The sequence below is a fragment of the Vicia villosa genome, linkage group LG3 (genome assembly GCF_029867415.1).
Source record: "Vicia villosa cultivar HV-30 ecotype Madison, WI linkage group LG3, Vvil1.0, whole genome shotgun sequence".
Classification (NCBI taxonomy): domain Eukaryota; kingdom Viridiplantae; phylum Streptophyta; class Magnoliopsida; order Fabales; family Fabaceae; genus Vicia; species Vicia villosa.
The window spans coordinates 209,505,674-209,577,762 of NC_081182.1; the positions used below are offsets into that span (position 1 = coordinate 209,505,674).

Below are 72,089 nucleotides of genomic sequence, written 5' to 3' on the forward strand. Positions count from 1 at the left end.
TTTCATTCCATATTGTTGAGAGGTTCTGGTGAAATAGGTGGGACCTAAGGTGTTTGTTTGATTATGCTCGCAAAGATCATCGCGATCCTCTGCATACATATCCCCTAGAGGGAATCAGAGCATCTGTAGCTCGGGGTCTACGGGTGCTAAGGTTTGAATGGTTTTTTTTTGTTTTGTTTTGCTTTGTTTTGCTTTGTTTTGCTCGCCAAGGATCGACCTTGTGCCTACGTATTCTCAAAGGGATGTTGAGAAAGTCAGAGCAATCGTAGTTCCCACTTATGCTAGTGGAAGCAAAGGAAAATAGACAAATGTCGTCTAAATGCTAGATGTATCTAATCTATATCATCACATACATCTGTTTGATTTTGAAAATCTTTTCATTATAAGCCCGGGGCCATGCCACTTATGGCGCTTAGAATGATAAAGATGTTTTTTGTTGTTTAACCAGCCTTGTGGCAAAAACTTTCAATGAAGTCAGCCTTGTGACAAAAAGTTTGATTAATCAGCCAGCCTTGTGGCAAAAGTTTCAATGAAGTCAGCCTTGTGACAAAAACTTTGATTAATCATCCAGTACGGTGGTAAAACAGTTTGATTGATTAGCCAGCCTTGTGGCAAAAAGAAGTTTGATTGATTGATTGTTTGTGATGATATATAAGAGATACTCCTAGCATAGAGATGAAAAATGTCTAATCTCCTAGGGTATTTGATTTGGATATTGGGGATGCTTATAAGAAGCCCGTGGGTCCTTGTACGAAGCCCAAGAGGAGGCTATCCGAGGGTCCTTGCATTGTAAGCCCAAGAGGAGGCTATGGGAGGGACAATCCAGGGTCCTTGCATTGTAAGCCCAAGAGGAGGCTATGGGAGGGTCACTCGTTTGTACAAAGCCCAAGGGGAGGCATGGTATAGTTGGTTTGAGCTCTTAGAGCGATTTCACCGGGAAACCATACTCTATGTCCTAACCTAAACTAGTGGAGATTCTTTGCACGAAGCCCAATAGGAGGCTATGGGGAACCTAGTGTTGTACTAAGTTGAACAAGCACATATATAACACAATCACAAGTATGAACAAGTACGAACAAATATGAACAAGTACATGAACAAATATGAACAAGTATGAACAAGCACATATATATGACAAAGTGTGTGTATATAATGGAGTTTATGAAGGAAATATACCTGTAAGCATGATCCATTTGTATACACGGGGCTCGGGACTTATACTCGAGGAGAGGTCCACTTGAGTTTATTCAAAGCTATGTAAACAGGTATTTACAAAAGGCTCGGGACTTATACCTACATGGAGGCCCATGGTATATTTTTTGGGAAGATTTAAGGAAACCTTCATTTTGGTTTGTTATTCAAAGTTAAAAAACAAACTGATCGAGATATGTACAAAAAGGCGTACAATGAAATACCTAATTTCATGTACTGGAGTGGGTATGTACAAAAGGGCTTGGGACTTATACCTACATGGAGGCCCATGGTATATTTACAAAAACATGGTTGATCGTTTTATTTACAGACGCGTTGTTTAAAAAAACTGCTTGAAAGTTTGTTTTGATAGAGTTTTCTGTATAAAGAAAAATTGTAAAAGGAAAAAGGAGTGGGTCTTATACTCTCTAATATTCGAGAGGCCCCACTTCGTTTTGAAAATTAATTGATCAATTAAAAAGATTTAATCAAAAGTTTCCTTTGAAAATCAAAAAGAAATGGTTTATCGTTTTTGAAAAGAATCGCGATCGCTCGTTTTAAAACGATTTGATTTTGACAAAAGTCAACTTAATTAAGTTAAAACAAGTTTTAATGCTTAATTAAGACCTAAATGATTAGGGTTTGATCACAAAAATATTTACAAGTGATTAGGTTAAAAATTAAATGAAAAACAATATTTAAAGTATTTAAAAACACTTAAAAAATATGTCATTTTAAACCTAATTAAAAACATATTAAATAAATCTTTTTTTGTGATTTTTTTTGATATTGTTAAAATATGTATATTAAATAAGAAGTGTGCAAAAAATGAATAAAAAATGAGTTAATTTGATTGGTTAAATTAAATGATAAAGTTGTGAAGAAAATGAAGAAAAATAGTGGTAAAAAAAAGGTTTTGTCTCCACTAGGGCTTGAACCCACGCACCCACGCTTGCTAACCAAAACATGGACCAACTGAGCCACGCTTGTGGCTTGTTAAACATACGCATCCAATGCATTATATTTTAAAACAAATATTTGAATTCTTTGAACGAAAAAACGCGCCAAGAACACAACCCTAACTGAATTTTGAAATTCTTCAAATCTGTGTTGTTTTGATTGATCAAAGGGTCTATCTCACTCGGTTTTGGACGAGGAACATGATGATGACCTTTAATTTCATTTATTTTCACTCTAAGATCATTAATTTTCTGATGAACACGAAGAACCCTAATTCTGAAATTCAATGTGAAATCGTGTATGATCATGATATGATGCAATTGATTGAGGGTTATTATTCAGTGATGGTGCAGAAACAAGATGGTAACTCAGTTTTTAATTTATGATGCATGTATGATAGAGTTTGAAGTTCATGAGCACTTACCTCAAAAACGGCAAAGCTGGAAATCGAATTTGAGCCTGGAGGTGTTACAGATGTTGTTGCTCAATCTGGACAGCTTCAATGGACCTTATAGAACATGTCTGGATGCTTGGAGTGAATTGAAAACCTCTTGATCACCTTGTGGTACCCGAACTGCAGTTTAGCTCAAGTGAGAATCAAGCTAGTTGATTTTGATGTTTCAGATCATGTATGATGGTTGGAACAGTTCATGTGAAGTATATGGAGTGTGTTTGAAGCATTAGTTTGGACAGAAATGAGCTTGTGTGGATTTTGGCATGATAAGGTCATGGTTATGCATATTTGGGAAGTGAGGTAGTGATTCTGAGTTTTGGGTGTTTTTGGGGTGTATGAGTGGTTCAAACAAGTTTCAAATGATGTTTGTGGTTTGTGGGAAGCATCACTTTGGTCAGAAATTCAAGGGTTTGGAGGTTGAGTTTTCTACCTCACTTTGAAACACATGACTTGTAATTCAAGAAAGACAGAGAAAGCCTATAATTTGTGAGACTTTGGTGTGAATTTGAATGGAGTTTGGACCTCTATTTATAGGCCAAAGAGTCTGCACTCAGAGCTTTGCAACTTGCTTCAAAGTTTGATGATTTGGCTTAAGGGATAGAAAGGAATCTTTCACATTTAATGCAATGGTTAAAAGTAACTAAACCATGGTTATTTTGGCCAAGCTTCTTATCTCTTTCCTATCTGATCTTAAACCAGAAAATATCATTCAATCATTGCTTTGGTGTGTCATTACTTGCATTATTTGGCAAATTGGTTCATAACTTTGCAAAGATGGCTTGAAATTTCAAGTGGAATGGTTACTAATGTCAAAATTCAAAACCATAGCTACACTCCATATTTTTTCATGCTCTTGGACATTTTGGAAAGCTCATATTACACACTTCAAAACCCTAGTTGAAAGTTTCTCCAAGATCCTTAAGGAAGTGGGTGAAAAAGATCCATGAACTTTGAAGAAAATGAAGTTTTAAGTGAAATTTTCAAAAGATACCAACTTTGAAGCTCCATATCTCTTAAATGGTTGATCTTATGGAAAAAATTTATATGTTTCAAAGTTGTTTATTGGATCAAAATCTACAACTTTCATGTTGGAAGTTTTTTTCAGTTTGTAGGTGAAATTTTGAGAAATTCCCTTGCAAAGTTTGGAAAAAACCATGGAAAAACACTTAGAAAATTTTCTAAGTATGAAAGTCAAACTTTTGACTTTTTGATTTTTGATTGATTTTCTTGATTTTTCTTGATCAAATGACTTCTCATATCATATATTGATGATTCAAAACTTCAAAAGTCATGGTTGACCAAAATTCCCCAAAAGTCAATGGTGATCTTGTACAGTTGACTTTTTTCAGACGAATCGCGTTTCTGGAGATTTCAAATGAAACAGGCTATCCTCATCAAATGAATGATATGAATGGATCACATTGAAGCATTAGAGGATATTGAGCCATGGTTTGAGTTGTGACACCATGTCCTGATTAAAAAGTCAGTTGTTCAGTGAATTAGGTCAAAAACCCTAATTGTCGACTTGATGAAATTGATGACTGTGGATCTTGAATTGAGATGTAATTTCCATTGTACATTGTCATAGGGATTATTTGAGGATGATTGAGGTCTTTGATTGACTCCCTGGGGATTTTTAGGGTTTCCCAAATGTGATCCCTGATTTCAGTCCCTGATAGTTCAAAACCCTGATCTGAGGATTTGTCTGATCAATCTTTGTGTAGGAGATGTTCTGAGTCAATGGATTAGGTCAAAATAATGTACTTGAGGTCTTGATATCATGTCCCAAGCCATTAGGGCAAATTCTGAGCAAAAGTCAGGAGTGTGCTGTCTTCAGTCAAAACCCTGATTCAGTCGATTCAGAGCCTTTGAGCTTGTTGAAATGAATCTCTGAGGACCAAAATGTTGATTGTTGATGAAGATAATTTATTTGAGATGAAGGGAGAACAAAACCCTAATTGATTGTTACTTGTACTGATGAGTGATTTCCAGATTAAATCCTGCTGAGTCACAAGTAGCAAACACAAACTATGCAATTTGTTAGAGATGCAAATGATGCATATGCAAATGATATGAGGTGGTATCTTAGGTCAAAAATTGGGGTATGACAGATGCCCCTATTTAAGTTTCTTCAACCTGAGACATGAAGATTGAAAATCTTCGTTTTGATAGGGTGGAAGAGACTTAAATATCAGAAGACGCGAATTTTGGACCTAAGATACCAAAATTGCGAATGATGCAAGGATATCTTTACCGAGGGAATATCAAGAACTGACTCCGCTGGGGAAAAGAGTTTGGGAAGGATACTTCAATCCGTTTTAGGAAGAGAATCCGTTTTTCTTTTCGGGAAAGCAAGTGTATGCTTCACCGGGGAATGATAGCTTTGTAGGAAAAGCTTACCTATCGACATTATCGACTATCAGCATGGGGATAGACTTGTTTAATAATGCGAAGGTGAAAGGTATGAAACTGTGTTACCGACTATCAGCATGGTGATAGACTTGACAAGGTAAAAAGAGTTTCAAAGGTTTGGTTAATATTACCGACTATCAGCATGGTGATAGACATGTTTAATAATATAACCAGAACAAAAGGTTACCGACTACCAGCCTCGTGATAGTGGTTTTGAAGACTTGATCAATTATCAGCCGAGTGATAAAATGATTCTGGAGACCTTGTTAGGGAAATTACTGGTTATTCAGCCTTGTGAACAGTAATAAGGCCCTGATTTGTCAAATGGTCTTCATGATTGATTTCCTAGAGAGGAAAAACTTTTGAAAGAGACATAAGCTGCTCAGATGACGAGGCTATTGCTTATTGTCTATTTTTTCACGACTCTGTTTGAGAATCGGAATTTGAATTTTTGGTGAAGACAAGGTTCTAACCAAGAATGAATTGGAAAGAGACAGTCAAACAAGACTTTGCCCCCATGAGGAATGAACTCAAATGGGGATTTTCTCCTTTGTTTTGAGGGGAAAAACTAAAGCAACCTTCTTCCACGAGGAATGATCTCAGTGGGGAACTGGAGAAAGAAGATGTTCTTTTCTGCTTATGGGTGACAACCTACTTGGAGAGATGACACGCCCATACCTGTTTCTTTTCTTTCTTTTCTTTTTCTTCTTTTTTTTCTTTTCTTTTTTGCTATTTGGGATAGATATATCCTAAACGAGTGATTTTAGGCAGACATTTGGAAAATGCAATGATGCATAAATGATGAAAATATGTATGAATGATGAATGTCATGAATGTAGCATGCATGCTGACGATACTGACACACCAATAAAGTATATACTGGAGAAGGACCGACGTCGCAATACAACCAGATACTTGGCAAATGTTCTTCAACACGGTGTAGATAACACAGGTGATGAATGGTGTTGCGTGCTTTAAACTTCTCTGGGGAAGATGAGCATCTTTTCTTCTTCACTGGAGATGAAAGAACTTCTTCATTGGAGATGGAAAATCTTCGTCACTGGGGATAAAAGACCTTCTTTACTGGGGATAGAAGAGCTTCTTTACCTCGAGGGATAATTGCTTCAAGAATTCTTTTCTGGGACAAGAATACCGTTGTCTCAACAATTTTTTCGGGGAGAATCCTTTTGTTCATCCTATGGAGACGACTGCTGATGTTCCTTCCGTTGTTCACAACTCAAAGGAAAATTTCGCTTTTATTTTGAAAAAGAAAAGTAAATTCATTTAAAACTTATTTTTTCTTTTTTTTTCAAAGGTGAATAACACAATTAAAGCGTCATTTTGCAAGCTGAAAGAAATTAAAGATTGCAAACTAATGGGCACAAGGCTCAAATTTATTTAATAGGATGGTAATCAGCTAAAGGCGTGATTCCATGGAGTATTTACAAAAGTTGGAAATGGTAATTATGCGGAAAAGGCTACATTGAAAGCAATAACCACTATTCCCCCCAACAACTTTGAGTTCCAACTGTGCTTGTCGCTTCAGATTGGCGATGATTTGATTGAAGATCCTTTGATGAGAAAGACTCCTCAGGTGACGAAGTATGGACTGATGCAGTTACTTTGTCATGAATCCCTAATTTTTGCCTAGATTTCCCTTTCAGGTTTTCAATCTACCAGGATGAATTTTTTCTGTTTATTGTCTCTAATTTTTGCCTGGACCGCCCTTTCAGGTTTTCAGTCCACCGAGACGCTCATTTTTGCCTAAGTCGCCCTTTGCGGGTTTTCGACTTACCGAGCTGTTCTTTTGTAATTTTTTAGACAAAGTATTTCTTGACTGCATCAGCATTCACAGGATGTGGGAGTTCATCACCATCCATGGTTGTAAGAATCATGGCGCCGCCAGAAAATGTTCTTTTGACAACATACGGGCCTTCGTAATTAGGAAACCATTTGCCTCTAGAATCTGGTTGAAAAGACAAGATCTTTTTAAGCACGAGGTCACCTTCTTGAAATTCACGAGGTCGAACCTTTTTGTTGAAGGCTTGTTTCATCCTTGCTTGGTATAACTGTCCATGGCATAGAGCAATCATACGTTTTTCTTCAATTAAATTCAACTGATCGTATCTGCTTTGACACCATTCGGCCTCTGATAGCTTAGTCTCCATGAGGACTCTCATTGACGGTATTTCAACTTCTACGGGGAGCACAGCTTCCATGCCGTATACTAGAGAAAAGGGAGTTGCCCCTGTTGAAGTACGCACCGAAGTACGGTACCCATGTAAAGCAAATGGCAGCATTTCATGCCAGTCTTTGTAAGTGACAACCATCTTTTGGACGATCTTCTTAATGTTCTTGTTGGCGGCTTCAACAGCGCCGTTCATTTTTGGTCTGTAAGGAGAAGAGTTATGATGCTCAATCTTGAATTCCTCACATAATTCTTTCATCATTTTGTTATTCAAGTTCGAACCATTATCAGTAATGATCTTGCTGGGAATACCATATCGGCAAATGATGTTATTCTTGATAAACCTCACAACCACTTGTCTTGTAACATTGGCGTAAGATGCTGCTTCAACCCATTTGGTGAAGTAATCAATGGCTACCAAGATGAAACGATGACCGTTTGAAGCTTTCGGTTCGATCATTCCAATCATGTCGATACCCCACATGGAGAAAGGCCATGGAGATGAGAGAACGTTGAGTAGAGTCGGTGGCACATGGATCTTATCTGCGTAGATCTGGCACTTGTGACATCTCTTCACGTGTTTATAACAATCAGATTCCATTGTCAACCAATAGTATCCTGCTCTTAAGATCTTTTTGGACATTGCATGCCCATTTGAATGAGTTCCAAAGGACCCTTCATGCACTTCATGCATAATCATGTCTGCTTCGTGTCTGTCCACGCATCTGAGCAAAACCATGTCGAAATTTCTTTTGTATAGCACATCTCCATTCAGGAAGAAACTACCAGAAAGTCTCCTTAGAGTTTTCTTATCTTTGTTTGATGCCCCAAGCGGGTACTCTTGAGTTTGAAGGAAGCGTTTGATGTCGTGGAACCACGGTTTATCATCGATGACTGCTTCAGTTGCAAACACATAGGCGGGCCTTTCAAGGCGCGTGATTCTGACTTTAGGCACATCATTCCAGTGACTGACTTTGAACATGGAAGATAGAGTAGCCAAGGCGTCTGCCATTCGATTCTGATCTCGAGGTATATGATGCAATTCAACCTTGTTGAAGAAAGTCAACAGACGTCTTGCATAATCTCTGTAAGGAATTAAGCCAGGGTGGTAAGTTTCCCACTTGTCTTTGATTTGGTTGATCACAAGGGCTGAATCTCCATATATGTCGAGGATCTTGATCCTTAAGTCAATGGCTTCTTCGATACCCATGATACAAGCTTCATATTCTGCGATGTTGTTGGTGCAATCAAATAGCAGTCTGGCGGAGAATGGGATATGAGTACCCTTGGGAGTGATGATGATTGCCCCAATTCCATTGCCAAAAGCGTTTACTGCTCCATCAAAAATTAGGCCCCATCTTGATCCAGGCTCAGGACCTTCTTCTGGTAACGGTTCGTCACAATCTTTCATCTTCAAGTATAAGACATCTTCATCAGGAAAGTCAAACTTGAGAGGTTTATATTCATTGATTGGTTGATGCGCCAAGTGATCGGCGAGAATGCTTCCTTTGACCGCTTTTTGAGCACGGTATTCGATGTCATACTCGGATAACAGCATTTGCCATCGGGCAATCCTTCCTGTTAAGGCAGGCTTTTCAAAGACATACTTGATCGGATCCATTTTGGAGATTAACCAAGTAGTATTGTTGATCATGTATTGGCGGAGACGTTTTGAAGCCCATGCCAAAGCACAACACGTTTTTTCGAGCATGGAGTAACGAGACTCACAGTCTGTGAATTTCTTACCCAGGTAATAGATGGCATGCTCCTTCTTACCGGTTTCATCTTGTTGTCCAAGCATACAACCCATGGATTCTTCCAACACAGTAAGGTACATGATTAGTGGTCTTCCTTCAACTGGAGGAATCAATATTGGTGGTTCTAACAGGTACTCTTTGATACTGTCGAACGCTTTCTGGCAATCTTCAGTCCATACAACCCCTTGATCTTTGCGGAGAAGCTTGAAAATTGGCCCACAAGTAGCAGTCATTTGAGAGATAAATCTGGAGATATAGTTCAATCGTCCGAGAAATCCTCTTACTTGCTTTTCAGTTTTTGGTGCAGGCATCTCTTGAATAGCTCTGACTTTGTCGGGATCTACTTCAATACCTCTTTGGCTGACAATGAAACCCAAGAGTTTTCCAGATCTAACCCCAAAAGTACATTTGTTAGGATTCAAGCGAAGCTGATATTTCCTCAATCGTTGAAACAACTTCAAAAGGTATTCAATATGTTCTTCTTCTGTGCTGGACTTGGCTATCATGTCGTCCACATAAACTTCAATTTCTTTATGCATCATGTCATGAAAGAGAGTAGTCATCGCCCTTTGGTAAGTTGCGCCTGCATTCTTTAATCCAAATGGCATCACTTTGTAGCAAAAGGTACCCCATGGGGTGATGAAAGATGTCTTCTCCATGTCTTCAGGAGCCATCTTGATCTGATTATAACCGGAGAACCCGTCCATGAAGGAAAAGACGTTGAACTTAGCGGTGTTATCAACCAGCATGTCAATATGTGGTAATGGAAAGTCATCTTTTGGACTGGCCTTGTTCAAGTCACGGTAGTCAACACACATTCTGACTTTGCCATCTTTCTTCGGAACTGGCACTATGTTGGCCAACCATTGAGGATACTCAGAGGTGACAAGAAAACCTGCGTCGAGCTGTTTTTGAACTTCCACTTTGATCTTGTTAGCCATATCAGGGTGAGTCCTTCGCAATTTCTGCTTAACCGGCGGACATTCTGGCTTCAATGGTAAGTAATGCTGAACAATATTGGTATCCAACCCAGGCATGTCTTGGTAGGACCAGGCAAACACGTCAACATATTCTTTGAGAAGGTCTGTCAACTTACTCTTGATATCAACATCAAGCAGCGATCCAATGGTCACTTCTTTTTTGTCTTCTTCAGAACCCAAGTTGATCTTTTCTAAAGGCTCTTTGTGAGGCAGAATGGCTCTTTCCTCGTGCTTAAGTAATCGAGAGATCTCGTCCGGGATCTCCTCTTCTTCCTCTTCTTCGGCTTCGAACACAGGAAACTCAAAGTTGGGAGAGGGCATAGGGTTATTGCATTCAATGGGTTTATCAATAGTAAATCTGCACATGTGATTTATATTTATTTCAGAAAATTTATGAATGCAAGAGTGTATGCAGATTTTTTTTGAGAAAGTTTTTTTTTATTTTTTTATTTTTTATTATTTTGGTTTTTTAGGATTACCATTTCCAGAAAAAAGCAAAAAATAAAACACATAGTGTAGGGAATTCAAAATGACGCTTTATTTATGATTCATTTTTGAAACAAAGCCCTAAACACAAACTCATTTGTCTTGGGCAGGACAAAGAGGGAAACTTTTAAAACAAAGCCCTATACACAAAGTTATTTGGGCGGAACATTTAAAAGCAAAGCCCTATAAAACATCTCTCTGCTTTGGGCAAGGCAGGAGGTCAAAATAACAGCGAGGTGATTACTTTGAGCGGCGAACAACATTCGGAACGTCGACAGCTTTCCAGTAGCAACGAACTCCTCTGTGTATTATGTATTCAGGAAAATTCTCCTCAGAATTATCTTCAGTATTGACATTGACCGCTGGTCGAGCAGGATTTGAAGGTCCTGGTTTGTCACCCTTGTTCTTTGTAGAGTTGAAACGGTCTTCTTCTACTTCTTGAAGAGCATAAGATGAGTCACAGTCTTCAGAATTTTCAGGGTGTATTTCCCAGTCTTCAGGATGAAGAGACTCATTGTCAGCGACACTTTCCAAGTCAGTTGCGGGACCATCTTCCCCTTCATCTTCAAAAATGGCATTTATGTGATAATAACCATCTTCAGGATTGTTTATCTTGGTAGATGCATTGAAGCCGAAATCTTCAGTAATTTCAGGCTGCTGAGAAAATTGACAGGGCTGATAAGCCTCTTCTGATTGACTATCATATTCAAAGGAATCTCCCCATCCAGTTGGTTGGATATCCTCAATCGCAATCTTGTAACTTTCAGGTGCAGTATACTTCACCATGTAATCAAATTTTCCACTTGGTTGTCCCAAGGTGTCCCAGATTTCTGCAGGAACAGGCTCAGTTTCTTTGCCTTTGGGTTTCTCTGACGGAGGATATGGTTCTTCTTGAGATATGTATCCCGAGTCATTAAGATAACATTTCCATTCTTCTTCAGTATCAGGTAGACCTTCTTCGATGCATTCTTCGATAAGGACATTGACCTCTTGCGGAATTGGGTTAAGGAATCCTCCACTAATGAATGTTTCTTTAATCGGACGAAGGGTTTCATCCTTCTTGGTGCAGTTTGAGAATGTTGGTGAACATCCGAGACCTGCTCTAGTTTCATTCTTGATAGGGATCACAACTTGCCCCCAGCCAGTGGTAGTTCCATCTTTCACTACTTTTACCGCCTCTTTGTAAGAAGAGATCGATGCTTTCTTCTTGGAAGATTCGTCTTCTAAAGAGAGACCTTGGAACTGAGTTCCTTCCACATCATCAGCACTTATGAAAGAGAAATTGGATAAATGGCTCACCATCAAGGCTTGTTCCCCACTTATTGTTACCAATTTTCCGTTTGTTACAAATTTTAACTTTTGATGGAGCGTCGAAGTTACTGCCCCTGCTTCATGGATCCATGGTCGTCCTAACAGACAGCTATAAGCAGCTTGAATGTCCATGACCTGGAAAGTGATTTGAAATGTATGCGGACCAATTGTCATGGGAAGGTTGACTTCACCGATAACAGATTTTCGCGATCCATCAAATGCTTTGACAACTACACCACTGAACTTCATGGGCATTCCTTGATAAGACAAGCGAGCAAGAGTCATCTTTGGCATAACATTCAAGGAAGATCCGGTGTCTACTAACACATTAGACAAAGAGTCTGACTGACAGTTCATAGAAATGTGCAAAGCAAGATTGTGATTTCTACCCTCCTCGGGGAGTTCTTCATCACAGAAGCTTAAATTGTTGCAAGCTGTTATGTTGGCTATTATCCCATCAAAGTGATCAACAGTCACATCATGATCCACAAAAGCTTGATCTAAGACCTTCATCAGGGCTTCTCTGTGGGCTTCTGAATTCAACAGTAATGAAAGTATTGAGATTTTTGAAGGAGTCTGCATAAGCTGATCCACAATCTTATATTCACTTCTTTTGATAAGTTTCAAAATTTCATCAAAGTCAGGATTGACATTGGTTCCACTGGACTGACCAACATCAGTGTTTGTATTACTAACAGGAGTTTCCACAGGATTTCCCACTGGAACATTGACAGGACTTTTCCCGGTAGCAGGAGCAACATGCTGCTTTGGGGGTAGTGGAGTATACACACGTCCACTTCTTGTTACACGACTCACATCAGCGATGTTTTCGACAGATGAAAGAGTAGGTAAAGGAACTTCTTGTCCATTCTTTATCATTGTAGCATTGTAGTTGTATGGAACTGCCTTGTCAGAGTCATAAGGAACAGGTCCAGGTAGACAAATGATCAAAGGAGCAATAGGAACCTTTGGCTTGTTGTAAGTAACTTCCATGCGCTCAGGCATGTTGAAATGAGGAACGATGACGTTAACTGTAGGCATTTCCGAGTTGATATCTGAGACTAAAAGCTCATGCGGATAACATCCTATCATGTTAACTTCATTTTCATCCCTATTTCTGTAGATCTCAATAGTACCATTATCTAGCAAAACTTGGAGATCTCTTCTCACAATCGAACACCCGTGAGGATCCACACAACATATTCTACAGGAACCGTATTGATGCTGGCGAAAATTCTGCCCCCGACAGAGAGTGGCGTGCATTTGTACCAAATCTGCTCTTGAGAAGTTGATATTGTAGACTCGGTATTGGCCAGGACATCCATACACCATGTTTACAACATGCCCTCCATGATTGGGCAGCGGATTTGCTTGCACATTAGGATTCAAATTTCTGAAAGAGAGGAGATTAGATCTAACCAACCTCTGAACTTCATATTTCAAAGCTATGCAATGCTCAAGATCATGGCCAGGTGCTCCTTGATGATAAGGGCATGAGACCTCTGCTTTGTACCACCATGGGAGTCTCTCAGGTACTGGTGGTGGTGCTTTAGTTTGAATAAGGCCTCTTTCAATTAAAGCAGGGTACAATTCTGTGTAGGTCATCGGAATCGGATCAAACTGTGGAGCTCTTTGTACACGATTCTGATTGTTGTTAAGCTGCTGAGCCTGTGGTCGAGGCTGTTGTTGTTGAAACTGCGGGGTAAATCCCGGATTTGGTGCTGAATTAACGACTGGCGCAATAGCAGCAATCTGTTGTCGACGATTGATACTTCCTCTTGGCTTTCCTTGGGATACCATGTCAACACTTTGTTCTTTCTTCTTTGGGAAACCACTTCCGAACTTTTTGGTTCCACTCGAAGATCCACCTTCTTTAGTCAGACGTCCGGTTCGGACTCCTTCTTCTAGACGCATCCCCATGTTTACCATTTCGGTGAAATCACTTGGAGCACTAGCAATCATGCGTTCATAATAAAACGGACTGAGAGTATTCAAAAAGATCTTTGTCATCTCTTTCTCTTTTAATGGTGGATTAATCTGAGCAGCAGTTTCTCTCCATCGTTGGGCATATTCTTTGAAAGCTTCATGATCTTTCTGAGCCATGGATCGAAGCTGATCTCTGTCTGGAGCCATATCCGAGTTATACTTGTATTGTCGGACAAAGGCCTCACCTAGGTCATTGAATGTTCGAATATTAGTGCTATCCAAGCCTGTGTACCACTTCAATGCGGCACCAGTCAAACTGTCTTGAAAGTAATGGATAAGCAACTGATGATTATCTGCATAAGTAGACATCTTTCTGGCATACATCACAAGATGACTTTGTGGACAAGAACTTCCTTTGTACTTCTCAAATTCAGGGACCTTGAACTTAGCAGGTATTTGTACACTGGGAACCAAACATAGCTCCTGGGCATTCTTTCCAAACAAATCTTTGCCACGAATAGCTTTGACTTCCAATTGAATCTTGTTGAACTGTTCTTGGAGATCTCCCACAAGATTACGCTGATTTGTGCTATCACCTTGATCATGATAAATCTCATTGCCATCATAAGGAATAGTGTGAACCGTAGGGGTCGGAACCGTCATAGTGGGTTGAGAAAGTGCCATAGTGATTTGGGAAAAAGTTATCCCTGAATGTGGAACAAACGCCGAACTCTGTGCAGCAGGCGCTTCAGTTGTAGCTGTTTGAACCCCGGAAACATTATGGCGGAAACCTGTACCGAAGCTGAAAGGCGTGCCCCAACCTTCTGGCATGGAGAAAGATGGAATACCGAATGCAACTGTAGAAACTGGAGTAGTGACTTCAGATGTTACTGTTGCTTGACTGTTGGGTGGCGGCGGCTGATTCTGTGCGGCCATTAAAGAGTCAACCAGAGTAGTGAGACTTTCCAACTTTTCCTGAAGGGTGGTCACTGTACCACGAAGCTCAATATTCTCTTGTTCAGAAATTTCCATGATTCTTCTTCTGCTTGAACGAGTATTGTATTTGTGATCTGATTGCGAGCGCGGTCGAGAAACTTTGAGACGCGACAGCTTGACGATCTAATGGAGAAAGATCCAAAAGATGAGACTCTATACAACAGACTCAATATGCAGAATGATGTATGCAAAAAGAAATTTATGATTTTTCCAAATATTTTAAAGATTATTTTCTTGCAAACATTTGAACACAAACAATTCTTTTATTCATTCATTTTTTTTTATTGCAATAATGGGAAATGTTACAACATTGGAGCGTAGCTCCTTACAAAAGCAAATGATAAATAAAAAAGCTAAACAAATCCTAAACATCTTCATCAGACGAAGAACCAAATGCATTGTGCAGCTTGAGCTTCATGATTTCTTTCCCATAGTAAGCTTTCAACTCGGCCTTTTCAATCTTTAGCTTGTCCACAATATTCTTCCAATCATCAGGAGTCGGAGCGTTGCTTGTCGAGCCTTCCAGATTTTTCTTGCTTTCTTTGATGTACCTTCTGATTGCAGCGTCTTTCTGGCGAATCTTCTCATCTTTGCTCATGAGCCATCCATCTTAATAATAGAGAGTTTCTTCGTGATCTTTCACTCTTTTCTTCAACTTTCTATTTTCCACCTCAGTGCTACGAAACTTTTCTTCCCAAGCATCTTTTTCTGTCCTCATCTTGGCTAAAGTGTCTTGGTATTCCTCCATAGTGGGAATGTTGGGTCGTTGAGACACTGCAGGAAACATGGGTTTTTCATAAGCATAAGGCATTTGGAACTCCTTGGCTCTTTTCTTTACCCAGCAGGTGTAGGCGTCCATGGCAATGCAATTTCTTTCCTCACCTTTTTCTTTCCATCGGACGTCGTACCAAGCTCTCATCATTCTTGCTTTCAACTTTTTAGGATTATCCCCTTCTCGGTAAAAGTATCCTTCCACTGAGGGACCAGCAGGTTTAACTGAATTTGCATACCCGAGTTGTCGTCGGGCCAGGACCGGATTGTAGTTAATTCCTCCTTGTGTACCAATGAGGGGTACATTGGCGAACTCTCCACAACTTTCAATGGTTTCTGTACCACAGCGAGCCAAGGTATACCAACGAATATCATTATTAGTAAGAGACATAAGTCTTCGAGGCCAACGCAAACCTTCTCGGTTTTCCGTGAAAATAGGAGACTCAGGTAAGTGTGAAACAATCCATTTGAACAACAAAGGTGCACAACATACAATGATTCCACCGCCTTGGCGATTCCTATGATGGACAGAGAAGTACATGTCACCAAGCAAAGTCGGAACAGGATTTCCAATCAGAAAGATGTTTATGGCGTTGATATCAACAAAGTTGTCGATATTGGGAAACAGAACCAACCCATAGATGAGCAAGGCTAGTATAGCTTCAAAAGCTATCATGCTACCAGTTTCGATGAAATCAAAAGCTTTCTTTACCAGGAAGTGTGAAGTTAAACCCGGGAGGTTTCCTTTGGTAGTCCAATTACTCTCTACTTCAGACTTTTTCAAATGGGTACTTGCTGCAATGACGTGTGACTTAGGAATGGCTTCCAAACCATTGAAGGGTATTTTGTCAGACACGGGAATACCCAAAAGATTGGCATATTCTTCCAAGGTCGGTACCAACTGGTAGTCTGGAAAGGTAAAACATCGGTAGACAGGATCATAGAACTGAACCAAAGTCTTGAGAAGTCCTTCATCAACATGAGTGTTCAAAATAGGCAAAAGCTTTCCGTAACTTTTCCTAAAATTAGAAGGATCTTGTACAGAAGATGCTAACTCTATCATTCTTTCTACATCAGGCGTTTTGAAACCGTACTTTTTGGTATACCTTTTTTCCATAACTTAATCCTATAATGTTTGCAAAGAAAATTCTCTAAAATTTTTTGGAAAAATCATGTTTTTTATGGGAAAAGATGGGTTTTTTAATGAATGTATGAATGCATGGATGCATGGATGCCACATATTCAAACATGGTAAAGCAAACATGGTAGTTCAAACATGGTAACATGGTACTACAAGCATGGTATACAAACATGGTAACGCAAACATGGTAACGCATAAGTTCGAAGGTCCAAAGTCACGAGCATGAGGTCAGAGAACCAAAAATGGGATAGTTCTAGTTAATCACCTGCATGACATGTTCTACTGATACGTCAGAGTCTACATTTTTCTTTCGGATATTACCGGCCTTCCACAATTAAACTCATGAGCCAGTAATATTCTCAAGAAAAACTCGTCTGAGTGTGGTTCTCCGCATGACAACTAATCCAAGTCTTCACCTGAATAGTTTCTGCACCACAACCTAATAAGGCCAGGATGGGTTGGGGTTCTACGGTCTCTCAGCTTCTACAGTTCAATGAAAGTAATAATGTCTTCGCTACGAAACATGCTAAACATATATTACCAACAAGGAACCTCCACTGAGCGGAAGGATTCTCACGTGCGCCTGCACATGACTATACCCTCCACCTAATTTCTTATGTGTACTTAATCCGGGTTAGGATTTGTCCATAATGTATCACTTGTAACAGAACCACATAAGTAACAGAACAAGAACCACACATATAACAAAAAATGAAATGAAAAATAAAGAAAATAGAATTAACCCTTCCTTTGGAAACAATAAAAAGATGGTCCCCAGTGGAGTCGCCATTTTTCTGTCGCGGGCGAAAAATCGTTTTTGTGTTCCTCTTTTTTGTGGATGAGACACCTGATGCCTTCTTTGGGCTCGAGTGCTCAAAAAATGATTTTTCTTTTGTATCGACCAAACTTTTTATTGTTTCCAAAGAAGGAAAAGGAAAAAAGCTGCAATAACCTAAAAGTGGGGGAGAGATCTTGGGTAAGAGGGTTGGTTATACGAAGGGAAGGTATTAGCACCCAACGTATCTATAGTACTCTATAGGTTTCTTTTCTTTGTTTTTCATTCCATATTGTTGAGAGGTTCTGGTGAAATAGGTGGGACCTAAGGTGTTTGTTTGATTATGCTCGCAAAGATCATCGCGATCCTCTGCATACATATCCCCTAGAGGGAATCAGAGCATCTGTAGCTCGGGGTCTACGGGTGCTAAGGTTTGAATGGTTTTTTTTTGTTTTGTTTTGCTTTGTTTTGCTTTGTTTTGCTCGCCAAGGATCGACCTTGTGCCTACGTATTCTCAAAGGGATGTTGAGAAAGTCAGAGCAATCGTAGTTCCCACTTATGCTAGTGGAAGCAAAGGAAAATAGACAAATGTCGTCTAAATGCTAGATGTATCTAATCTATATCATCACATACATCTGTTTGATTTTGAAAATCTTTTCATTATAAGCCCGGGGCCATGCCACTTATGGCGCTTAGAATGATAAAGATGTTTTTTGTTGTTTAACCAGCCTTGTGGCAAAAACTTTCAATGAAGTCAGCCTTGTGACAAAAAGTTTGATTAATCAGCCAGCCTTGTGGCAAAAGTTTCAATGAAGTCAGCCTTGTGACAAAAACTTTGATTAATCATCCAGTACGGTGGTAAAACAGTTTGATTGATTAGCCAGCCTTGTGGCAAAAAGAAGTTTGATTGATTGATTGTTTGTGATGATATATAAGAGATACTCCTAGCATAGAGATGAAAAATGTCTAATCTCCTAGGGTATTTGATTTGGATATTGGGGATGCTTATAAGAAGCCCGTGGGTCCTTGTACGAAGCCCAAGAGGAGGCTATCCGAGGGTCCTTGCATTGTAAGCCCAAGAGGAGGCTATGGGAGGGACAATCCAGGGTCCTTGCATTGTAAGCCCAAGAGGAGGCTATGGGAGGGTCACTCGTTTGTACAAAGCCCAAGGGGAGGCATGGTATAGTTGGTTTGAGCTCTTAGAGCGATTTTACCGGGAAACCATACTCTATGTCCTAACCTAAACTAGTGGAGATTCTTTGCACGAAGCCCAATAGGAGGCTATGGGGAACCTAGTGTTGTACTAAGTTGAACAAGCACATATATAACACAATCACAAGTATGAACAAGTACGAACAAATATGAACAAGTACATGAACAAATATGAACAAGTATGAACAAGCACATATATATGACAAAGTGTGTGTATATAATGGAGTTTATGAAGGAAATATACCTGTAAGCATGATCCATTTGTATACACGGGGCTCGGGACTTATACTCGAGGAGAGGTCCACTTGAGTTTATTCAAAGCTATGTAAACAGGTATTTACAAAAGGCTCGGGACTTATACCTACATGGAGGCCCATGGTATATTTTTTGGGAAGATTTAAGGAAACCTTCATTTTGGTTTGTTATTCAAAGTTAAAAAACAAACTGATCGAGATATGTACAAAAAGGCGTACAATGAAATACCTAATTTCATGTACTGGAGTGGGTATGTACAAAAGGGCTTGGGACTTATACCTACATGGAGGCCCATGGTATATTTACAAAAACATGGTTGATCGTTTTATTTACAGACGCGTTGTTTAAAAAAACTGCTTGAAAGTTTGTTTTGATAGAGTTTTCTGTATAAAGAAAAATTGTAAAAGGAAAAAGGAGTGGGTCTTATACTCTCTAATATTCGAGAGGCCCCACTTCGTTTTGAAAATTAATTGATCAATTAAAAAGATTTAATCAAAAGTTTCCTTTGAAAATCAAAAAGAAATGGTTTATCGTTTTTGAAAAGAATCGCGATCGCTCGTTTTAAAACGATTTGATTTTGACAAAAGTCAACTTAATTAAGTTAAAACAAGTTTTAATGCTTAATTAAGACCTAAATGATTAGGGTTTGATCACAAAAATATTTACAAGTGATTAGGTTAAAAATTAAATGAAAAACAATATTTAAAGTATTTAAAAACACTTAAAAAATATGTCATTTTAAACCTAATTAAAAACATATTAAATAAATCTTTTTTTGTGATTTTTTTTGATATTGTTAAAATATGTATATTAAATAAGAAGTGTGCAAAAAATGAATAAAAAATGAGTTAATTTGATTGGTTAAATTAAATGATAAAGTTGTGAAGAAAATGAAGAAAAATAGTGGTAAAAAAAAGGTTTTGTCTCCACTAGGGCTTGAACCCACGCACCCACGCTTGCTAACCAAAACATGGACCAACTGAGCCACGCTTGTGGCTTGTTAAACATACGCGTCCAATGCATTATATTTTAAAACAAATATTTGAATTCTTTGAACGAAAAAACGCGCCAAGAACACAACCCTAACTGAATTTTGAAATTCTTCAAATCTGTGTTGTTTTGATTGATCAAAGGGTCTATCTCACTCGGTTTTGGACGAGGAACATGATGATGACCTTTAATTTCATTTATTTTCACTCTAAGATCATTAATTTTCTGATGAACACGAAGAACCCTAATTCTGAAATTCAATGTGAAATCGTGTATGATCATGATATGATGCAATTGATTGAGGGTTATTATTCAGTGATGGTGCAGAAACAAGATGGTAACTCAGTTTTTAATTTATGATGCATGTATGATAGAGTTTGAAGTTCATGAGCACTTACCTCAAAAACGGCAAAGCTGGAAATCGAATTTGAGCCTGGAGGTGTTACAGATGTTGTTGCTCAATCTGGACAGCTTCAATGGACCTTATAGAACATGTCTGGATGCTTGGAGTGAATTGAAAACCTCTTGATCACCTTGTGGTACCCGAACTGCAGTTTAGCTCAAGTGAGAATCAAGCTAGTTGATTTTGATGTTTCAGATCATGTATGATGGTTGGAACAGTTCATGTGAAGTATATGGAGTGTGTTTGAAGCATTAGTTTGGACAGAAATGAGCTTGTGTGGATTTTGGCATGATAAGGTCATGGTTATGCATATTTGGGAAGTGAGGTAGTGATTCTGAGTTTTGGGTGTTTTTGGGGTGTATGAGTGGTTCAAACAAGTTTCAAATGATGTTTGTGGTTTGTGGGAAGCATCACTTTGGTCAGAAATTCAAGGGTTTGGAGGTTGAGTTTTCTACCTCACTTTGAAACACATGACTTGTAATTCAAGAAAGACAGAGAAAGCCTATAATTTGTGAGACTTTGGTGTGAATTTGAATGGAGTTTGGACCTCTATTTATAGGCCAAAGAGTCTGCACTCAGAGCTTTGCAACTTGCTTCAAAGTTTGATGATTTGGCTTAAGGGATAGAAAGGAATCTTTCACATTTAATGCAATGGTTAAAAGTAACTAAACCATGGTTATTTTGGCCAAGCTTCTTATCTCTTTCCTATCTGATCTTAAACCAGAAAATATCATTCAATCATTGCTTTGGTGTGTCATTACTTGCATTATTTGGCAAATTGGTTCATAACTTTGCAAAGATGGCTTGAAATTTCAAGTGAAATGGTTACTAATGTCAAAATTCAAAACCATAGCTACACTCCATATTTTTTCATGCTCTTGGACATTTTGGAAAGCTCATATTACACACTTCAAAACCCTAGTTGAAAGTTTCTCCAAGATCCTTAAGGAAGTGGGTGAAAAAGATCCATGAACTTTGAAGAAAATGAAGTTTTAAGTGAAATTTTCAAAAGATACCAACTTTGAAGCTCCATATCTCTTAAATGGTTGATCTTATGGAAAAAATTTATATGTGTCAAAGTTGTTTATTGGATCAAAATCTACAACTTTCATGTTGGAAGTTTTTTTCAGTTTGTAGGTGAAATTTTGAGAAATTCCCTTGCAAAGTTTGGAAAAAACCATGGAAAAACACTTAGAAAATTTTCTAAGTATGAAAGTCAAACTTTTGACTTTTTGATTTTTGATTGATTTTCTTGATTTTTCTTGATCAAATGACTTCTCATATCATATATTGATGATTCAAAACTTCAAAAGTCATGGTTGACCAAAATTCCCCAAAAGTCAATGGTGATCTTGTACAGTTGACTTTTTTCAGACGAATCGCGTTTCTGGAGATTTCAAATGAAACAGGCTATCCTCATCAAATGAATGATATGAATGGATCACATTAAAGCATTAGAGGATATTGAGCCATGGTTTGAGTTGTGACACCATGTCCTGATTAAAAAGTCAGTTGTTCAGTGAATTAGGTCAAAAACCCTAATTGTCGACTTGATGAAATTGATGACTGTGGATCTTGAATTGAGATGTAATTTCCATTGTACATTGTCATAGGGATTATTTGAGGATGATTGAGGTCTTTGATTGACTCCCTGGGGATTTTTAGGGTTTCCCAAATGTGATCCCTGATTTCAGTCCCTGATAGTTCAAAACCCTGATCTGAGGATTTGTCTGATCAATCTTTGTGTAGGAGATGTTCTGAGTCAATGGATTAGGTCAAAATAATGTACTTGAGGTCTTGATATCATGTCCCAAGCCATTAGGGCAAATTCTGAGCAAAAGTCAGGAGTGTGCTGTCTTCAGTCAAAACCCTGATTCAGTCGATTCAGAGCCTTTGAGCTTGTTGAAATGAATCTCTGAGGACCAAAATGTTGATTGTTGATGAAGATAATTTATTTGAGATGAAGGGAGAACAAAACCCTAATTGATTGTTACTTGTACTGATGAGTGATTTCCAGATTAAATCCTGCTGAGTCACAAGTAGCAAACACAAACTATGCAATTTGTTAGAGATGCAAATGATGCATATGCAAATGATATGAGGTGGTATCTTAGGTCAAAAATTGGGGTATGACACATGCCATCTACTATCTGAGCAAAAAATTCACTGATTGTGAATCCCGCTACTCCATGCTCGAAAAGATATGTTGCGCATTGGCCTAGGCTGCCAAATGTCTCCGCCAATACATGATTCGACATACTACTTGGTTGATCTCCAAGATGGATCCAATCAAGTACATCTTTGAAAAACCTGGTTTAACTGGGAGAATTTCCCATTGGTATATGCTGTTATCAGAATACGACATTGAGTATCAGGCTCAGAAATCCGTGAAAGGAAGCAGTCCTACCTATAGAGGTCGAGATCCCATCAATGAGAGTCTTGATGGAAGTAAAACTAACAGAAGTCGAGTGGTGTCAAAACAAATTCGAGGAGTTAAACTTAATCGAAGAAAAGTGCATGACAGCTTTATGCCACAGACAGCTATATTAGCAAAGAATGAAGAAAGCCTTCGACAAAAGGGTCCGACCTCGCACAATCAAAGAAGGCGACCTTGTGCTAAAAAATATTCAATCTTTTCTCACAAATTCAAGAGGCAAATGGACTCCCAATTATGACGGCCCATACGTGGTCAAGAGAGCTTTCTCGGAAGGTGCCTTAATACTCACAACTATGGATGGAGAAGAATTCACCCTCCTGTAAACGTCAACACAGTCAAGAAATACTTCGCCTAAATAATAAAAAAAACAAAGCTCGCTAATTTGAAAACTCGCAAAGAGCGACTTAGGCAAAAAAGATCATCTCGGTGGATTGAAAACCCGAAAGGGCGATCCAGGAAAAAGTTAGAGACAAAAAAAAATCAATCATCCCGGTAGATTTAAAACCCGAAAGGGGTAATCTATGCAAAAGTTAGGGATATATGGCAAGTAACTTGTTCAGGACAAACTTGATCATTCGGAAAATCCATAGCGGCGTATTCATCATCTCGTAGGTCATCTTCTACGAAGCACGAATACATCGCAATTCTAAGTGAAAGGGAGAGATTATGGTCGTCACGCTTCAACGTAACCCTTTTTCCAAAAATTACCAATTTCCAACTTTGTAAATACTCCATGGAATCATGCCTTTCGCTGATTACCATTTCATATAAATAAAAATTTGAGCTTTATGCCCATTTCTTTGCAATCGAGTCTTATTCAGTTTCTTAAAATTACATTTTTTAAGTCTGATAGTCATTTTTCTTGAAACAAACATTTTCAAAATAAAACGAATTTACTTGCAAAATAAAGGTGAAATTTCTTTCTAAGGTTTGCAAACGATAGGAAGAATGCCAACAGTTGTTCCGAGAACGGTTGAGACTCCGGGAACATAGTTTCCCCACGAAGTCGCTTTGCGAATATCTCGCGATAACGGATTTTTACTTAGAATCATTTCTCCACTTCAAAACAGTGGTTCACCGGTAACCAGATATCCTCAACAAAGTACAAATTACACATTTTTCAAGAAGAAGACATCTTCCGATCAGCAAACATTCAAGTCGCACCTCCGGATTTCACATCCACGACAATTGCACATTCACTTTACACTTCATAATTATCATAACATTCATTCATACTTCATGCATTACACAATATGTCTTCACAGTTAGCATAGTCTAGTTGGGCTTTGATCATACTATTGCCTAAATTGCGTAAACCCCAAGTTGGGAATTTTTTCGAACAAGAGACTCTTCCATTTGAGAGGCGAGCATCATCCTTGTCAAAAGAATCTTCATCAATTGCCCACAAGTTTTCGCTATCGGCAAATCTTCAGCAAGGATCCCTAGACAGATCTAGGTGACAATTCAAAGACATATTTCATATCTACCACATCTTCTTTTCCTCACAAGTCCCCCCAGCGAATTTGCCACGGAATTCATGCACAACAAACAAACGGCAGTCTAAATCAAGACCGTTTTCTCTCAATTACAGTACCTCAACAAGTTCAGCATGGCATACTCAAGTCAAGCGTCATCAACTAAGGCGATGATTTCATCACAACCAGGATCAGCAAGATTCCCCCACTGAGTCAATGAATGGCAGCTTCCCCTGCAGAAGAATGACAAATGGCAGTCTTCTTCAAAAAGACAGTTTGTTCGCTTCAGGATTTCCCCAGAGTGTTGACAAATGGCAGTCTTCTTTAAGATGATAGTTTGTTCGATCTCCCCAGCAAAACGAATAATGGCGGTCTTCTTCAAGAAGACAGTTTGTCCACTTTCAGATTCCTCAGCCAGAGCCAACAGATGGCAATCTTCTTCGAAAAGATAGTCTGTTCACTCAGAGTTCTCCACGGCAGGCCGATAAATGGCAGTATTCTTCAAAAAGACAGTTTATCCCCTACCAAGAATTTCCTTAGTCGGGTCAACAAATGGCAGCCTTCTTCAAGAAGACCGTTTTTTCATATTCCCCGACAGTTTGTCTACTATTGATCCCCGCGGAGTCGATGAATGGCAGTTTCTTTTCAAAAAACCATTTGTCTACTACCACGGAATTTATTCCCATCAGAGTTAATGAATGGTAGTTTTCGCTTTGAAAATAGTCCATTAACCTCCCAGCATGAACAATTGAATGGCAGTCTCTCTCAGAGGATAATTCATCCCCTTCAAGATAGTCATTAGTCCCTCAAAAGGACACATGATCATATGGCATTTCTTCAAAGACATCAGATTTAAAGAAAAGTATGATAAGTCCTCCATTCACCATCAGATGGCATCTCTCCAACAATTATTGGCGGGAAGTTTGATGAAGAATCAAACCTTTGGAGATTTTCTCTTTATTTGAGATATTGTCCAAATTAACAACTGATACCAGTTTCGTGATCGGAAATCCGAAACGAGGGGAGGTTGTTTACCCTTTTCTAAGCCACATCTCTTAGTCAAAGAAGATGGAAAACGCATTCTAAATTGCCATCCATTTGTATACAAGCATCTTTGTCATCACCGCGACATCTCAGGAGTGCCCAAAATTCGGCCATTCTTTGGCATTTAAGTCTCTTCCATTCGGCAGAGACCAAGATGTCAATATTCCTCCCTCCAGATGGAAGAAACTTAAATAAGAGCATCTTTCATACCCTAATTTTGACCTCCCCCCCCTAAGATGTCACATCTCCAGTTATTTCATCAACTCAAAGACAAATTCCCAGAGAGATCACTTGGCCACCTAATACTCAGACTAGGGTTTTCATAGGAACAAGAAACTCAGGCAAAGGATCAATCATGCAAGGAAATGATTTTCAACCCAATTATAGGGCATGGGGTGGTTCATCCATCTACTTTTGATGTTTAAACATCTGACATCAAAACTCAGACCTGTTCAGGTCATTATTCAAGGCTTTAAGCATATCAGGGACTATAATCGGGGCTCACATTTGGGAAACCCTAAAAATCTCCAGGCATGATTCAAAAAATCCATTCATCCTCAAATGATCCCTATGTCAATATCCAATGATAATTATACTTCAATTCAAGAGCCACAGTCATCAAATTCATCTGACTCGTAAATCAGGGTTTTTGACCTAATTCATCTAGACAACTGATTTTTAATCAGGCCATGGTATCACAACTCAAACCATGGCTCAATATAATCTACTATCCCCATATGATCCACTCATATTATCTATGTGATGAGGATAGCTTGTTTCATTTGAAATCTACAAAATCACCGTTTACCCGAAAAAGTTGATTGTACAACAACACCTTTGACTTTTTGGATTTTTGGTCAACCATGAACTTTTAAGGATCAAAATCATCAATATTTGAATATTAAAGTTATTTGACCAAGAAAAATCAATCAAGAATCAAAAAGGCAAAGTTTGACTTTTCATACTTAGAAATTTTTCTTAGTGTTTTTCAAGTTTTTTTCAAACTTTGGAAGGGAATATCTCAAAATTTCACCTACACAACTCAAAAAACTCCCAACTTTAAAGTTGTAGATTTTGGTCCAATAAACAACTTTTTCAGATATAAGTTTTTGGCAAAAAATTAACCATTGGAGAGATATGGAGCTTCAAAGTTGTTGCATTCATGAAACTAGTGAAGAAACCCTAGTTTTCTTCAAACTTTATGGGACTTTTTCATTAATTTCCCTAAGGATTTTGGACAAGTACCAAACTAATGGATTGAATTACATGCCAAGGGATTTCCAAATTGTATTCAACCTTCTCCAAATTCATCTTGAGCTAAGAGATTTGATTGATCAAAGTTAGGCATTTGAAGTGAAATTATAGGTCATGTCTAAGCTTGAAATTTGCAAACTTTATGTCAATACCTCTACCAATTGATGCATTCTTATCCTTGAGATATATGAAGAGTTTGGAAGGAATCAAATGCACTATTTCATCATTTTTGGCGAAGTTGCAAGAATTCAATGCCATGTGATTAAGTAATCATTGCAAATTTGGAATCTTGATGAATCACCAAAAAATCTTTACCTAAGCCAATTAAAGGCCTCTCTGCATCAGAATTGATCCCTAAATATCAGATTAAATCGAGGGCTAGGGATTGGGATCAAGAGGAATCAAATAGCCATCATTGCATTTTGGATATTTTTGAAATTTCTTCATGACCAAGAAACCAAAACTACCTCACTAAGAAAGCTCACTCTCTCCAATTGCTCTGAGCTCCTTGCCTATAAATAGAAGTGTCTTCCTCCATAATAAGAACACCAAATAAACTCCAATTCTTGCTTTCTCCTTCTTACTCTCAAGCTTATTGTTTTCTAAGGTTCTTTGGCAAGAAGCATCGAATTCTTCTAACCAAAGCTCTTCCTTTGAAAGTAAGCCTTCTAACATCTCTAGGAGGTTCATTAGAAGTAATCCAAGCACCTGGAACACTTCTGGAAGTGGAGGAACACCATATTCACTTTCATTTTGGAGCAAAGTCAGTTGGAGTAGTGCAGAGCAATTCAGAGGGTGTCAGGATGTGTGAAGCATTCAGACACGTTCCTTAGAGTGTGGTGAAGCTATCCAGATGGTCGCAGCTCATCTGTAAGTGCAAAATCACTACCTTCCATTTCTACTTGAAGCTCAAGCAAGAATGGTCGGGTAGAGCATTTCAGAGGATTTCCAAGAGAAATAAGTGCCCAAAAAGCATAAACAAAGTCCCATGAAGCTTTCGCAATCATCCATTCCTCCTGAGGTTCATCCACCATAGCCATCGAGCTTCGTTCTTAGAGGTAAGTTTTCAAACTTAAGCTCTTCAACTCACGCAATATTTGTGTCAAAGCTAGACTTACACTTGTTTACAATCATCAAAGGGTTAAAAGCCCTCTACCGTCATTCATTTATTCATCAGCATCAACATTTAATTTCATTTTTAAATTCTAGGGTTCTTCAGGTTTTTAAATTAATTCAATAGCTATAGTCAATTATAGTTTATGATAGTTACATATCTGGAATCATGAGTGAATTTAGAACAAGTTTGATGTTTACATCTTGGCATTTGGTTGAGAAATGAGAGAGTTCGAAAATTCAAATTGATGGAGCTTGAGGTTGAAGACGAAGATGGTGTTTGGCGCGCCATTTTTGAATTTTTAGGGAAAGGTTTAAAATATATTAGTTATAGTGAGTATTCTAAACGAATACATTGTTAGCTCACTCAGTCACATGCGCTTCCCACTTCTCTTGCCACAAGGTCTGGGGTTTGATCCCCCCCTCAGACCTTTCTATTTCATTTTTCAAAATAATCTCTGAATTGCACATATAACCAAATGAAAACTTTCTATTTTCACACTGAACGCGTAGCTCAGTTGGCCAGATTTTGTATGTTGGTCACAATGGCGTGGGTTCAAACCATGGTGGAGACAAAGCCAAATTTTTACCACTTGTTTATTTCATTTTTCTTTACAACTTTAACCATTTATTTCACACATCAAATTAAATCATTTTCACTTGATTTTTCACACACTTCTCATTTATTATGTCTATTTTGAGAATATCAAAAAAAATCACAAAATATATATTATTTAAATATATTTTAATTATGTTTAAAATCACATGTTTTTTAAATATGTTTAATACTTGAAAATATAGTCTTTCTTTTGACTTTCAAACTTAACCACTTTGTAAATATTTTTTGATAAAACCCTAATAATTTAGGTCTTAATTAGGCTTAGGATTTGTATTTATCCTAGTTAATTTGACAATTTTCAAACTGTTTTTCAAATCATCAATTAAACAAACGATCAAGGTTTTCAAACAACAAAAACTAACATGTTTCAAAGATCTTTCAACTGTTTTCATAACAGTATTTAAATCAAACATGGGCCTCTAATAGAGTGGATGTCCCAACCCCTTTCTATTCTTTCTTTAACATTCAATTCATTCTTTTTCAAACAACTATTTTCACAACAGTAAACCAGTATTCAAAATACTGGGCCTCTTGAATATTAAAGAGTGTAAGTCCCATTCCTTTTTCTTTTGATTTCAAAATTGTATTTATTTACAAAATCTTCTCATATGTTTTCAAAACATTCTTCTGGTATTTGAAAGGCATTATTCCTGTAGATGTTGTTGATTGGTTGTAATTTTTGGTAAAACTCATTGTGATATTATCATGTCAAAACTGGTGTCATGACATGCATTCTACTGTAGTGAAGTTTTTATTTGTGCAGGCCTTTACCTGATGTCAAGGCCGATGTCATGACATCCGTAGCTATTATCTATTACTAATTCTGTTTGTGTGATCTGTTAAGATCCTATGCGCCTTACTTGGAAATATCAGATTATGATCTGTTTGATCTTTTCAAGGACGTCTTTATTTGCTCTTATTTTGGTTCCTTGATTTGTGGAAATTAGTTTAATTAGGTTAAAGACTAATTTGGATCCAAGGCCCAGCTGCTGCGTTTTGAAGGCTATATATATTATGAAGAAGCTGCAGCCCGTGTACGGTTTTTGATTGAGAAACTTTAAGAGGTTTTCGTTATTAGGGTTTCGAAGTTCTAGCTTTCTTGTGAGCCAAACAATCATCATGATGATTGTCTTGGTCTAGGTGTTATTGTTTGAGTTGTAAGAGGTACTTGAAGCTTTTAAGCAAGAGTATCATTGTACTTGATTGAAGCTTTTAAGCAAGATCAAGCTGTGTCCTTGAAGTGTGTCTTCTATTCATATTCGTTGAGTGTTATTCATCGCTGCTGTGATTGAGGGGGAGTGAGTGGAATCTCTGATCTAAGTAGTATTAGGTTGAAGTTGCATTGGGTAGATATTAAGTGAAAGGTGTAATCTTGAACTGTATTACTCTAAATTGATACTACTTATAATGGACTTCCTCCCTGGCTTGGTAGCCCCCAGATGTAGGTGTGTTTGCACCGAACTGGGTTAACAACTCTCTTGTGTTGTTTGTTATTTATTAGTTTTGTTCTTGTTCATTAGTTTAAAATTATTCAGATAGTAGTGTCGTGACATCCTATTCGACATCACGTATCTGACTCCAGAATTTCAATTGGCATCAGAGCAGGCACCCTGCCTGTTTTTTCTTACTGGGTGAGATCTAGGGACAACACTTTCTGGTACTATGGACAAGGAAGGTGGTGGATTTGTGAACAGACCACCCATTCTGGATGGATCTAATTATGATTATTGGAAACCTCGTATGGTGGCCTTTCTGAAATCCTTGGATAGTAAAGCATGGAGAGCTGCAAACAAAGGATGGGAACATCCTGTCACTACTGAAAAGGATGGCAAGTCATCCCTCAAACTTGAGGAAGAATGGAGCAAAGATGAGGAGGAGCTGGCTCTTGGCAACTCTAAAGCTTTAAATGCTCTATTCAATGGAATTGATAGGAATATATTCAGACTAGTACACCATTGTGAACTAGCCAAAGATGTTTGGGATACCCTCAGAACTACTCGTGAAGGCACCTCCAAAGTTAAGATGTCAAGACTTCAGTTGCTAACTACAAAGTTTGAGAATCTAAGGATGAAAGATGATGAAAGTATTCATGAGTTTCACATGAATATACTTGAAATTGCTAATACCTCAGGAGCTTTAGGAGAAAAAATGTCTGATGAAAAGCTAGTGAGAAAGATCCTTAGATCCTTGCCTAAGAGATTTGATATGAAAGTCACAACTATAGAAGAGGCACAGGATATCAGCAATATGAAGGTAGAAGAATTAATTGGATCTCTTCAAACCTTTAAGATGGGGATCAGTGACAATACTGAAAAGAAGAATTAGCTTTTGTGTCCAACTCTCAAGAAGAAGTAGAGGAAGGTAGAGAAGAAAATCTATCTGAATCTATAGCCATGCTTGGAAGACAATTTAACAAGATTATGAGAAGAATGGATCAGAAGTCAAGACCAAATGTCAAGAACATCTCATCTGACACTAACAGATCCTATGACCCTAGCAGAAAGGTTAAACCTGAAGAAAAGTACAATCAAAGCAAAGGAATTCAGTGTCATGGATGTGAAGGATATGGACATATTAGAGCCGAATGTCCCACTTATCTCAAGAAACAAAAGAAAGGAGTGTCAGTCTCCTGGTCTGATGAAGATTCTGAGAGTGATTGTGAAGAAGAATCTGCCAAACATGTCACAGCCCTTACTGGTGTTTGTATCTCTGATGAAGATTCTAGTGAAGATGAGCTAACCTTTGAAGAATTGGCAGCATCTTACAGGAAGCTATGTATCAGAAGTGCTGAAGTCTGTCAACAAGGTGAAATGCAGAAGAAATGCATAGTTCAGTTGGAGGCTAATAACACAGGGCTTCGTGAAACTATATCTGGTATAAACAGTGAAGTTACCATGCTAACATCCAAACTTGATCAGATGTCAAAATCTGTCAAAATGTTAAACAGTGGTTCTGATATGTTGGAAGAGATTTTACAGATTGGAAAGAGTTCAAGAGATATGTCTGGTATAGGATTTGTTGGTGCAAAGAAACATCCTCAAGCTAGTAGTAATGCTAAACCAGAATCTAAGATGTTGAACCCGATGTCAAAACATGTGACTTGTAACACCCCTCTAAATAACCCGCGGCAATTAAACAAATTATTAAATCAGAGTAACATGTAGAGAGGTATCACAATTCATAAATAACAAAAATACACGTCACATAAGTCATGCATCATTAGAACACCTGAAAATCATAACTCATTATCCAAACCATGTTCTACGCAGCGGAAAAATACCACATCAAGTCTACATTATTACTAAATGTATCAGACTTCAACCAAAACAGATAAATATAGAGTTACAATCAAAACTACAAACAAACGTTCCCAGTGTTACAACTACCAGAGCATGACACCTGACGCTAACTAAAAACACTGACTCATGAGCTAATCCTCACCGAGTCGAACCGCTGCTATCCTCAGTCTGAAAATGACAACATGTAAGGGTGAGTCTCGTCATAATTAACAAATGTTATAAGGTTATAAAGCAATAACACGTCACAGTTGCATCATTCACCCAATTGTTTCATAAACAGACAATCAAAACAAAACAAATAACAACCAACGCATCATCAGCATTTACAACACTGGAATACCTCCAATCATGTCATAAATCATGAATATGAATGAACTGACACTATGCATGTGGTACCAACGTCATCCAATGGGAATAACCCATGACCGATCTATCATCATCTAGATACGGCCCTGCCAGCACAGATTCCACACAATGGGAATCATGCCCTTCACTGATCCAACACTTCCCTTATGGATACAGTATCAACAATGCACATGAATGAATGCAACATATATAACATACTTACATCATTATCATCATCATCCTCAATAATCATCATCATTCAAGTATGTTCATATATATTAACATCAGTCAACCACAATTCTATCATCATCATGTCGAAAACATGCACATATTTGCTACAATCATCATCATCATCAAGAAATAGCAACATATATTATCATCATTCTAAAACCAGTCAAATCATCATCACATAGATCGTTTAATAAGGTTCATTTAGCCCAAAACGGCGCATCAAATGAACCAACGGTTAGAAGGTTATGCCTCTTTGAACTTTCTTAAAATATCACAAAACATCAACAGCACGCGGCGCCATCACACATTCGCGGCGCGGAACGAATCGAAACAACGCCTTCGCGGCACGGCCACATGTTCGCGGCGCGGAACGAATCGGAACAACGCCTTCGCGGCGCGGTCACCTGTTCGCGGCGCGTACTGAACGCAACAAGACTTCCTGACCTTCTGCCTTCAGGTTCGCGGCGCCTCCCCTATGTACGCGGCGCGAACCGCGATTCTAAAAACCCCAATCTGCAGAAAAAAACAGCATTCCATGTATCCCAAACACCCCAACACATACCAGTGCGAATATGGAGAATTAGAATGCACAAACAACACCGATTACGTCTCGTAATGCACCAAATATACATCAATTGAGATTATAACAACACATATATCATAGATTCAAACACAGGGGTCAAATATCATACATTTGACACAATCCCTAAACCTATCATATGACTCAATTGATCCGAATTCTACATCTATTCAGCATTACCAACCCCTAACCCGATAATAGATGATAATCAGACAAGTCCCCCCTTACCTTAGATAATTCTGGATTCTTGGTCTCTCCCTCTATCGTTCTCCTTCACGTTCTTCGTTCTTCTGACTTCTTTCTTTCACGCTCTTTCTTTTTCCCAATTCCAATGTTTATGAAATAATAAAATTAGAAAAAGGTTTTTCAGAATTACCCCCCCTTCTTCCTCTATTTCCACATATGGCCCAAAAGCCAAAACCTCATTTATTCATTATTTCCACAATTTCTTTAATAATTTTAATTATTAATCCAATAATAAAATTAAATTAATATTAAAATTATACGGGCGTTACAACTCTCCCCCACTAAAAGAGTTTTCGTCCTCGAAAACATACCTCAAGCAAAGAGCTCCGGATAGGAATCTTTCATCTGGCTCTCTAGCTCCCAGGTAACATTCCCTTCAGCTGGTCCTCCCCAAGCTACTCTGACTAAAGCTATTTCCTTGCCACGCAATTGCTTCAGTCTTCTATCTTCAATCCTCACAGGCAATGTTTCAACCGTTAAGTTGTCTTTTACCTGTACATCGTCTACTTGGATCACATGGGACGGATCTGAAATGTACTTCCTCAATTGAGACACATGAAACACGTCGTGCAAGTTTGCAAGCATCGGCGGCAAAGCGACACGATATGCCAATTCTCCCACCTTTTCAGAAATTTGGAACGGTCCAATAAAACGCGGAGTCAACTTCCTTGACTTCAATGCCCGACCAATTCCTGTCATAGGAGTAACTCTCATAAACACATGATCTCCCTCTTGAAACTCAAGTGTCTTCCTTCTTTTATCATAGTAACTCTTCTGACGACTCTGAGAAGCTCTCATCTTCTCCTGAATCATCTTAATCTTCTCCGTAGTCTGTTGTACAATTTCTGGCCCAATCACAGCACTCTCACCAGATTCATACCAACACAACGGCGTCCTACATCTCCTACCATACAAAGCCTCAAACGGAGCCATACCAATACTCGAATGATAACTATTGTTGTAAGTAAACTCGATCAAAGGCAGATAGCTATCCCAAGTACCTCCTTTTTCCAGCACACAAGCACGTAACAAATCTTCTAACGACTGTATTGTCCTCTCCATCTGTCCATCCGTCTGCGGATGATAAGCAGAACTCAACCTCAGTTTAGTACCTAAAGCCTTCTGCAAACCTTCCCAGAACTTAGACGTAAACCTCGGATCTCTGTCTGACACGATACTTGAAGGAATACCATGAAGACTAACTATCTTCTCGATATACAACTGAGCTAGCTTCTCCATCGGATAATCCATCCTCACCGGTATAAAATGTGCAGATTTCGTCAACCTGTCTACCACGACCCAGATAGCTTCACAATTCTTGCTAGTCCTCGGCAAACCCGACACAAAATCCATTGATATGCTATCCCACTTCCACTCAGGAATAAACATCGGTTGCATAAACCCAGACGGTTTCTGATGCTCAATCTTTGACTTCTGGCAAATTAAACAAGAGTACACAAACTCGGCAATTTCTTTCTTCATTCTCGGCCACCAAAACAACTTTTTCAAATCATGATACATCTTGGTAGCACCAGGATGAATACTCAACCCACTACGGTGTCCTTCTTCTAAAATACGTTTCCAGAGTTCAACAATATCAGGGACACACACTCGATCACCAAACCTCAGTATACCATTTTCATCAATTCTAAATTCACCACCCTTGCCTTGATTAATCAAAGTCAACTTATCTATTAACTCAACATCATCTTTCTGACCCTCTCTGATCTCTTCAAGAATGCCACTAGTCAACTTCAACATACCCAATTTGACACTAGTAGGAGTACCTTCACATACCAAACTCAAGTCTCTGAATTGTTCAATCAAATCCAATTCCTTCACCATTAGCATAGACATATGCAAGGTTTTCCTACTCAATGCATCAGCAACAACGTTTGCCTTACCCGGATGGTAATTCAAACCAAAATCATAATCTTTCAGGAATTCTAACCATCTTCTCTGCCTCATATTCAACTCTTTCTGGTCAAAGAGATACTTCAGGCTCTTATGATCACTGAATACCTCAAATCTCGAACCATACAAATAGTGTCGCCACAACTTCAAAACGAACACTACAGCTGCCAACTCCAAATCATGAGTCGGATAATTCCTCTCATGTACTTTAAGTTGTCTCGACGCATAAGCAACTACTTGCTGATTTTGCATTAACACACCACCTAAACCCATTAGTGATGCGTCACAATAAACCACAAATGATTCTGTCGGACTTGGCAAAATCAAGATAGGAGCACTAGTCAATCTCCTCTTGAGCTCTTGGAATCCTTCTTCACACTTTGCATCCCAAATAAAGGCTTGTCCCTTCCTGGTCAGTTTAGTTAACGGCAATGCTAACTTTGCAAATCCTTCAATAAACTTCCTGTAATAACCTGCAAGGCCAAGAAAACTACGAATCTCTGATACTGACTTCGGAGCTTCCCACTGAGACACGGCTTCTATCTTTGTAGGATCAACAGCAATACCATTCTTAGAAATCACATGTCCAAGAAAACTAACTTCTTCTAACCAGAATTCACACTTCGACAGTTTGGCAAAAAGTTGCTTCTCCTTCAACAGTTCTAACACAGTTCTGAGGTGTTCGGCATGTTCTTCCTCATTCTTAGAATATATCAGGATATCGTCGATAAATACCACCACAAACTTGTCGAGATAAGGATGAAATATTCTGTTCATATACTCCATAAAAACACCAGGTGCATTAGTAACTCCAAACGGCATTACAGAATACTCATAATGTCCATACCTTGTTCTAAAAGCAGTCTTCTGAATGTCATCATCTTTCACACGTATCTGGTGATACCCAGACCTCAAATCAATTTTACTAAATACCCGCGCTCCAACCAACTGATCCATCAAATCATCAATCCTCGGCAATGGATACCGATTCTTGATAGTAACCTTGTTCAATTGTCTGTAATCTACGCACAGCCTCATCGAACCCTCTTTCTTCTTTACTAGTAACACAGGCGCACCCCACGGAGAAACACTAGGACGAATAAATTTCTTCTCCAGCAATTCTTCTAACTGCTTCTTCAGTTCGGCTAGCTCAGACGGCGACATACGGTACGGTGCCATCGACACTGGACTGGTTCCCGGAATCAAATCAATAGAAAACTCCACTTCTCTTTCCGGTGGTAATTCATTTACATCTTCAGGAAAAACTTCTGGAAATTCACACACCACAGGTAATTCGCTACTAGCCACCTTTTCTTTCACATTCATCATTGCGAACAACATAAATACTGTTGCACCATCTCCGATAGCCTCATTCACCTGCCTAGCTGTCATTTCCAGATTATCAGCACAACCCTCTTCAGGGAAAATTACCGTCTTCTCAAAACAGTTGATATGAACACGGTTGAACTCCAACCAGTTCATTCCCAGGATTACATCAAGTTCTTTCAACGGAAGGCACACTAAGTCCATTCCGAATTCTCTACCAAAAATATCAATCGGACAATTCAAGCATGCAGACGAAGTAGTTACTGAACCCGACGCAGGAGTGTCAATAATCATACTTCCATTGATGTCAGATATCTCAAGATTTAACCTCGTAGCACAGTCCAAAGAAATAAAAGAATGAGTTGCTCCAGTATCAATAATCGCAACTAAAGGTGTGCCATGAATGAAACACGTACCTTTAATCAATCTGTCCTCTGGAGTAGTCTCTGACCCGGTCAAAGCAAAAACTTTTCCTCCCGATTGGTTCTTCTTTGGCTTAGGACAATTAGGACTGATGTGACCCTCTTCACCACAGTTGTAACAAGTCACAACCCTCTTCTTACAATCAGCCGCGACATGACCCACTTCCTCACACTTGAAGCACTTCTTCTGGTTCAGCTTACACTCATTCCTACGATGTCCCATCTCACCACAATTGTAGCATCTGATACGAGCACTGGAATCTCCCCCACTGGGTTTCTTCCAATCAACAGGTTTACCTCTACCATATGGTTTACCTCTGTCCATAGGCTTCTTCCCCTTTCTGTCAACCAACTCGCGAGAGTGAGATGACTTCAGCTTGACGCTATCTTCCTCAAAAATCCTGCTACAATCCACCAGATCAACAAATCTCCGGATCCTCTGGTACCTGATACCCTGTTTGATCTCATCACGAAGGCCATTCTCAAACTTGACACATTTCGAGAATTCACTGGCTTCGTCGTTGTTGTAGTGCACATAGTACTTTGCCAGTTCCACAAACTTGGCAGCATACTCTGGTACAGTCATGTTACCTTGAACCAACTCCAAAAATTCCACTTCTTTTCTGCCCCTGACATCCTCAGGAAAATACCTCCTCAGAAACTCCCTTTTGAATATAGCCCAAGTAACCGCTGTACCGCCGGCATCCAGTTCAGCTTTTGTTGTCAACCACCAGTCATCAGCCTCCTCAGACAACATGTGGGTACCAAACCTCACCTTGAGATTCTCAGCACAATCTATGACTCGGAAAATCCTCTCGATCTCTTTGAGCCATTTCTGAGCGCCCTCAGGATCGTGCGTGCCTTTGAACAATGGAGGATTGTTCCTCTGAAAATTCCCCAGTTGCCTATCAGCACCAATCCCTGCTCCTACAGTCCCTCCTCCAAGCACACCAGCAATCATGCCCAGAGCCTCAGCAAGAGCATCATCGTTTCTTCCTCCTCTTCCAGCCATTTGTTCTGCTTAAATGCAACAATCCAGTCAGAACAAAGCATCAACAAATAACTCGTATTAGTCGTATACACAGGAAAACTGACACTGACACTAAGACTCTGGTCACAACGACCGACTATGCTCTGATACCACTATTGTAACACCCCTCTAAATAACCCGCGGCAATTAAACAAATTATTAAATCAGAGTAACATGTAGAGAGGTATCACAATTCATAAATAACAAAAATACACGTCACATAAGTCATGCATCATTAGAACACCTGAAAATCATAACTCATTATCCAAACCATGTTCTACGCAGCGGAAAAATACCACATCAAGTCTACATTATTACTAAATGTATCAGACTTCAACCAAAACAGATAAATATAGAGTTACAATCAAAACTACAAACAAACGTTCCCAGTGTTACAACTACCAGAGCATGACACCTGACGCTAACTAAAAACACTGACTCATGAGCTAATCCTCACCGAGTCGAACCGCTGCTATCCTCAGTCTGAAAATGACAACATGTAAGGGTGAGTCTCGTCATAATTAACAAATGTTATAAGGTTATAAAGCAATAACACGTCACAGTTGCATCATTCACCCAATTGTTTCATAAACAGACAATCAAAACAAAACAAATAACAACCAACGCATCATCAGCATTTACAACACTGGAATACCTCCAATCATGTCATAAATCATGCATATGAATGAACTGACACTATGCATGTGGTACCAACGTCATCCAATGGGAATAACCCATGACCGATCTATCATCATCTAGATACGGCCCTGCCAGCACAGATTCCACACAATGGGAATCATGCCCTTCACTGATCCAACACTTCCCTTATGGATACAGTATCAACAATGCACATGAATGAATGCAACATATATAACATACTTACATCATTATCATCATCATCCTCAATAATCATCATCATTCAAGTATGTTCATATATATTAACATCAGTCAACCACAATTCTATCATCATCATGTCGAAAACATGCACATATTTGCTACAATCATCATCATCATCAAGAAATAGCAACATATATTATCATCATTCTAAAACCAGTCAAATCATCATCACATAGATCGTTTAATAAGGTTCATTTAGCCCAAAACGGCGCATCAAATGAACCAACGGTTAGAAGGTTATGCCTCTTTGAACTTTCTTAAAATATCACAAAACATCAACAGCACGCGGCGCCATCACACATTCGCGGCGCGGAACGAATCGAAACAACGCCTTCGCGGCGCGGCCACATGTTCGCGGCGCGGAACGAATCGGAACAACGCCTTCGCGGCGCGGTCACCTGTTCGCGGCGCGTACTGAACGCAACAAGACTTCCTGACCTTCTGCCTTCAGGTTCGCGGCGCCTCCCCTATGTACGCGGCGCGAACCGCGATTCTAAAAACCCCAATCTGCAGAAAAAAACAGCATTCCATGTATCCCAAACACCCCAACACATACCAGTGCGAATATGGAGAATTAGAATGCACAAACAACACCGATTACGTCTCGTAATGCACCAAATATACATCAATTGAGATTATAACAACACATATATCATAGATTCAAACACAGGGGTCAAATATCATACATTTGACACAATCCCTAAACCTATCATATGACTCAATTGATCCGAATTCTACATCTATTCAGCATTACCAACCCCTAACCCGATAATAGATGATAATCAGACAAGTCCCCCCTTACCTTAGATAATTCTGGATTCTTGGTCTCTCCCTCTATCGTTCTCCTTCACGTTCTTCGTTCTTCTGACTTCTTTCTTTCACGCTCTTTCTTTTTCCCAATTCCAATGTTTATGAAATAATAAAATTAGAAAAAGGTTTTTCAGAATTACCCCCCCTTCTTCCTCTATTTCCACATATGGCCCAAAAGCCAAAACCTCATTTATTCATTATTTCCACAATTTCTTTAATAATTTTAATTATTAATACAATAATAAAATTAAATTAATATTAAAATTATACGGGCGTTACATGACTCAACATCACGACAAAAGTAAAATGAAGAGGAAATTTCAAAGATGGAGATGCCATTACTATGGTAGATTTGGACACATTAAGCCCTTCTGTTTCAGATTATATGGATACCCAGACCAAGCTCCATACTACAGACCCAAGCAGATCATGCCCATCAAGAAGCAACAATGGACACCTAAAAATATGGCTTTAATAGCTCATACATCTCTCAGAGTATCAACCAAAGAAGATTGGTATTTTGACAGTGGATGTTCCAGACACATGAATGGAATCAAGAATCTATTAGTAGATATCAAAAACCACTCTACTAGCTATGTAACTTTTGGTGATGGAGCTAAAGGAGAAATCAAAGGGGTTGGAAAACTAGACTGCTCAGGAGTTCCAAATCTGGAAGGCGTCTTGTTGGTCAAAGGCTTGACTGCTAATCTCATAAGCATTAGTCAACTTTGTGACCAAGGATACCAAGTTAACTTCACTAAAGCGGAGTGTGTGGTTACTAATGAAGGAAAGGAAGTAGTAATGAGGGGAGTCAGATCCAAAGATAACTGTTACTTGTGGGTTTCTCATGAATCTAGCTACTCAACTGTATGCTATAAAGAAGAAGAAGCAAAGTTGTGTCATCAAAAACTTGGTCACCTTCATCTAAGAGGTATGAATAGGATTATTTCTATGGAAGCTATGAGAGGAATTCCCAAGTTACAAATTGATGAAGGAAGAATATGTGGTGAATGTTAGGTAGGAAAACAAACCAGGATGTCACATCCAAAGGTTAGACATCTGACTACTTCCAGGGTTCGAGAATTGCTTCACATGGACTTGATGGGACCTATGCAAATGGAAAGTCTTGGTGGAAAGAAATATGCTTATGTGGTTGTGGACGACTACTCCAAATACACTTGGATAAAGTTCATCAGAGAGAAGTCAGATGTGTTTGATGTATTCAAAGTCCTATGTCAAAGAATTCAAAGGGAAAAGGAAAATGATGTTGTGAGAATCAGAAGTGATCATGGAAAGGAATTTGAGAATCAAAAACTTGCTGATTTTTGCTCCTCTGAAGGAATACACCATGAATTTTCATCTCCTATTACTCCACAGCAAAATGGGGTTATTGAAAGGAAAAATAGAACCATTCAAGAATCAGCCAGAGCTATGATTCATGCTAAGAAACTCCCTATTTATTTCTGGGCTGAAGCCATGAATACTGCCTGTTATGTTCATAATAGAGTTACCTTAAGGAAAGGAACCTCTACCACTCTGTATGAGATCTGGAACGGAAGAAAACCCACTGTCAAATACTTCCATGTGTTTGGTAGTAAGCGTTACATTCTTGCTGATAGAGATCACAGAAGGAAGATGGATTCCAAGAGTGATGAAGGGATTTTTCTGGGCTACTCTACAAACAACAGAGCCTATAGAGTTTTCAACTCAAGAACCAGAATAATCATGGAATCCATAAATGTAGTGGTTGATGATGTTCACAAACAAGCAGATGTCACAGATGATGTTGGAACATTCTGGGAACTCGCAGCTGAAGGATCTAAGAAAGAAGATGATTGCAGTCCTACTGTTACAGAAGCTGAAGCTGGACCCTCTAACAAAGGACCCTCTATAAGAGTTCAAAAAGATCTTCCTAGTGAACTTATTATAGGAGATCCCAACAGTGGAGTTGTTACAAGGTCAAGAGAACAGGTCTCAAACTCCTGTTTTGTATCAAAAATTGAACCCAAGAATGTTAAGGAAGCATTGACAGATGAGTTTTGGATTAATGCTATGCAAGAAGAACTAGGCCAGTTTGAAAGGAATGAAGTATGGGAGCTGGTTCCAAGACCTAAAGGTACAAATGTCATTGGAACAAAATGGGTTTACATGAATAAGTCAGATGAACTGGGAACTATTATCAGAAACAAAGCAAGGCTAGTTGCTCAAGGATACACTCAAGTTGAAGGAATTGACTTTGATGAAACTTTCGCTCTTGTTGCTAGACTTGAGTCAATTAGATTGTTGTTAGGAGTTGCTTGTATTCTAAAATTCAAACTATACCAGATGGATGTGAAGAGTGCTTTCTTAAATGGATACTTGAGTGAGGAAGTTTATGTGGAACAACCTAAAGGCTTTGCTGATCCAAACCATCCTGATCATGTGTACAAACTAAGAAAAGCTCTTTATGGCCTGAAACAAGCTCCTAGAGCTTGGTATGAGAGACTAACTGAGTTTCTTACTAGTAATGGTTACAGGAAAGGAGGGATAGATAAAACTCTTTTTGTTAAAGATGAAGGAGGAAAGATCCTGATTGCTCAAATCTATGTGGATGATATTGTGTTTGGTGGGATGTCAGACAAGATGATTAGACATTTTGTTGATCAGATGCAATCAGAATTTGAAATGAGTCTAGTTGGAGAATTAACTTACATTCTTGGGCTGCAAGTTAAACAGATGGAAAACTCAATTTTCTCTCTCAGAGCAAGTATGCCAAAAACATTGTAAAAAAATTTGGGATGGAAAATGCTAGTCACAAAAGAACACCTGCACCTACTCATTTAAAATTGTCCAAAGATGAAAAGGGCACTAATGTTGATCAAAGTTTGTATAGAAGCATGATAGGAAGTCTGCTGTATCTCATAGCTAGTAGGCTTGATATTGCTTTTGCTGTTGGGGTGTCTGCTAGATATCAAGCAGAACCCAAGATCAGTCACATAAATCAAGTCAAGAGGATTCTGAAATATGTGAATGGTACTTGTGAGTATGGTATGCTCTACTCTCATGGGTGTGAACCAATTCTCACTGGATATTGTGATGCAGATTGGGCTGGAAGTGCTGATGACATAAAAAGTACTTCAGGAGGATGTTTCTTCTTGGGGAATAACCTTATCTCATGGTTCAGCAAGAAACAAAATTGTGTATCCCTATCCACTGCAGAGGCCGAATACATTGCAGCAGGAAGTAGTTATTCTCAGCTTGTTTGGATGAAACAAATGTTAATAGAATATAATGTCACACAAGATGTCATGACATTATATTGTGACAACCTAAGTGCCATTAATATTTCAAAGAATCCTATCCAGCATAGTAGGACCAAGCACATTGATATTAGGCATCACTTCATAAGAGATCTTGTTGAAGATAAAGTAATTGCCTTGGAACATGTTGCTACTAACCTTCAACTGGCTGATATTTTCACAAAAGCTTTGGATGCTAATCAATTTGAAAATTTGAGAAGTAAGCTAGGTATTTGTCTTTGTGAGGAATTATAGCAATTAACCGTTTGTGGGGCCAATAGTATTCTATTCTTCAAATAGTTGTTATCATTACATATTAAAGTGTATTTTCCCCCTCACTTTCATTCCTTCCAAATGGTCCCTATTCCCACAAATCCTATTTTCTGCATTCACTCTACCTCACCGATTTTCTGCATTCACAAACCCTTCCCCATCGTTTCATTCCTTCTCAGCATGTCTTAGATTTCTCCTTCAAAGAAGACTACTTCCCGCTCTGAAACAGTATCCGACTCTAGGGAACCAAATATGGTGAGTGATCAGGATGTTGTGATGGATGTTGTGCCCTTGAACACGGTCCCGGCTACTGATCCTGTTTGTAGTATACCAAGAAAGATGCATGCACGAAAATTGACTGGTGGGTCCGTTCCAGAAACTTTTTCTGCTAAGGATAAAGAGGGTTCTGCATATGTCCACAATGCGATCGCAGGTCTTGTCACGAGAATCTTGAATGAAGGTCACAAGGTAGAAGGAATATTTGTTCCTTTAGCCCAAGCTCCTGCTCCTGAGAACATCAAGGACGATCAAGTTGATGCTAGCAAAGATCATGTTGATGTTGAGACATCTGAAGCTAACAATGTTGAGACTTCTGATGCTAAAGATGTTGAAACATCTGGAGATAAAGATGCTGAGATTCTTGAAACAGAGAAATCTGAAGAGGTCACTGCTACTTCTCCTAAAGAGAAGCTTCATCGCCCTATTGACAGTGTAAATGATGTGGTGGATCTGGATAATCTAGATGATCCTATTGACATTGCTGATGATGACCTCATCTCTAGCATTTCTAACAGAGTCAAGGCTAGAAGGGGAAAGCAGTTGATGATCAACATCTTCCTAAGACTAAAGTTGCTCCTCTAAAGAATGCCACCAAAGAAAAGATCAAGAAGGTCCCTGATGAACCTTCAAGAATTGGGAGCAAGGTTGCTGTGAAGAAGAGGAAAGAAAGAAGTGTTCCTGACTCAGAAGACAATGTCCTAAGTGATGTCCCTGACATCCCTTCAAAGAAGAAGATTGCTGTCACCAAATCCTCCACAAAGGTTCGTGATGTTCCCTTGGACAAAATTTATTTGCACTATGCTTCAAATGCTATTCAGTGGAAGTTTGTTTATCAGAGAAGACTGGCTCTGGAAAGAGAACTTGCAAATGATGCTCTGGAATGTCAAGAGGTCATGAAGCTCATCAAATCTGCAGGTTTGCTTAAAACTGTTACTCATTTTTCTAAATGCTATGAAATGCTCGTGAAGGAGTGTATAGTAAATTTGTCTCAAGATTGTGCTGATGGGAAAACTGAGGATTTTCATAAGGTGTATGTTAGAAGAAAATGTATAGATTTCTCCCCGACTGTTGTCAACCTCTATCTAGGTAGGGATGATGAGGCTCAACCTGAGCTTGAAGTGACTAACAATGAGGTGTGCAAAGTTATCACTGGTGGTAAGGTTAAGAAATGGCCCATAAAGAGTAAATTGTCTGCTAGTCTTCTTAATGTCAGGTGTGCTTTGCTGCACAAAATTGGTGTTGCTAACTGGGTGCCTACCAATCACACTTCTACCATTGCTGTTGGCCTAGGTAGATTCATATATGCTATGGGAACCAAGACAAAGTTTGATTATGGAACTTACATATTTGATCAAACTATGAGGCATGTTGGTACCTCTGCTACCAAGCTACCCATTGCTTTTCCATCCCTGATATGTGGGATAATCCTCAAGCAATACCCTGGAATTCTGAAAGCTAAAGACTCTGTGTGTAAGACGGGGAGTGCTTTGTCCTTCCACTATAAGCTGCTCCAAAGGACAGATGACATAACATCTGCTGGGACATCACAAACCAGCAAATTTGTGAACAAATCCTCTCTTATTGCTGAGATGAAAGAGACTTGTAAAGAGTTGGACAATAGGAAGATGAAGCTTGAAAAGCTCATTCAAAGACTTGAGCAGTCTTCAGATGATGATCATGCTGGTGGAAGTGATGGTGAAACTAATGATGAAGAAAATGGTGCTGATAGTGGTGATGATGAAGAGGCTGAGGAGAGTGAGGGTGCTGAAGAGACTGGGAGTAGTGATGTTGGTGAAGAGACTGGTGGCTCTAGTGATGAAGAGACTGGTGGTTCTGACAATTAGCCCTACTTCATTTATGCTGTTTTCTCTTTTGACTGTTTTCTCTTTTGTTTTGGCTTGGCTTCCTTTTGTGGCTAAAAAGGGGGAGTAATGGATATTTTGGATTTTTTCTGGTTTCTGGTCTCTTTGACAATGGATATTGGTTTTCTGTAACAGATGTTTAAATAACTGTTTTCTGGTTTTTCTTGTTTTCTGGTGATTAAACAAGTTGGTTGTTGTTTACCTTTTGCTACAGAATTTATTTTTCTTTATTCTTGGTGTTGTGATCTGCTGCTTGTGCTCTGATATTATATGGTTACATCTATTCGTGTTTTAGCCAAAAATTTGCCAAAGGGGGAGTTTGTAGATGTTGTTGATTGGCTGTAATTTTTTGGTAAAACTCATTGTGATATTATCATGTCAAAACTGGTGTCATGACATGCATTCTACTGTAGTGAAGTTTTTATTTATGCAGGCCTTTACCTGATGTCAAGGCCGATGTCATGACATCCGTAGCTGTTATCTGTTACTAATTCTGTTTGTGTGATCTGTTAAGATCCTATGCGCCTTACTTGGAAATATCAGATTATGATCTGTTTGATCTTTTCAAGGACGTCTTTATTTGCTCTTATTTTTGTTCCTTGATTTGTGGAAATTAGTTTAATTAGGTTAAAGACTAATTTGGATCCAAGGCCCAGCTGCTGCGTTTTGAAGGCTATATATATCATGAAGAAGCTGCAGCCCGTGTACGGTTTTTGATTGAGAAACTTTAAGAGGTTTTCGTTATTAGGGTTTCGAAGTTCTAGCTTTCTTGTGAGCCAAACAATCATCATGATGATTGTCTTGGTCTAAGTGTTATTGTTTGAGTTGTAAGAGGTACTTGAAGCTTTTAAGCAAGAGTATCATTGTACTTGATTGAAGCTTTTAAGCAAGATCAAGTTGTGTCCTTGAAGGGTGTCTTCTATTCATATTCGTTGAGTGTTATTCATCGCTGCTGTGATTGAGGGGGAGTGAGTGGAATCTATGATCTAAGTAGTATTAGGTTGAAGTTGCATTGGGTAGATATTAAGTGAAAGGTGTAATCTTGAACTGTATTACTCTAAATTGATACTACTTATAGTGGACTTCCTGCATGGCTTGGTAGCCCCCAGATGTAGGTGTGTTTGCACCGAACTGGATTAACAACTCTCTTGTGTTGTTTGTTATTTGTTTGTTTTGTTCTTGTTCATTAGTTTAAAATTATTCAGATAGTAGTGTCGTGACATCCTATTCGACATCACGTATCTGACTCCAGAATTTCAATTCCCGGTGAAACTCTTCAGATACCTATGTGACCTAGTGTCCATCTTAACTTCTTCTATTTTCAAAAACTGTTTTAAATCAAACTTTCCTACTATATACACCATGGGCCTCTCCTTGAGTCTAAGTCCCTATCCTTTTTGTACCTACTTCTTTCAAAGGTCTCCTCTTTATCCAGGTTAGGCTTTACAACTTTCAATTTACAGTTTTCATTTAAATTACTGTCAAATACAAACTGTATATACACATTAGAAACTCTGTCTGAGAAAAACCTTAGGACAGATAAACTGTATATATATTATAGGAATATGACTTAGGATTGAGAACGTCTTCCCGGTGAAGGCTCATTCCTAATTATATTTCCATAGATTCTAACCGCAAGATGAATTATTCTCGGTGAAACATCATGAAAACCCTTAGAACAAAAATAGGGCACATCTACCCAAGAGGAATTATTCCTAGTGAAACCTCTTACCCATTTGCTTAGATACAAACTAAGTTCAAAGCCAACATAGATTTCTCTTGTGCTATAACAAGGACCCTCGATGACCCTTGATTAGCCTTCTCTTGGGGCTTACAATACAAGGACCCACGGGCTTCTTAAAAGCAATTCTTATAGTTTCCTCTTGAGCTTGTATACAAGGACCCTTCAGGCGTCCTAAAAGCATAGGACAGGACTTCAGTTACCTTTTATCCCAGTGAGAAGCCGAATCTTTCAATCTTCACAATCACAATCATTCAGGTATTCACTCAATCTTGGTATTGAGATGATCTTCTGCAGAATCTTAGATATGGACAATCTAAACTCTCAAACATCTTCAATCATCCTTAGTTCAACCTTAGGATTCAAAGAGACATGGACAATCTCCATCATTCAAGCTCTCCAAGTAGAGTCTAATCCCCTGGAAAGGGTTAGCCTCCACCAAGCTCCTCAAATTGATTCAATTCCCTGGAAAGGGTTAGCTTCCAATAATCTCCGCTCAACCAGAGCATCCCCTCTGAGTCTAATTCCCTAGAAAGAGTCAGCCTCCAAAATTCAACTTTCAAAAGATAAACTCTCCAATTGAGTCATTCCCTGGAAAGGGTTAGCTTCCATCAATCAATCTTCACACAAGAACAATTCTCCAGTAGGGTCAACCCCTTTGTTCTTGGCTCCCTAGTGAGTAGTCAGCAACAACCTTGGACTTTGTATAAGGCATATAATTTTTTCTTTCCAATAAAAACCTTTGGGTATTTTCCCACTCAGTCAGCCACAATGTAACACTCCAGTTATTTTTATAATTTAATTTATTAAATTATGGGGAATTATTTGGAATTATGGAAGATTATGAGGAATTAAGCAATTGGGCTTGAGTTGTGGTTAGTAAAGAGGGGGGTGCTTTGGTAGGCCCTATTACTAATTAAAATAATTTTATTTCATTTTTTAATAAAATAGAAGGAGTTGTGGAATAGAGAAGGTTACAGCATTTTGGAAAAGAGTCTGAACATGAAAAGAAAAGAGGAGCGGAGAAGTGAGACAAGAGGAAGAGCGAAGAATCAACCTTCAGGTAAGGGGGGGCTCTTTCGTTTAACTTCTATTATGGGGTTATAGGTAGTACGATAGAATTGATCATGTTAATTGTACCAATTGAGTTATGCTTAAGTTGTAGAAATGTTAGGTTTTGGGAGGATTGATTGGTAATGATTGTGTTGATCATGTATGGTGTTAATTAGATGATTTAAATGTATTATAATGTGTCATAAGATGTGTTTGTTTCACTGTATGCGAATTCTGGTTGGAATGAGATTGGTTTGGTAATGACTTGGTGAAGGAAGGGCAAAATCGCAGGCTGTTTTCTGCGATTCGGAGTTCTGGAAATCGCCAATTGGCGCCACGTCTAGAAGATGGCGCCGCGAACTGCCTGGCAGAAAGCCAGGAAGTTGGGTTGTGTTCAGTACGCGCCGTGAACCTTTGGTTGCGCCGCGAAGGCGTAGTTCCTATTCGTTCCGCGCCGCGAACCTTTGTTTGCGCCGCGAAGGCGTAGTTCCTATTTGTTCCGCGCCGTGAACTGTGGGTGGCGCCGCGGGATGTTGACTGTTGGCGATAGGCCGTTTTGAAAAGTTTTAAAGAGGTGTAACTTTTAAACCGTAAGCCGGATTTTGGAGCCGTTTCGAGTATAGTGAAGCTAATCAAATAATTTATATAATAAAAATGGTGTTTTGAGTTGTGACTCGAATTATTTTTTTAAAACACTCGAGTTTAACTGGTTGTGGTGGTTTGTGCTTATAGGCACACTAATGAATGTTTTACCTGTATGATGTTGTGGTTGTAACCAGTGTTTGTTATACATGTATTGTTGGTATAAAATATGTGTTTTACTATGGTCGAGGAATAATATGATTGTGTGTGGCTATTTACTATTGTATTTAATGATTATGACATTTGGTCGATTTATGTGGGTGATGAGCATGTTATAGTTGATGAATGCATTCATGATCATTATGTGGCTGGTCCTTGACGATGGTGGATCAGTGGTAGCTAATTCCCATTGTGAGGAATTAGTGAGTGGGTGTTACCGTATCCTTGACGATGGTGGATCGGTGAGTTGGGTTATCCCAGATTTTGGTACCACATGCATGTAATTCCATTGCATTAGGCTGTTTGTGCTATTATAACATGAATGGAAGATTGTCCAATGTTATAATATGTGTTGATTGGTTGTTTGCTTACTGATTGTATGGTTTGAATCTGATCGTAACTGTGATTGGGTGAATGGCATGTGAAATGATATTTTATTATCTAACATTGATTAAATGTGAATGAGACTCACCCTTACTGTTGTTATTTTTCAGATTGAGGAGTTGCTCTTGTACTTGGTGAGGATTAGCTCGTCAAGTAGTTCGTTAGAGTCAGTTGGGTATGTGTCATGCTCTGGTCGTGTAACACTGGGGACGTTGTTTAGAGTTATTTGTGGAACTCTTTTTATTTCAGTATTTTATTATGGTGGTGTTTTAAGTCTATGACTTTGGATGTTGCATTGTTCAGATGTTAAATATATTTCCGCTTTGTTGACATGACGATCTGAATGATATTTGGGTTTAACGTTCCTTTTTATGGCATGACATGAGTATTATTTTGATTTTATGGAAGTTGTAATGCCCTATTCATGTTTACTCTGATCACTGTTTAAATAATTATGCGGGGTATTAGAAGGGTGTTACACACAACCTTGGGCTTTGTACAAGGCATAAAATAACATTCCCTAGCTAGAGTCAGCCACAATTTTGGGCTTTGTACAGAACACCAAATAAAATTTTTATTCAATAAAAACTCAACAGAGTAGTCCTCAGTAGAGTCAGCCACAATTCTGGGCTTCGTACAAAATATAACATCCCAATTTTTATTAATATTTTTATTAATTATATTAGTAATTATATTATTTGGTGTTTTTAAAAATTGCTTATTTATTTAGTTATTATGTGATATAATAATATTTGAAATATTTAATTGTATGTGTGTTTGTGTTAGTGTTATTTGGGTTTATTAAGTTGTATGAGAGATATAGCTAAATGGGCCTAAGTGATAGATTGGTGGGTTAAGCCCAATTTACATAAGTGATATAGTAAGAGAAGGTTAGGGTTTTAGAGGTTACTATTTTCATTTGGGGGAAAAGATAGGAAGAAGAGAAAAGAGGCAAAAGGGAAGAGAACAATGGTGGAAGAGAAAAGGTAGAAGAACTCTCATTTTCGCAGCTATGTTTCAGCAAAGAGTCTCCTTAGCAAAACGGACGTATCTCTCAATCCAACCGTTGGATCGTTGCGGTACTTGGATACAACGTTCCTGACCCATAGAGGTAAGTTCTGACCGGAGCGATTTTGAATTTGAGGATTTTAAGTTTGTCTGATAAGCTGATTCCCGAACTGGTTTTTAGGTGTGTCTCCTAGTGATGTTAGAAAGGATTTCTTTTGGAGAAAAGCTTAGAGTTATGGTGAAAGAGTCCATATTTACCAAGGTAAGGGTGGGGTTCTTTCATGCTAAAGGGTTGTATGATAGTATGTTATAGTGGGTTTAATTCTATACTTTGATATCCATGTTCTTCTATGTTGCAATTTTGGGTATTTGATGATTTGTTGGAATGTGATGATATAAATGTGATAAGTTGTGTGCAATTGATAATCTATGTGTATTAGATTGTTATGTTTGTTGTGAGTAAACCATTGATAGTGAAATAATGGGTTTTGTTATAGAATTGGAAAATAATGGAATAGAAATATAATAGTTGAATAGAAATTAATATAGTTTAATTATTAATTGGATAGTTAAATTATTAGTTGAATTGATTCCAATAAGTCTATGTGATTGGAATATACTTGGACTTGGACCAATTATTCGGTTTATCGGTAAATTACGGTATTTTGAGAAATTGTTTGTAATTGTGTTTTGGCTTGAATATGTATGTTGAGAAATATATATTGTCATGCCAATGATGTTGTTTTGATATTGATTCTTTATGGTTAGTTGGTTAGCATTAATTCTAATGATTAATTGCTTGATGTTGAAAACGTGTGTTCATGTGTAATTGACAAAAATGAGAATTAACATGAGATAGTATGATTACTAGTGTTAATTGGATTTTGTGAATCGTAATTGATTAATTGGCCTCTCATATGTGAATGATGTGTGTGTGTGTGTGTGTGTGTTGTGAATGTTGTGTACAATTGGTGGATAATTCATAGAGTTGAATTATTGTGATATGTGGAAAGTTAAGATGGTAGAGATGATCTTAATTGCATATATTTGTGAGATTGTACATACATTCATATCATAGTGTGCCTTGAAACATAGGTGGAATTGCTTTGAAACACAAGCGTGGCTTGGATTCTAGAGTGAATCGGAAAGCGGTAAACTATATGTTTACATTTGGTGGCTTTGGTCTTGTCCGGATCTGAAGCGTGGCTAGATTCTATATGAATCGGAAGCGGTGGAACTTTGGGTCCATATTGGGTACCACATGCATAGAGTCACATGTCTTGCATTGAGTTACATTGGAGTTATGTGATGTTTGAATATATGTAATTATGTGATTAGGTGATTGTTATGTGTGCATGAGATGTGATAATTAAATTTGGTGATGTTTGATACATGATTTTGGTGATATATGTAAATGAAACGTATATGATGAGAATGCAAATATATATATATATATATATATATATACATATATATATATATATATATATATATATATATATATATATATATGTATTAATGATATATGTATATATGTGGAATATATGAACCATGTTTTGCCATTGTTGATAGTTGTATTAATTTACGTTGCGATTATGAAGGGTATGTTATTATGTGCTTGAATGACATACTTGTAAACTTGAATACATTGTTATAGTTGATAGTTAACATTATTGGTGTGATGCAAATTTCTTATATTGAGAAGTGGTGAATTGTGTATGATTTTATCTTTGCTATATGTATTATCATACTTTCCTTTATAATGTTTGATATCTCACCCCTTCTGCTGATGTTTCCCCTACCATGGGAAATGGGCAGGTACTCAAGTATAACTATGGAAGTTTGTAGGTTCATCGTATCCAGTTGGTGTGTCGCTCTGATACGTAGCACTCGTGGGGTTGTCTATATTGTTGTTTCTATGTTGTTCATGTTTTAGTTGTTGAGTTCCAAATTGGATATTGAGAAGTACTATGATGTTTGAATTTGTTTCCGATTAAATAAGATGATTTGTTTATAAAGCTGAATGTTATGATTCCGCTGCATATTAAAATGAAGTTGGTTTGTCTAAGAGCTGTTATAAGTTGTTTTGTGCTTATCTGAGATTAAAGTGCTATGTATCTGTTTATGAGTTGTTAATATGAAGTAAATGTGATATCCCAAATACTTGTTGATAGTTTTTAAAATACTCTGATTTCACGCATGATATTTTCGGGTAGAATTTGGGGTGTTACATTAGTGGGCATGTAACACCCGAGGCCAAAGAAGGCGAGGGGTGGTTGCACCGCATGGAACACTTGAGGCCGAAGAGGGCAATGGTGGTCGCCACATCGGAATGAGAGGGATCCTAAGGCTGTGCAGGGATGAGACTGCATGGTTGAAAGATGTCTTATAAGGATTGATAGGTACTACCTATACCAACAAGATGCATCTTCTTTTCGGTAGCTCATTCCATAAGAACTCCACAGTTAAGCGTGCTTGACTTGGAGTAGTATTGGGATGGGTGACCTTCTAGGAAGTTTCCCAAAAAGCGTGCGAGTGAGGTCAAAGCATGCTGGAAAGACTTGTGTTGGTTTGTGGGGTCAGTCGATCATCCCGAAAGCAGTCTGGGGCATTACACAAAACACAAACATTTTCAGTCAAAGTCAATCCCTAGTGCAGCCATCTCCCAGGGACATTTAAAAATATTTTAAGCCTCAAGCTTGGGCCTTGTACAAGCCAGTCAAAAACAAGTCTAAATCTTCCTTGTAGAAGTTAGACACGATTCATCTCTACGAATAGACTTTTCCTTTGTTATACCACATTCAAACATAACAAACATTACTTTCAAAACAAACATCATTTTCCCGTTTAAACACTCAAGACTGCCATCTATGTGACTTCACGTCCAGACTGTTGTCTTCCTCTAAATGATACAATCTTATACTTTATATAAGATGATACTGGCATATTTGCACACACGCAAGTAAGGTCCCTATCTTATCATAAAGTAAGATTTGTTCTTTCATATAAGATGATACTAGCGTACTTTCACACACATAAGTAAGGTCCCTCTCTTATCATGAAAGAGCCTTCATTTTCATTAACCTTTAAAAAATGTTTGTGGTAAAACAATTGAAATATCTCTCCGTTAAGATGACGACTTGTCTCTTTTCTGCAAGTAGAGATTTAATTCAAACTTCAACCTTAAGTTTAAACAAGGCACAAAAATCAATCCATTTCCCTAATTAATTCCCCGAACTATAAAAAGCTCTAACTTCCATTAGGGATATTTAGGCACGAGGTTCACAAAGAATCTCAGCGAGCTAATCAAAAACCAAAAACACTCAGTTCACCTGTCTTTTTCATTTCAATTCAACTTTATCTCCTAACACAAAGGAGAAACTTTCCCAATCATTAGCAAACATATACACATAGACACATAGAGGAGGTTCTCGTAGAGTACTACGGATATGTAGGGTGCTTAAAACCTTCCCTATGTATAATCGACTTCCCGGACTCCAGAACAACTGATTAGGTGAAATCCCCACACCTAGAAAACACCTAGGGTTTATTTGAGATCTTTTTCCCCTTCCTCCTCGTACGATAATTAAAAGGTCTGTGTGCGCTCGTAGGAAGAACTAGAATAAAATTCCTCCCACAATGGTGTCTCTCTCCTTCCAAATTTCGCGTGAAGGGTAACGTATGCCGTCCACCCAATTGAAACGGGGAGGTAAGCAAAACAACATCCACACCAGCCATCCATACAAGCAACAGAAAAAAATTTCAAACCTGAAAAAGAATATAACAGAGGATATCTATCTTTCAAACAAGTATTTCCCATCCAATTGCTATTCCAAAACGAAGTGGAGAAACCGTTTCCTATTTTAAAACGGCAATTATCCACAAAAACATATTCACATATATTTATGAATACCGTTTTATTTTTAATGTGAAAAATTACATTTAGCCGGATTTTTTGTTGACTTATCTTTTACTTTAAAGGAGAAGTAGGACTATACAATATTTTAAAAATTTTCTTATAAAAAAAGTGACTTTTATTTTAAGAATAAAAATGTAATTTAAGGAACTTCTCCTAAAACACATGAAAGTAACTTAAAAAAACTTTTTGGAACATTTACTCGTACATAACTATATATCTTAGAATTCCAATGAACACGATTTATACTATCATATTATTATAAATTATTTTTTAATTACTCACTCCAACATACATTTTCATAATTATTCCCATATTTCTTTATTTTATCTAATTAAAAAAATTCATTCACGTGCCAACATTATACTCACATATTTTCAAATATTTATTTAATTTTCTTAAGATATTTCATATCTTTTAGTAATATAGTAGTATTTTATTTTATTTTGTATCCATTTTTTGTATAAAACATTTCTACACATAGATTTAGCATTTTATTATATTTGAAAGTAAGAATAAAAATCATTACTTTCATTCGTAAATATTTTACATTAAACATTGTATTAAATTTGAATGCAAAATAAAACTTTCTTATTTTCTTACATTTTTATATTATTTCATCTATATATTATCTAAAATAATTTCATAGAAATGTATCAAACGATTTAGTTTAAAATTATTTTTAAAGTTGAAAAATTATAAATATTACCAAACAAGTTTAACTTTATTTATAAAGCTCTTAGTTTCAACTTCAACTTAAAAGTAACTTTTACAATTGAAAAAAGTTCGGTTGAACGATACCTAAGTTTTTGTAAATGGCTAGAGTTTAATGACATGATGTAAATTACTAAGTTTATGTAATTTTCTTTATGTGATGATGTTAATAAAAATTGCAATTTTATAATAGTTAGTGAATAAAATTTCCTAAGTTATTGTGAGTGATTAGAGTTTTTGTGAAAGGAGTTTACTAAATTTAATAATTTAAAAAATAATAATTTTGATACATCTGTGTGAATCCTAATTCATCACTTTCTACATCAGGGTTATTCTCAATCAACTTGCATTTAAACAAAGGAATTTTAAAAGTAACATAATCAATCTCTATAATCTCCTTAGTGACTCAAAAGTATGCTCTAGATGCAAGTACATGATTCTTATATTTCATACTAGAGAATACATAGATTCAACTTTAATATAACCCCACTATTTTGTATGCTACTACGATCATCCTTCGATTTTGTATAGAATGAATATTTAGTAAAGTCATATGCATATCAAGTTATTAAATTAAACTTAGGTATATGTGATATCCATTTAATTGTCTTTGATACACTACCCTCTTTAGAACCCTTTCATTAAACTAAGTTATAAAAGTTTCGTTATGCTGTCAACAATATTTCTTCACTTATCTAGGGGATATTTTCCTTATAAGGCTTTTGTGAATGGTCAAGTAAGTTTGAACTTCACTAAGGTTATTCAAGTTATACAAATGCGATTGAAGGAGAACACATCGGTGAAATATTTTAACATTTAAACCTTGAATACTTCTACCATGATATCTTTTTTATTTTTTTGATAACAAGGAGGGCAAAGCCCAAAAAGATAAAAAACTAAACAACAACAACTCTAGGAACAACAAAACTAGTCCTATCTTCTTCAAAAAATTTCACTAGCCAATTTGGAATTTCAAAAAAAACTTGGCACCCTCCCTTAAGTTGCTTGCCATGACTGGCCAACAAATGAGCACAACTATTTGATTCCCTATAAGTGTGGATAAATTCCACAGCTTCCATCTTCCCATCAAATGTAGAATTTGATGCATCAAGTTACCATTAGAAATCTTCTTCTTGGTGTTGCCATTAATGAGGTCCGCTGCATCGATGAAATCCGATTCCACAATGACATTTTCGTGCCCTTGTTCAACCACCATTTTGATACCTTTAAAGATGCCCCATAATTCTGCCATAAGCGGTTTACAACATCCTATGCTCTTGGCAAAACCTCCATGTCAGTTACCATGTTCATCCCGAATTATCCCCTTACAGCCAGACATGTCGTTACCATCTTGCGCACCATCAATGTTAACCTTCACAAAACTCATTTTTGGACTGTTCCACTGAATCAACTTCTCCACTCTATTACACTTCATAACCTTGTTCTTAATAACGGTTGCAAACTTGTATTCTTGTAATCTATAATCAATATGCTCATGAGGCTTAAACAGACGCACGAAATTACTTCCATGGATTCCTTGTTATGCCATTCCTAGATTGAGTGACATCCTATTACCCAATACCTACACCAATCTATCTCCTCATGAGCTGCTACATTCACGATAATATTGACCCACTCATGCAAATCAAGAGAAAAGAACTTGCTCAGAATTCTAGATGGAATTTTACTAGCCCAAGCTTCCATTGCATACTTGCAATTTCTTAAGGCATGTAATGTGGTTTTAGAGACGTTGCCACACAATAGATAACTCGCTTGACCAAATCCATGCAAATTCCTTCTGTACCCTGTTAAAAACCTCTCATGATTTAAAATCCAAATAAAACATCTAACTCTCTCTGGCACTTGCAGCTTCCAGATACACTTCCAAATATGACCCACTTGGTAGCCATTGTCTTCCATTAAAAAATGATACACACTGCCAATGTCAAAAGAACCGTCATCTTCAGTGGCTATAAGAATATTATTGACACTGCTATCCTTTAGAGGCGGATGAGTAGAGGCAATTCTCGACCTTATATCCCGAAGAATCCAGTCTAACAACCCCCATTTCCAATTCACATTATCCCCACCAAGTCACAAACTCTAGTATCCCTCAACTCTAAGGGGATATGAATATTCTCCTCCATTATGATTTTCCCTCTAACCACCCAATTATCCTTACAAGTATGAATCTTTGATCCATCCCCAATATTCTAAATGCCTGTTTTTGACAGAGTAGTAGTAGTGCCAACAATAGCTTTCCAAAGCTTAGAATCATAACTCTTGGCTTCAAGATTGGTCGTATTATTCTCCACTTGATACTTTCATCTTAAGATTTGACACCATAAGTCATCATCTCCATTAATGATTTTGCTACCCAACTTCATAATACACATTTGATTCATAGTGTTGAGATCATGCAGACCCATTCCACCAACATCCTTGCTCGCCACCACTTTCTCCCAACCTACTGCATGGTGTTTCTTTTTCAACTCAGTATCACCCCATATGAAATTACGCTGCAAATTATGAATCTCCTTAATGCATACCTTAGGGTGCATATTAGTCATCATAGGATACACCAGAATGAGTTCCATTACACTCTTGGTAAGTGTAACTCTCCCAGCAAAGGATAGATTTCTAGCTTTCCAGCTTGTAAGCTTATTTGAAATTTGCTTCATCACATAATTGAAATCGCCTCTTCTAAGAGCTTTACTAGAAAGAGGCGCCCCAAGATATTTACCAAAATCGCAAGTCTCACTAAAACCAGAAGCTATGGCTAACTTAGTTCTAAAACTCCTTGATACATTCCTTGAAAATAAAATGCTAGACATTTCCTTGCTAATTTATTGCCCTGACATTCGGGAAAAAGTATCTAAAATTCTTTTCACGCACTGCACTTGCATCTCCGTTGCTTCCCCAAAAACGAGCAAGTCATCCGCAAACATTAAGTGAGTTATGTTAACACCATTTCTGCCCATATGGAAAAGTTTCTGTTGCGTATCATTAACAACTTGTTCAATCAAATGAGTCAACTTATCCAGGCATAAGACATAAAGGGAGATAGGATCCCCTTGACGAATACCTCTCTGAGGACGAAATTGTTCATTCCTATTACCATTCTAATTATTTGTTTCCAAACTCATAACACCGTGCATGATAAGATTGATCATACTCCTTGGCAACTTTATTTCCTCAAGAATTCTCCATATAAACTCCCATAAAGAGACTCGAGAATTCTTAGAGTTAGATTATGGAAAATAGTTTGTACCAAATCTAATTACTTCTTCGGTGATGTACCGTTCAATAATCGAAGTTTCTGAACGGCGATGATTCTTTGTATACCTTTTAAATGTCTTCATGTAGCGCTCTACCAGATACATATACGATAAATTAATTGGACAAAATTATAATCTCCCTTACAAGATAAATAATTAAGTGAATAGTAATGTCAAAAAATGGTGGATGAAAACATCTCTAATTGACACAAGATAATGTGCAAGAAAAGTCAATGAATATAAATACAAGGCAATCCAGGAGGTTAAATAAACTGTCAAAAATTCAAACTGCATTGTCATTAGGATAGTTGGTCGGTTGCACCCATAGAAAAGTGTTATTAAATTGTATATGACGAAACAACAAATTTATTAACATCCATCAAATTTATAAATTACACCAATATAATTTTTCTTGTTTTTTTAAAATTACTTTTATATTAAATAAAATACAAATTAAAAAATTTCATTTTCTTAAATCTATAAATTATTTTTGAAATAACTTAATTACATATTATATCCAACCCGTACAACACATGAATGATTTATCTATTAGTTAAATAAGTTTTTAGTCCTTATAAATATTCCAAATTTTATTTTTAGTCCCTATTAAAAATATGACATATTTTAGTTCCTACAATATTTTTATGCATACAGTTTTAGTTCTCCCTATTTTCTAAAATTTTAAAAATTATTTCATTACCCTTTAACTTTTAAATGTTTGAATCATTTTTATACACATTTTAAGACTACTGTAAAATATTTATTTACCAAATTTAAATTTTTTTAAAATAAAAAGAATTAAATATGATTTTTTTAAAATTTCAATAGATAATTATAGAAGTAGTGAAAATCTCAATTTAGAAATCAAATTTTAAATTTCCATTTTTCAAAGAACATTTTATAATATTCTAAACATGTTTGTTGATTTATAGATATCAAAAGCATATTTATTCTTTTATCTAATTATAACTTAAATTTTTTAATTTTATATAGATCTTGGAGGCAATGAGATAAATCCAAAATTAATAAGATATTTAAAAGTTACATATAGTAATTTTACTGTGGATATTTAAAGTATATAAAAATATAATTCTTGGTTGGAAGCATAAATTTTAGGGTCAAATATGTTCTTGGTCCTTATAAATTATTCACGTAGTTTAAATCTATAATGTTAAACTAATATGTATTTTTAAATGATTGTTTTGCAGAAATATTTAGAATGTTATAAAATGTTTTTTGAAAAATAAAATTAAAAATTTGATTTATCAATCAAAATTTTCATTACTTTTATCATTATTTTTTTAAATTTTAGAAAACTTATATTTAATTCTTGTCATTATATAAAATTCTGAAATTTAACAAATAAATATTTTACAGTACATTAAACACGTACGAAAACATTTATTAATTTTTTTTTAATTTAAAGAATAGGGACAAAAACATCTTTCATAATTCCATTGCTTATTAAAAAAATTAAAGAATAATTAAACAATTTTAAAAATTTTAAAAAATAGTAAATTTAAACTGCATGCATAAAATATATATATTTAATAAAAATTGAAAATATTTATAATCATATATAAATATATTATTCATAGTTTATTTTTATATTTGTTTCTTATAACAACACAACCAAAAGACATACGTTACGTTTACACAGGAGAATGCTATCAAACATTTTCCCGTTAAACTTAGTCCCTTTAGTATAGATCATTGAACAATCTTCAACAGTTTGACATGGAACTGTAGTGAATAAAAGGATAAATAATGTTAATAAAATTTGATAAAAAGTTATTTTAGAATTACAAGATAAAAAATAATTTATTTAAGGAAAAAAATGATTTACCGATAGCTTTCGCTGGAAGAAGGAATATGGACAAAAACAAAATTATAACATAAATAAATTTGAAAATTTTAGTCATATTTTTTTATCTTTTAATTTTACAAATGAACTATGATATATTCAATGTATACTAACACAATGCTAAAAACACTTAAATATTAGTAGGACTAAAATGCATAATATATTTTAATATATTTTATTGCCCTTTTGAAAAGAGGTAACATAAAAATACTAATTTATAATCTTTACAACTATTTTTTAAAAAACTTTTCATCCTTTGGTGAGAGAAAGTAGACATGTTTTTTTATAAAAAAAAATTGGTTAAGTTATCTATATGAATGATGTAGAGTTATAAGGACAACATTTTTATGTAAAAGTTAAGAGGGATGCTATGCTTACATAAAAATGTTACATATTTAAATCTTATAAAATACAACATTGTCATGTGTGTCTTTGTATCAAAACAAATAAAAAAATAATAATAAAAGATTTTAGAAAATCAAAACTCTATAGGAAGAATAAGGTGTAGGTGTTACTTTTAGTGTATAAGTAACATTCTTCAAAAGTTAAACATAAGTAGGATTAGGGATATTAATTAGTATTCATGGATACATGTACTATGTTTTAAATTTTTTATTCAATAAATTTGATATTTGTATTGACTCTTTATTTATATGGTATACACAAATATTTATGAATTTTGAAATATCCACGTATACTATGAATATCATTTTATTTTTAATTTGAAAAATTACAGTTTATTAATTTACTTTATATTATAGAAATAGAAAATTATTAAATTTTTGTAAGCGGCTAGAGTTTAGTAATTTGATGTAAATTACTATGTTTATGTAATTTTATTTATGTTATGTGATGATGTAAATAAAAAATGCAATGTTATAATAGTTAGTGAGTAGGATTCATTAAGTGTTTTTTAAAAGCAAGATGACATTAAAGAGAGAATTAAGGGTTCTCCAATCCGATTACAAAGAAAATTAAGAATCTCCAATAAAGAGAAAAGATTACAAATTAATTACAATCACGAGAAAAAATACAAAGGATTCTTGCAAAACTCGTAGAAAGAGTAATTGGGGTGTGTAATTTTCCCGCAAAACGATCATTTCCAAACCAACAACTTAATATGCCAAACGGTATTATTCACATTCCAAGGCTCTTTGCGAAAACACATTCCGTTCCTAACCAACCAAATGCACCAAGTTGTAGCAATCCAAACTACATCCAATTTTCTATCCATCACCTTTTTACTATGAAAGAAAAAGTGTCAATCTATAAAATTTAATAAACACTCATCTTCAAAAATAACCCCTTTACCCAGCCAAAATGCTATTTCACTCCAAATATTTATCACCATCAAACAACCAAAAAAGATGTGGTTTCTACTTTCCGCACAATATCCACAAAATATGCACTTTAAATCATCCAAAGGAAAGACATACCTCGAGTCACCAAAAGATCCTTCATCGAAAGCCTATTATGAAGAAGTCTCCACCCAAAAGCCTTGATTTTGAAAGGCACTTCCATCTCCCACAAGAGGTCAAACGCTTCCGCGTGATTAATAGATGGACCATACGAGATACACAACTTCTCGTAAATGTAGGTGAAAATGGTTTTTGTGAAAAGAGTTTACTAAAGTTAATAATTTTAATACACTAATGTAAATTCTAATTCGCCAGTGTTATTGTCAATCAATTTGCATTTAAATAAAGGATCTTTAAAAGTAACATAATTAATCTCCATAATCTCCTCACTGACTCCAAAATATGCTCTAGATGCCACTACTTGATTCTTATCTTTCGAACTAGAGAAGTACATGGATTCAACTTTACCATAACTCCACTATTTTTCACGGTACTATGATCATCCTTCGATTTTGAATAAAATTAATATTTAGTAATGTCGTGTTCACATCAAGTTATTAAATTAAACTTAGGTATTGTTTACGGTGATTTCCGGTAAACAACCGCTAGTCTTCCAAACTATAATAAATATGATTTGGTTACTCGCAGGATCGACTAGATTGATCCTAGGACATAGTCAAATAGGTTTTTATTCATGATAGTTCGAATTATGTCTATGATTGGTGTGTCTCGAAATAATAAATACTTGATCAAATAAATAAAGATTAGCAATCACCTTGTTATACACGTAAATATAACATCAGCGAAAGATAAGTTAAAGATAAAACATAAGACAAAACTGTAAAAGTGCAAGAATCTTAAAGTGCAGAAAAGTAAAATGCTTCGAAGATAAATAACATAAAAATAAAGAGTGCAAGAATGTAAATGACAGAAAGTAAACGAAACGCAGTAATATCGAAAGATACTTGAATAAAGGAAAATACACATGTATTTAAATTGGTGTTGGTGTCATACGTACATTTCTCAGCGAACTCTTTCTCTTAACACTTGATACTTGAGAAATATGTGAGTGATTTGTACAAAATGAACACACGGAATCCTAACATTAATACCCTTATTTATACTAGTTTCGACCCTAACGGTCCTACACTAATCTAATACCGCGTTGCCTATAGAAAATCCAGGGATGCCATCTGTCTTCGTGCGGTTACATAAACTGTTTCGAAATTCAAATCATCCCGCCTGAATCCTCCTTCGACGCGTGGAAACATAATTATAATCGAGAATGCCACGAAAACACGCTAAGCTTCAGTACTTTGCATATCTCGCAGAAACGTCTAAGTCCCAAAGACCATTCTTCTCGAATTCAGCTTCGGTGCTCACTATCTTTGTTTCAACTTAAACATCATTCTCGAAGCATGGCCATCAGTAGCCACCTCTATCTTCAAAGATGGTCATCAGTAACCACCTCCTTCGAATTTCAGACATTCGAAGGACATTTCTTCCTAAACGAAATCTTCAGCTAACAGGTGTTTGTGATATCCATTTAATTGTCTCTGATGCACTATCTTCTTAAGAACTCTTTCATTAAACTAAGTTATGAAAGTTTTGTTATGCTCTCTCAACAACATCTTTTTACTCATCCTGGGGATATTTTCCTTGATAAGACTTTTGTGAATGGTCAAGTAACTTTGAACTTTACGAAGGTTAGTCAATTTATACAAATGTGCTTGAAAAAGAACATCTCAATCAAATGTCTCAACATTTAAGATTTGAATACTTTTACCATGATATCTTCGATCATAACGAGACACGGGAATTCTTATAGAGTTAGCTTCTAGAAAATAATTTGTACAAAACTCAATAACTTCTACGGTGATGTATTGTTCAACAATCAAAATTCATGGATGATGATGATTCTTTGTATATCTTTTAAAGATCATAATGTATCGCTCTACTGTCATACCCTAATTTTTGACCCCCCTGAGATGACATATCTTCAGGATTTTCATCAGGTCAAAACAAGTACCCAGAGCAGTCACTTCTTCATCTGGCATTTAATCAAGGATGTTCAAAGACAAGAAAACTCAGGCAAAGGATCAATCAATAGAAGGATTGGTTTCTAACACAATCATAGGACTCAAAAGCTTCACTTTTATATTCACCTATTATTGATTAGACACCCAGTCATCTGAGTACAGGTTTACTCAGGTCACCAGATTAGGGTTTTTGAGCCTATCAAGGACTGAAATCAGGGATCACCTTTGGGAAACCCTAAAAAGCTCCAGGACATCTATTAAAGACTTCAATAATCTTCAAATGATCCATACAATAAGATCCACTGGAAATCACACCTCAATTCAAGACCCACAGTCACCAATTTCATCTGGTCGACAATTAGGGTTTTTAACCTAATTCATCTGGATAGTTGACTTTTAATCAGGGCATGGATCCAAAACTCAAGACATGACTCAAGAACCTCTACTACCTCAATATAAACCATTTACATCACTCATTTGAGGAGAAGATCTTAATTCCACACAAAAGTCCAAAATCTCACTTTATTTGGAAAAAGTCAACTGTATGGGATCACCTTTGACTTTTAAGATTTTTGGTCAAACCATGACTTTCAAAGATCAATATCATCAATATATGGATATTAAAGTCATTTGACCAAATAAATTCAAAGAGAATCATCAAGGAGCAAAAAGTCGGGAATTAGGGTTTTTAAGGGCATTGTGGGAACTCAAAATTTCACCTACACAACTCAAAAAACTTCCAACATGAAAGTTGTAGATCTTGCAAAATAAAACAACATCTTACAATGGAAATTTTTTCAATAGATCAACCATTTAAGAGATTTGGAATTTTGAAGCTTTAGGTCATAAAAACTTAGAAATTTTTCTAAGTGTTTTTAACCTAGTTTTCATCCAACTTTGGGCTCATTTTTCACAATTTTCCCAAATGATTTTGAAGAAACCCCAAACTAATGATTTGAAGTAGATTGTTCATGGAGTGAAATTATAGGTCATGCCAAGTTTTGAAACTTGCAATTTTATGCAATTGCCTACACCAATTGATACCTCTAAACTTCAGAAACATCATAGAGGATAGGAGAGGATATAATGCATCATTGCAAAGAGATTGAAGAATATTCAAAAATTCAATGCCATGTGATTAAGTAATCATTACAAAATGGAATATTGGTGAATCATCAAGGAATCATCTTCTAGGCCAATTAGAACTCTCCTCTGCATCAGAACTGTCCCCTAGGATCATACAAGATCAATGGTTGGGGAAGCTAGCTCGAAAATGCATCATTGCATTTGGGATATTTTCAAAATTGCTTCATGGCTAAGAAACCAAACTCACTTCACTAAGCAAGCTTACTAAGTTCAATTGCTCTGAATCAATTACCTATAAATAGAGGGCTCTTTCTCATTCAGAAAACACACCAAAGCAACAGAATTCTTGCTTTCTCTCTTCTTTCTTCATACTTAAGGTTTTCAAAGGTTCTTTGGCAAGAAGACTCGGATTCTTGAAACCAGAGCTCTTCCTTTGGAATTAAGTATTCAAACAACTTAGGGGAGTCATTTAGAGGTGATCCAGACCTCTGAAACACTTCTGTGCGTGGGGGATCATCATCTTCACCTCTCACTTGGAGTTGTTGTAGTTGGGGTCGAGCAAGAGGTTCTGGGTACTTTTAGTCCAAGTTAAGCATCTCAACACCTTTTAGGAGGATCACTGAAGCTATCTGGATCGTTGCAACAACTCTGCAACACACTTTGATCAGAGCCAAATCTTCATTTTTCAGGTAAGTTTCAAAAGCTTCAAACTCTATGATTCACGCATGATAAATTTAAAATGAAGTTACCAGTTGGTTTTTGTACCTTCATAGATCATTAGCCCTCAATCAATTGCATCAAATCATGCATATATAGAATTTCATGTTTAATTTCAGTTTTAGGGTTCTTAGTGTTCATGCTTGCGAATTTTATGTTACACTTAGAATAAATGAAATTAAAGGATACTATCATGATCCTCGTCCAAAAACGAGAAAAATCCATCTTTACATCTTTGGATTTGGTTGAGAATTGAGAGAGATACGATTTCCAGAAATTCAAAAGCTTGAGGTTGAAGATGAAGATGGTGGCGCCATTTTTCAAATTTCCTAGGTTTTAGTTTATTATATTTTGAATGGTTTTTGTTTAATCTACGAATTCATCGTAGTGTCCCAATGGTTACAGCGCGCGTCCAAACTCTTGCCATGCCTTAGGTCTGGGGTTCGATCCCCCCCTCAGACCTTTTGTTTTGCTTGTTTTATTTTTAGTTCATTTATGCACTTGTTTTCAAATAAAGTAAACTGAAGGTGTTTGTCTATCAAGCTGCGCGCGTAGCCCAGATGGTGAGAGTTTTGGATAGTGACTTAGAGGGCGTGAGTTCAAGTCCTTTAGGTGACAAAACTATTTTTTTATCACTTTTTCTATTTGGTTTCTTTACAATTTTAAATAATTATTTAACCTATCAAATTAATTCATTTTTATTTTATTTTTTACACACTTGTCATTTAATACATCTATTTTGTGAATAATCAAAAAAAATCATAAAAATATTATTTATTTCATATATTTTTATTAGGTTTAAAATAGTATGTTCTAAGTGTTTTCTTAAATACTTTGAAAATGTATATTTTCATTTTGTTTTAACCTAATTATTTTGTGAATAATCTTATGATAAAACCCTAATTATTTAGGTCTTAATTAGGTATAGATCTTTATCTTTACCTTAATTAAGTTGACTTTTGTCAATATTCAAAACTGTTTTCAGTCTCCGATTAAACAAATGATTAAGGTTTTCAAACAACAAAACCTTATATCATTTCAATCATTTTCTAACTGTTTTTCATAAACAATAAATAAATCTTTGGGCCTCTAATAGAGTGTAAGTCCCATCCATCCTTTTTTTTAATTTCAAATCATTCTCAACTGTTTTTCATAAACAGTAAATAAATCTTTGGGCCTCTATTATAGTGTAAGACCCAACACCTTCTTTCTTTTCATAGTTTGTTTTCAAAAACTGTATTTTCAAAATCTCCTTTCTATTTTCAAAACATTCTTCTGGTATTTGAAGGGCATTATTCCCGGTGAAACTCTTCAGATACCTATGTGACCTTTTTCCATCTTCACTTCTTCTGTTTTCAAAACCCTTAACTGTTTATAATAAATATTCAACTGTTATCAACAAAACAACAAAAAATTGTTGGTAAGGCTTTGTACATACTTCTTCAAAGGCCTCCACTCCATCCAGGTTAGGCTTTACAAGCTTTCAATTTACAGTCTTTGTTTAAATTACTGTCAAATATAAATTGTACATATAGTTGTTTAGAACTACGTCTGAGTATAAACCTTAGGACAATTAAACTATATATATATATATATATGAATATATATATATATATATATATATATATATATATATATATATATATATATATATATATATATATATATATATATATATATATTATAGGAATATGGCCTAGGATTGAGAATGTCTTCCCGGTGAAGGCTCTTTCCTAATTAGAGATCTGTAGTTCAAAACCCCCAAGATGAATTATTCCTGGTGAAACATCTTGGCAAAAGCCTTAGAACCCAAAATAGGACATATCCACCGAAAGAGGAATTATTCCTGGTGAAACCTCTTACCCATTTGCTTAGAGCCGAAATAAGTTCAAAACTACATGGCTTTCTCTTGTGCTATAACAAGGACCCTCGATTAGCCTCCTCTTGGGCTTTGTACAAGGACCCACAGGCTTCTTAAAAGCATTTCCAGTTTCCTCTTAAGCTTGTATACATGGACCTATCAGGTTTCTTATCAACATAGGAACAGGTCTTTAGTCACCTTTTAACATACCCTGGTGAGTTTCTTCCAATTTAAACCAAACTTTAAACAAGCTAAGTTTGTCTCAATTTTACATTGAGTACACCTTTTGGAATGAGAGACATGGACAGTCTCTGTCACCCTTATCTTCATTAATCTTCCTTAGCAGAGTCTAGGATCCATATTTTGTTTATCCTCAGTCAGTGTCAGCCTCCATCTTGGGCTTTAAACAAGAAGTCTCATTAGATAATCTTTCTGCCATCATTTGAATAAAACCCCTGGAAAGGGTTAGCCTCCAAAGTCAATTAATAAAAACCTGTTTAAAAGAATAAAACCCCTGGAAAGGGTTAGCCTCCAAAGTCAATTAATAAAAACCTGTTTAAAAGAATAAAATCCCTGGAAAGGGTTAGCTTCCAAAAAAAAATCAGTCTTTTAATAAATAAATCCTTCAGTAGAGTCAAAACCCAACAAAAATAGTTAGCCTCAACCTTGGGCTTCATACAAGGCACCAAAACAATAAAACTCCCCTGTCAACAGTCTGCCACAACCTTGGGCTTTGTACAAGGCACAAAATAGAGTCATCCATAGTCTTCATAAATTCATTTTCCTCAACAGTCAGCCACAACCTTGGGCTTCATATAAGGCACAAAATAGAGTCTCCCCAAGTAGAGTCAGCCACAATTCTGGGCTTTGTTCAGAACACCAAACAAAATCCATTAAATAAACACTCTCCAACTAGAGTCAGCCTCAATTCTGGGCTTTGTACAAAACACAAAAACTCCTTAGTTTAATTTCTCCCCAGTAGAGTTATCTTTCAATCAGTCAATAAATCAATCAAAAAGCCTCAAGCTTGGGCCTCATGCAAGCCAGCTCAAAAGGTCAAATCTTTTATACAGTAGATAGACATAGCTTATCTCTATAGAGTGATCTTTCTTCTATCTCACCACATTCAAACAAACAAACATTAAATTTCATTTTAATTTCAATCAAGTCTCCCATTTAGGATTTTGAAAGGCATGAGCTGGCAGTAAAACCCAGACATGTGATTAACTTTCCCTAATTTGGACGAGCATCTTTCTTTCATTTAAGAGATACTAGCATACTTGCAAACACACAAGTAAGGTCACTCTCTTAATGAAATGAATTCAGTTATTCTGTCACTCTTTTAATGTTTGTGGTGGAATAGTATAAATACCTCTCTGTAAAGATGATTTCATGTCTCTTTACTGTAAATAGAGATTTAATTCAAAGCTTCAACCTTGAGCTTCAAGCAAGGCACCCAAAAATAATTCAATTCCCTAATTAGTTCCCCGAACTACATTAAGCTCTGACTTCCATTAGGGATATGTAGGCATGAGGTTCACAAGGAATCTCAGCGAGCTAATAAAAATACCAAAAATAGTCAGTCTGTCTGTCTGTTTTTTTTTTCTTTTATTCAATTCCTTCTCCTAACACAAAGGAGAAACTTTCCCAATCATTAGCAACAAACACAATCACAATGACACAGAGAAGGTTCCTGTAGAGTACTACAGATATGTAGGGTGCTTAAACACTTCCCTATGTATAACCGACCCCCCGGACTCCAGAATTTCTAGTCTAGGTGAATCCCCACACTTAGAAAACTCCTAGGGTTTAGTTGAGATCTTTTTTTCCCTTTCCTACTCGTAGGACAATAAGAAAGTTCGTGTGATATCGTAGGAAGAACTGAAATAAAATTCATCCCACCACGGGCGCATTCTCCTTCCAAATTTCGCGTGAAGGGTCTAGCGTGCCGTCCTCCCAAGTGAAACGGGGAGGTAAAACAACGACACCACAGAAAAAATGGCGACTCTGCTAGGGATATAAGTGTTAAAAACCTTGGTTTTTCATCCAAACCAATGGTTGACCTGTTGCTGGTCCAGCCCCAATGAGGAATAAGGGATGCCAACTTCCCCCTCAAACAAGAGAGGTCCTGCCTAAACTCTGTGTCATATCATGTGTTTGTTGCATTTATATTTGTTTATTTTGTTTATTCTATATCGGGAAAGGGCTTGATTCCCCCTTGTGGTGAGAAATCCTATACCCGGATTTGAGTGCAACATAAGATAGGATGGAGGATGTCTTCCCGGTGAAGACCCTCTAATCTTGGTTTCCAAGTCTACTCTTGGGATTTGCCTGGCTGGTTGTGATTAACTGCGCCACTGCATTCCGAGACTGATTTGTACCAGGAGGACCTAGAAACACATTAACCCCACTTAAAGCGTTTTTTAGGACGTAGAGTGGTGATTACGAAAGTAATTGTCACGCAGATACTACACTCAGAGAAAACTCTCTTATAGATACCAATCAACGTATCTTTAAGGTTGAGCAAAAACTCTGAGACCCCTAGAACCCGTTCTACAGGTACAAAAATCCTTATCCTTAGTCTACCATTGGGGCGAGGTTTGCGTTTTGACTTCATGACCACTATACCCTTCAACGCCATGTTTATTTAAAACTCTTGTGTGTGCATTCATGCATCATTCATTAATAACAACTAAAAACAAAAGAGTCTTTTTCGAGTCGTTTTTCAAGGAAACTAAATAACGAACGTTTTAAACTTCATAGAAAGAGAGAAATGGAGAAAGGACTTAAGGATTTATACCATGGATTACGGAAGAAAGAAAGCTAGGAAATACACCTTCAAGATTCCCCAGGTCGACGAACTGGGAAAGCTCGGAAAACTGGTGGTCAACCCCCAGGCTTTCAAGGAGAAGTATGGAAAACTTCTACCTTTGCTCAATACCAACATTGTGGATGGGATCCTTCCCACCTTGGTACAGTTTTACGATCCAACGTATCACTGCTTCACCTTTCCAGATTATCAGCTCATGCCTACGTTGGAGGAGTACTCTCGTCTGATTGGAATACCCGTGTACGCGCAAGATCCGTACTCCGGTTTGGAAAAGAATCCTGACGACATTATCACTGCTGCAACTACTCCTTTGAATGTAGTCAACATCAGAACTTATATGGTGAGTAGAGGAGGAATTCAAGGATTGCCCTCCAAATTCTTGTTTGATCAAGCTCGGTACTTCTTCAGCATCCAAGATATGAGCGCTTTTGAGGAAATCTTGGATTTGCTTATCCACGGATTGTTTTTGTTCCCTAACATTAACGATTTCGTCGACATCAACGCAATTAAGATCTTCTTAATTGGAAATCCAGTTCCAACCTTGCTTGCGGATGCTTATCACTCTGTGCATTCAAGAAACCTGCAGCGAGGAGGATTAATCACATGTTGCGTACAGTTGTTATACGAATGGTTCATTTCGCACCTGCCGAAGTCTAGCACTTTCTGGAGCATGAGGGATGGCCTTTACTGGTCACAGAAAATCACGTCCCTCACTCATACAGACATTGAGTGGTGTAGTCCTGACAGCGACAAAACCAAGATTATCTTCAGTTGCGGAAGTTTTCCCAACATACCCCTTATTGGAACTAAGGGAGGAATCAGTTACAATCCAGCTTTAGCCTGTTGTCAATACGGCTATCCCATGAAAAATATACCAATTAACATCCAATTGGAGGGTCTGTTCTTCAAAAACATCGACGATCATGGAAACATGTTGAAGAAGGAAATTGTCCAAGCCTGGCATCTTGTACACAGCAAAGGGAGAAGATTGTTAGGAAAACATCTTTGCATCTCCCTGGATCCTTACCTTTAATGGATACGCGTCAGAGCATTCAAGCTCAGGATGCCATATCAACATCAAGAACCTATTCCCCTAAGGGAACCAATTTACCTTTTTTTCCACCGATGTTGAAAAATTACAAGCGGCATTAAACAAGGTACGCCAAGAAAGGAATGCTTGGAGGAACAAGTATCGAATCGTCAACACGGAAAATGTTGAGATTCAAAACATACTAAGAAGGAAGTATGAGTTACTTGAAGTACTCGATCGACAAGCGACACAATCATCACTTTCTCATCATATCCCTCCTGCTTCCTGGATCATCGATCAGCTCACGTCAGAAAACGCTCAGCTCAAGAAACAGAAGAAGGTGTTAGAACGTGAAGTCGGCTCTTCGTCAAAATTTTAGAGTCCTTTCTCTCAGTTTCTCTATATTTCCCATTTTCAAAGTGTGTAAAAACGGCGTTTTCGCTTAATTAATAAAAGTTTGATATTTCATAACGTAATTATGGCGTTTCCTTGAAAAATATTAACTTAATTGCATATCATACATCGCTTTAGTTGTACGCACTGACACGAGAATTGTCGCGGATCTAATAGTCACTTTCCTTTCTCCAGAAAGAGAGGAGGAGAAGGAGGTGAACCAAGACCTTCAAGCTGTCTCATCCATACAACACTAGTTCAAGTCGCAAGAAAAGAATGGAAGACTTTGAGCAAGAGAATGAAGAACTCAGAGAAGAGATTAACACTCTCAAAGGTACTGTTGAAAGACTCAATAGTATGGTAGAAGCCCTGGTAGTTGCGTAGAATCGACCAACGCCAGAAGAACCGCAAAGGACTGTGGTTTCCGAGATTGTTCCTACTCCCATTCCTCAGTATACCATGCCGCCTGATCGACCTTGGGGCATGCCGTATAACTTTATTCCAGAAGGTTACATACCTCCAGCTTCTGAAGCTCCAAAAGTCACCATGGATATGCGTCCACCGGAGGGTTACAAACCTCTGGAAATTTAAGTTCCAAGAGCAACGATAATGGGTTTCGCACAACAGAATGCTAAGATTCCAAGATCTGCTGTCATGGCTTCTCCACAACCGATTATGCATACTTTTCCTCCACCGGGCGGACAAGTATATCATCACGCTCCAAGTGAGGATGCTGGCGTGTATGAAAGAATGGACGAGTTCCAGGAACAGTTTCTGCAAATTCAAAAGGAACTCAAGACTCTCCGAGGACAAGCTCTACTTGGAAAGAATGCTGCAGACCTCTGTCTGGTTCCAAATGTTAAGATTCCTCACAAATTCAAAGTACCAGATTTTGAGAAGTACAAAGGGAATTCATGCCCACAAAGTCATCTCGTAATGTACGCTCGAAGAATGTCAACTCAGATTGACAATCAACAATTACTCATTCATTATTTTCAAGACAACCTGACTGGTGCTGCACTCAAATGGTACATGAACTTGGAAAGTTTTGAGATTCGTACTTTTCGAGACCTC

General features: G+C 37.1%; 1 protein-coding gene and 1 long non-coding RNA gene across 2 annotated transcripts; one reads left to right on the top strand and one right to left on the bottom strand.

Moving 5' to 3' along the window:
• Positions 1-43,973: 43,973 nt before the first annotated feature.
• On the top strand, positions 43,974-44,924 carry LOC131659853 (uncharacterized). Its single transcript, XM_058928977.1, has one exon. The coding sequence runs from the start codon at positions 43,974-43,976 to the stop codon at positions 44,922-44,924; it is 951 nt and encodes a 316-aa protein (XP_058784960.1).
• A 14,438-nt stretch (positions 44,925-59,362) lies between these two features.
• Positions 59,363-59,863, bottom strand: LOC131657243 (uncharacterized). Its single transcript, XR_009300547.1, has 2 exons — positions 59,684-59,863; positions 59,363-59,580 (listed from the first exon to the last, which is right to left on the bottom strand). It is a non-coding gene; the product is annotated as an uncharacterized LOC131657243 (long non-coding RNA).
• Between the last annotated feature and the right edge of the window lie 12,226 nt (positions 59,864-72,089).

Coding starts and splice junctions, on each gene's coding strand:
- LOC131659853 (XM_058928977.1), top strand. CDS start 43,974: ATGAAGCTCATCAAATCTGCAGGTTTGCTTAAAACTGTTACTCATTTT.